The 72,089-nt window shown below is 45.1% G+C and overlaps 1 protein-coding gene across 4 annotated transcripts; it reads left to right on the top strand.

Annotated features, from left to right (window-relative positions):
• Nucleotides 1-14,098: 14,098 nt before the first annotated feature.
• On the top strand, nucleotides 14,099-55,192 carry KIF17 (kinesin family member 17). Of its 4 annotated transcripts, none has more exons than XM_040423509.1 (15): nucleotides 14,099-14,269; nucleotides 16,412-16,796; nucleotides 17,094-17,240; nucleotides 17,466-17,567; nucleotides 19,962-20,151; nucleotides 20,227-20,679; nucleotides 21,666-21,754; nucleotides 27,789-27,936; nucleotides 28,916-28,977; nucleotides 30,604-30,734; nucleotides 38,503-38,734; nucleotides 39,012-39,270; nucleotides 42,006-42,070; nucleotides 43,117-43,234; nucleotides 54,390-55,192. In XM_040423509.1, the coding sequence occupies exons 2-15, from the start codon at nucleotides 16,566-16,568 to the stop codon at nucleotides 54,596-54,598; spliced, it is 2,436 nt and encodes an 811-aa protein (XP_040279443.1). In that variant the 5' UTR covers nucleotides 14,099-14,269; nucleotides 16,412-16,565; the 3' UTR covers nucleotides 54,599-55,192. The 4 variants fall into 4 exon arrangements, with proteins under 4 accessions (XP_040279443.1, XP_040279457.1, XP_040279436.1 ...); XM_040423523.1 differs by lacking the exon at nucleotides 14,099-14,269 and adding an exon at nucleotides 14,379-14,629 and having other exon boundaries at nucleotides 28,919-28,977; XM_040423502.1 differs by lacking the exon at nucleotides 14,099-14,269 and adding an exon at nucleotides 14,379-14,629.
• Nucleotides 55,193-72,089: the final 16,897 nt, after the last annotated feature.

Below are 72,089 nucleotides of genomic sequence, written 5' to 3'. Positions count from 1 at the left end.
ATTCCTAGGGACGTGGTCCTTAAATTTCACCATCCAGAGGTGGTCCTCACTGCTGCACGAAATATGTCCAACTTACCTGGTCTCCCATCCTCTGTTCATCTGTATGTGGACTTAGCCCCATCAACGCTGCGAAAACGCTGAGAAATGAGACCAGTGACCCAAGCTTTACAGCAAGCTCAAATACGATACAGATGGGGGTTCCCTTTCGCCCTCTCTTTTCAGCTGAACTCTCGCATTCATACGATCCATACTCCCGCGGAGGGCTTTGAGACTCTACAACGCGCCGGTATAGCAGTAGACCGCCCAGAAGGATCTCCGGCTCCCCCAAGACCACAACGACCGGCCCGGGTCTAGACAAAGATCCCTGCCGCCTCTCAAGCAGTGAACAAACCGCCGGGACACTGAACGTTACGCTGTGAATCACCTTCCTACGGCTGCTGTACAAGTGGGCTTTGCACACATCAACACCTCTGAGTTCAAGGTTCCTCCCTCCCTTATGTGTGCCCCTTGATTTTCAACATGCCTAACTACCCCTTCATCCAGCAGTCCTCCTGTTATTATACAGGGAAACAGCGATTCCGACCCACATGTTGCCATCCATCATAGGGTCCTCTATTGGAGGTCAGGGGTTAGTTATTATCCCTCTGATCCCTACAATCGACCCACATATGTTTGCTGGTCATTTCTGGTCCAGCTATTTATGTTATCACTTTGCACCTATTAGTGCTTTGTTATTATTTTTGTCTTATGGTTTTGATGTTTTTATGGAGATCATCTCTTCTATCCTCTCTGATGCAAAAGGGTTATTAATGTTAGCTGACATTTTGTGATGGATCCTTTATTGGATCGCTCGTCTCCACCACATACACCACGCTCTGCTGTGCAAGGGGCCCATATCAAAAGGGTTTTAGAATCACTCTCCATTGCAGATACTTGGAGGGAACATAACGGCCCACAGAGGAGTTACACCTACTACTCACCCGCCCATCGCCTGTACACTCGTATAGACCTCATTTTAGCCTCCACATCCCTCCTGCCATCTGTGTCATATTGCAGGCATATTGTTGCTTCCTGGTCTGATCACGACATGGTCATGGTTGACGTCACTCCATCCGCCCCCACCAGTCGCCTATTTACGTGGAGACTTAACGAATCACTTTTAACTAGACCCGCTGTTCGTGGTCGGCTCCAGGAAGAGATGGTAAATTTCTTTGCAGATAATGCTAACACAGACATAGACCCTATGGTGATCTGGCTTTCTCAAAAAGCTTTCATGAAGGGACATCTGATCAAGGAGGCGTCCCACTTAAAGAGGGAAAGGAACTCAACCCTCCTGGCTTTAGAAGCCAAACTGAGTAGATTGGTCCGAGCTCATCTTGCTTAAGGCAATAAAAGACACCAAAATGCAGATAAATCTGATCCTATCAAATAATACAGAAAAAGCCCTACGATGGACTGCATCGTATTATTATAAATATGCGAATAAACCTGACAAGATGTTAGCGCGCCAATTAAAAGCCAAGTTTTACAAATCCGTTCACGATCTGGCCAAGTGTCCTCCAACCCAGGTGTCATTCACGACACTTTTCATGCCTTCTACCAACAACTCTATGCGAAACCGGGTTCTGACCAGAGGCAGGCAGATGATACCTTTTTATCATCTATCCCACTTCCACGGATATCGCCCGTAGCGATATGTGACCTGGGTAGGGAATTTACAGCAGAAGAAGTGGAATTCAAAATTAAAGCCTTGAAACTGGGGAAGGCCCCAGGCCCGGACGGCCTTTCAGCCCTTTACTATAAAAAATTTGCCCCCATACTAACCCCACATATCACCAACTTCTGCAACCATTTACTGAAGGGTAACATTCCCCATCCAAATTTTCTGGTGGCCAATATCACAGTAATTCCTAAACCAAAAAAGGATCCCCTATCACCATCCAATTACAGACCCATATCCTTACTGAATTTAGACACAAAAATGTTCTCATCCATTTTGGCCAAACGTCTTAATACTCTCCTACCCAGCCTTATACATAAGGACCAGGTGGGTTTCATCCCCGACAGGGAGGCCCCTGATAATATCCGAAAGGTCCTTAATATAATACAAGTAGCTAATAATAAAACAACTTTGTTAACTATTTTGGCCCTAGATATAGAAAAGGCCTTTGAGTATTACAGGCTATGGGTATTAGAGGTCCATTTCTACAAGCTGTTCACTCCCTTTATTCTACCCCAGTTGCCTATCTTAAACTCCCATCTACACATCCAACCTCCATCCAGATCTTTAAGGGAACACGTCAGGGCTGCCCTCTATCACCTGCTTTATTTGCCATTGCGATGGAGCCTCTCGCCATTCATATTAGGAATAACCCAAATATTACAGGCCTTAAGATAGGAAAAACTGAATATAAACTCAGCTTATTCACAGATGATCTCCTGTTATCCCTTTCCAACCCCATAACCTCTCTCCCAAACCTGCTACATCTTCTGAAATCTTTCTCGGTGACTTCGGGGCTTCACATTAATCATGGGAAGTCTGAACTTCTATTATGTAACACCCCTCCCCCGTTGAAATCCCTTCTACTGCAGAACTTCCCCTTTTTGCATCAACCCAATTACATCCCATATTTAGGTACTCTGATACCATCCCAACTAAACACCCTATATAAACTTAATTACCTCCCATTATACCGAAAAGTCAGGGAAGACCTCAAAACCTGGAGCTCACTACCAGTCTCTTGGATCGGTAGAATACACATAGTCAGAATGGTGATCTTACCCAGGCTGTTATATTTGTATCGGACCCTTCCAGTTCAAATACCCAGCAAAGATATCTGTAGTTTGCAGTCAGATGTGATGAAATTTATCTGAAACAATAAACGAGCCCGCATCTCCCGTACTGTAATGTGTAGGCATAAATCACAAGGGGGTCTCTCAGTCCCCGATTTTGCAAAGTATTACAAAGCGGCAAGCTTAGCCCAGTTATTCTTAACACATCTGCAGCCAGAAGCTCACCCTCTGTGGGTCTCCCTTGAACAATCCCTTCTTAGTCCTTGGTCTTGGAAAGCCCTACTCTGGTCCCCCCTCCCCTTGCCACCAAGAATTTGGACCTATTCTCCATTATCCTACCACTCTCTAATACTCTGGAGGTCCGTTAGGTTCAAGGCTAAATTACAATCCAGATGTTCACCACTTCTCTACCTGTTCGGAAATCCGGCTTTCCCCCCGGGTCTCCGGACAGATACTTTTCAGTGGTGGATTTCTAATGGATTCTCCTCTCTCCATAGGTTATTGATCAGGGGAAAGATGATACCCCTAAGTGACTTTAAAGACAAACACACGCTCCCAGTTGAGTCATATAATGCTATCCAAATATTCTCCTTTCTTCACTCTCAGAGAGTTAGTAACTTAACTTTAGACTTCACACCCTTTGAACGTTTTATTACTCTCTCCTTGTGCAAACAGGGATTACTGTCAAGAATTTACGGGACGCTTAATGCCTCCCCAGAAGGAGTTAAATTGCCTTACATGAAAGATTGGGAAGAATTTCCACTATCCAAATGGCATCTCCGTTCCCAGACCCTGACCAAAAACTCATGGCAAATTACTTTTGCGGAGACTTCGATAAAAGTCATTATAGGACATATCTAGTGCCCTATAGATTACACCACATCTATCCTGAAGTTTCTGCTTTATGTTTTAGAGGATGTGGGGAAGAAGGTACGGTCTACCACACATTTGGTGGTCCTGTCCACGTGCCCAGCAATTCTGAAAAAAAAATCCAGATTGCTATCCTCGCTGCTTACTCGCCATCACCCTCCTTATGCCTTCTTGGAGACAAACCCTCGTGCCTGACTTTTGCAAAATTTAAATTAGCCCAACATATATTGCTAGCCGCCAGAATTCATATCGCCTCTAAATGGAGGTCCAGCTCCTTGAATTTTCAGGCAGTGATCGACAGGGTTAATAGAATCCTCCTATACGAGAGGCTCTCGGCCATCCGATTGGACACGTACGAGTCTTTTGAAAAGCTCTGGGAGCCCTGGCTGTCCTCTTCCCACTCAGTGGATTTTCGATATAGCATGACACTGTAATCTAACAAATACCTAATATGGTTACATATAGATGTACAGTATAAAATTGAAAGGTCGACAAAACCTTGGTTTTGCTTTATTGTCAAACTACATTGCCTTTTTTAATTTGCATCATTGGATCTCATTTTGTAATAACATAAAGAGCTCAGACAGGTGCAACTAAGTTAGATTAATGAGTGGAGTAGAGGTGGACTTTTTAAAGGCACAGTAACAGGTCCTTGAGAGCCAGAATTCTTGCTGTTTCTCAGGTGTTCAAATACTTATGTTCAGCAGTGCAAGACAAATACATTCTTTAAAAATCATACAATGTGATTTCCTGAATATTTTTTTTTTTATAATTCTGTCTCTCGGCGTGGGAATGCACCTACAATGTGAATTTCAGACCTCTCCATGATTTCTAAGTGGGAGAACTTGCAGAATACTTCTGTTCCTCACTGTATATGGCCCCAGTCAGCAGTCAAAGTGGATTTTTTTTTTCTTTATCAACTTCTATGGACTTTATAAACAGACTATCGTGATTAACATTTACGGATATTTGTGAGAGCTCTCTCAGAAATTCGTTCACTCTCAAGTGGGGGATTGTAAGATATGGTCATATAAAATGTCTTATGGGTTGAGTTATAATTTTGATTATCGACAATATTAATATTAAATAAGATGATTATAATATTGAGCAATAAAAATATTCCTACGTTAAGTTCTAGGGGACAGTCAGCAAAGAAAGCACACCAACAAGAGTGTATATTGAAAAAAAAAAAGAGAAAATATATTATATACAGAATGAATTATGCAGCATTAATATTGATAAGATACAAATAAACCAATTATCATAACATAAAATAAAACCACTTTAACCCCTTCAGGACCCTGCCATTTTTCACCTTAAGCACCAGGCCATTTTTTGAAAATCTGACCAGTGTCACTTTATGTGGTGATAACTATAAAACGCTTTTACTTATCCAGGCTATTCTGAGATTGTTTTCTCGTCACATTGTACTTCATGACAGTGGTAAAATTTAGTAACAAAAAATATATTTTTATTTATTAAAAAATGCTAAATTTACAAAAAATGTGGAAAAATTATCAAATTTCAGAATTTCAATTTCTCTACTTTTAGAATACATAGTAATACCTCCAAAAATAGTTATTACTTTACATTTTCCATATGTCTACTTCATGTTTAGATCATTTTGTGAATGACATTTTATTTTTTTGGGGACATTAGAAGGCTTAAAAGTTTAGAAGCAAATCTTGAAATTTTTCAGAAAATGTCCAAAACCCACTTTTTAATTCAGGTCTGAAGTCACTTTGTGAGGCTTAAATACTAGAAACCACCCAAAAATTACCCCATTCTAGAAACTACACCCCTCAAGGTATTCAAAACTGATTTTTACAAACGTTGTTAACCCTTTAGGTGTTCCAGAAGAATGAATGGAGTATGGAGATGAAATTTCAGAATTTCACTTTTTTGGGCAGATTTTCCATTTTAATCAATTTTTTGCCACTAACAAAGCAAAGGTTAACAGCCAGACAAAACTCAATATTTATGGCCCTGATTCTGTAGTTTACAGAAACACCCCATATGTGGTCGTAAACTGCTGTACGGGCACACGGCATTGCGCAGAAGGAAAGGAATGCCATACGGTTTTTGGAGGGCAGATTTTGCTGGACTGGTTTTTTGACACCATGTCCTATTTGAAGCCCCCCTGATGCACCCCTAGAGTAGAAACTCCAAAAAAGTGACCCCATTTTGGAAACTACGGGATAAGGTGGCAGTTTTGTAGGGTACATATGATTTTTTTGTTGCTCTATATTACACTTTTTGTGAGGCTACGTAACAAAAAATAGCTGTTTTGGCACAGTTTTTAATTTTTGTTATTTACAACACTCATCTGACAGGTTAGATCATGTGGTATTTTTATAGACCAGGTTGTTACGGACGCGACAATACCAAATTTTACATAACAAAGCCATAGTTTTATTTATTCTTTGGGCGACTGTCTTGTGTAGGGGCTCATTTTTTTCGGATCACATGACGGTTTCATTGGTACTATTATAGGGCGCATATTTTTGATTGCTTGCTATTACACTTTGGCTTTTTTGACACGTTTTTTTTTTTACGGTGGTCATGAGGGGTTAAGGTCATGTGGTATTTTTATAGAACAGGTTGTTACGGACGCGGCAATACCTAATACGTATACTTTTTTTTATTTACTTAACTTTTACACAATAACAGCATTTTTTTAATTTAGTGTCTCCATATTCTGAGCCATATATTTTTTTTTTTTTGGGCTATTGTCTTAGGTGAGGGCTAATTTTTTGAGGGATGAGGTGACGGTTAGATTGGTACTATTTTGGGGGGTATACGCCTTTTTGATCGCTTGGTGTTGCACTTGTAGTGATGTAAGGTGACCAAATTTTTTTTATTTAGCACAGTTTTTATTAAAAAATTTTGACGGTGTTCATCTGAGGGGTTAGGTCATGTGATAGTTTTATAGAGCCGGTCGATATGGATGCGCAATACCTAATATGTCTACTTTTCTTTTTTACCTATTTCTTACAATTATTTTCCCTTTATTTTGGCAAAAGGATATTATTATTATTTTTTACTTGAAACGTTTACAATATTTTTGGAAAACTATTTTTTTAACCTTTTTTTCACTTAATTTTTTTGTACCACTCTGGGACTTCAACTTTTGGGGGTCTGATCCCCTTTACAATGCATGACAATACTTCTGTACTGTCATGCATTGGCTGTAAGTGTATTACTGAATGTAATACACTTACAGCTTCCTGGCTGTGAGATCCAGGGGGCTAGATCTGACAGGCTGTCACGGAAGGCAGCCACGATGCCTAAGGAAGGCATAGTGCTGCCTTCCATGCCATCGTGTCCCCGTCACAGCAGCACGGGGAGCCGATGGCAGCTCCGATAGCCGCAAGGACATTGCATGTGCCGCGGTCAGTACTGACGCGGCACATCAAGGGTTAATGCGCCGACATGCAGCAGGGGTCAGGCTATCAGTGACTGCCGGACCCCAGCCGTGGATCGGGCGCATTTCCTGCACCCGCCCGATCACAGCACTGTACATGTACGGCGCAGGTCCTCTACGGGTTAAACAATAAAACAGATATTTCACAAACCAAAACACACCTATAAGTAGGACAGAAACACCATTAAACTACAACACTATTTCACAGATTCATGGCCTAAAGAGTCCTAGACATAAATCACAAAACCAAAACCAGTTAACAAAACAATATTACACGACCTAAAAACAAGACATAATAACCATTCAGTAATGTAGAATCATTGAGTTATAGCTACCAGAATAAGGTTCCTTTTTGAGCTCACAGGCCACCTTCTCCAAAGAAAGCTCTCTCTGACCTGTCATCTGCCAAATTTTGCCCATGTTTTATACAAATTTTTGGATCTTGGAACTCACTCCCCCTCCCATCAGCAAATATTTCCTACTTCAAAAGGCCAGTTTTAATCTCTGTGCGTTCCCTCCCAATATGCACCAGGAGAATAAAAGGTGTCACATTTTCCCACACCTTGCATCGGGGGCTAAAAGCTCATGGGCCCTGGTGTAAGGCCCCTTTCACACGAGCGAGTATTCCGCGCGGATGCGATGCGTGAGTTGAACGCATTGCACCCGCACTGAATACCGACCCATTCATTTCTATAGGGCTGTTCACATGAGCGGTGATTTTCACGCATCACTTGTGCGTTGCGTGAAAATCGCAGCATGCTCTATATTCTGCGTTTTTCACGCAACGCAGGCCCCATAGAAGTGAATGGGGTTGCGTGAAAATCGCAAGCATCCGCAAGCAAGTGCGGATGCGGTGCGATTTTCACGCACAGTTGCTAGGAGACGATCGGGATGGAGACCCGATCATTATTATTATTTTCCCTTATAACATAGTTATAAGGGAAAATAATAGCATTCTGAATACAGACTGCATAGTAAACAAGCGCTGGAGGGGTTAAAAAAAAATACAAAATAATTTAACTCACCTTAGTCCACTTGATAGCGCAGCCGGCATCTCCTTCTGTATTCTTTCTTTAGGACCTGGGTAAAGGACCTTTGATGACGTCACTCCGGTCATCACATGGTACGTCACATGATCTTTTACCATGGTGATGGATCATGTGATGACCGGAGTGACGTCATCAAAGGTCCTTTACCCAGGTCCTAAAGAAAGAATACAGAAGGAGATGCCGGCTGCGCTATCAAGTGGACTAAGGTGAGTTAAATTATTTTTTTTAACCCCTCCAGCGCTAGTTTACTATGCAGTCTGTATTCAGAATGCTATTATTTTCCCTTAGGGCTCTTTCACACTTGCGTTGTTGTGTTCCGGCATAGAGTTCCGTCGTCGGGGCTCTATGCCGGAAGAATCCTGATCAGGATTATCCCCATGCATTCTGAATGGAGAGAAATCCGTTCAGGATGCATCAGGATCAAAGCTGCGCTTTTTGCTCCTCCGGTCAAAAATCCTGAACACTTGCCGCAAGGCCGGATCCGGAATTAATGCCCATTGAAAGGCATTAATCCGGATCCGGCCTTAAGCTAAACGTCGTTTCGGCGCATTACCGGATCCGACGTTTAGCTTTTTCTGAATGGTTACCATGGCTGCCGGGACTCTAAAGTCCTGTCTGCCATGGTAAAGTGTAGTGGGGAGCGGGGGAGCAGTATACTTACCGTCCGTGCGGCTCCCGGGGCGCTTCAGAGTGACGTCAGGGCACCCCACGCGCATGGATGACGTGATCGCATTGATCATGTGATCCATGCTCATGGGGCGCTCTGACGTCATTCTGGAGCGCCCCGGGAGCCGCACGGACAGTAAGTATATTGCTCCCCCGCTCCCCACTACTACTATGGCAGCCAGGACTTTAATAGCGTCCTGGGTGCCATAGTAACACTGAACGCATTTTGAAGACGGATCTGTCTTCAAATGCTTTCAGTTCACTTGCGTTGTTACGGATCCGGCGGGCACCTCCAGCAAATGGAGTGCACAACGGATCCGGACAACGCAAGTGTGAAAGAGGCCTTATAACCATGTTATAAGGGAAAATAATACAATCTACAGAACACCGATCCCAAGCCCGAACTTCTGTGAAGAAGTTCGGGTTTGGGTACCAAACATGCGTGATTTTTCTCACGCGAGTGCAAAACGCATTACAATGTTTTGCACTCGCGCGGAAAAATCGCTTGTGTTCCCACAACGCACCCGCACATTTTCCCGCAACGCCCGTGTGAAAGGGGCCTAAGAGTTCAGCTTGGGCCCCCCTTCCCTCAGTACTTGTTGGCAAGGGGCAGGGGATCACATATCCTTCCTGCTGCCTGAGGCAAACATTGAAAGGGCACCCCCTCATGCCAAATTCTTGACCTAACCCCTTCCCTCCAGCCAGAGGTGTAACTTGACCAGCATGCACTTTCTATAATGCCAGTGTCTTATGTGGCACAAGGGTCTTTGGGCCCCCTCAGGCTCCTGGGCCGGTAGCGACTGCTACCTCTGCACCCCCTAAAGCTACGCCCCTGCCTTGCATATTATGACAACTCTATTCTCCCGTCATTTGCGCATTGTGATGAGATCACACTGACGAGAGACATCACGACTGGTTGTGATACAATCTAGTATTCGTATTTGAATGGGAGAGTCCATCTGCCCTCAGGAGGCCTTAGAAATGTAAATGATTGTAAACACTACTGTAGACATCCTGATTAACAACACAGAAGGCTTCTCTACAACAATTACCCCAAGAATATATATATATTTTTTCCAAATCTATTTATTGCTTTTTAAACATATCAGAAAAAAAATACACTTCGACATCTCTGACAACAATGCAGAATACATTGGGAAGTATCATCAGTGGATCAAATATCATAAAATAGAACAACCCCTCCCCCCCCCGTACACTAACTGAGGGATCATGGGCACCCTGGGGGAACCTCAAGAATTAGCCGAAATTTGTATAGGTGTAAGTTTAGATACGGTGGAATTGGAAAGAGTATTTATAAATAAAGACCATTTTAAAAAAAAATCGGTTGGTCATCTACCCCAAGAATATTAATTAGAAAACCTTTTCATCTACTATATCAATGACTACAAATCTGATATAGTTCAGTCAATTCATTAAATTATAACAACCCATAAGACATTTTATACGTCATATCTTACACAGTCACTGCACCAATTCCTCTACCCTGTGCCAGTCAATGCACCAGTCCCTCTACCCTGTGCCAGTCACTGCACTGGTTACCCATCCACTATAAAATTCAATTTAAACTTCTCCCTCCCTCCACAGGGCTGCACCCCGCTACATCTCTGCCCTCATCTCCGTCCTAACACATCTTTTTAGGGTAGTCTATCCCATTCCCCAATCTAACTCTCCTCCATTCATACCCCTCAGATCCCTTCATCTGACAGTCTCCTCCACACCTCATACACTCGGACGCTCTACAGATATCGGCTGTTGACTGCTCTCGCAGCTTTGTATCTACTCCCCTATTTACTTAGGATGGCCAGACCATTGTACAAAACAAGCACTGCTGCCTCTTTTCCCCGTATTTCCTCATAGATTGTAAGCTCCTTTGAGCGGGGCCCTCACTTCTATTGTCTGAATCGTTGACTCATTAGTTACTTTTTTTAACCCCTTAAGGACCCATGACATACATGTACGTCATCTTTGGACGTGACTTTATGAACAGCGCTGTACATGTACGTCATGGTGATCGGGCAGGTGCAGGAGCCTGCTGTATGCGCCGGCATCGGTGAAATCACCGATGCCGGCACATTAACCCCTGCATGGCCGCAGTCAGACCTGACCGCAGCACGTGTGGGCTTCAGATGTGTGTGGGGTGGCCATCGGGTCCCCGCGCTGCGTATTACAGTGTGCAATACACTTACAGACAATGCTAGACAATACAGAAGTATTGTCATGCATTGTAAAGAGGATCAGACCCCCAAAAGAGTCCCAGAGTGGAACAAAAAATAAAGTGAAAAAAGAAGTTAAAAAAAGAAAGTAAAAAAAAAAAAAAAAAAAGCGTCCTTTTCCCAAAATAAAGCATAAAATTTTTTTTAAAAAAAAAAGGGTAAAAAGAAAAGTAGACATATTAGGTATTGCCGCGTCCGGATCGACCGGCTCTATAAAAATATCACATAACCTAACCCCTCAGAAGAACACGGTAAAAAAAAAAAAAAAAAAACTGTGCTAAATAAAATAAAAGATTTTTTTTGTCACTTTACATCCCTAAAAGTGCAACACCAAGCGATCAAAAAGGCGTATACCCCCTAAAATAGTACCAATCTAACCGTCACCTCATCACACAAAAAATTAGCCCCTACTTAAGACAATCGCCAAACTATGTCTCTCAGACTATGGAGACACTAAAACATGATTTTTTTTTGTTTTAAAAATGCTGTTATTGTGTAAAACTTACATAAATAAAAAAAGTTGACATATTAGGTATCGCCGCGTCTGTAATAACCTGCTGTATAAAAATATCACAAGACATAACCCCGCAGGTGAACACCGTAAAAAAATAAAAATAAAAAGTGTGTAAAAAAAGCGTAATACCAAGCGATCAAAAAGTCATATGCACCCTAAAATAGTAACAATCAAACCGTCATCTCATACCAAAAAGAATGAGACATAAGACAGTCGCCCAAAAAATAAAAAAAAACTATGGCTTTCAGAATTTTTTTCAAAAATGCTTTATTATGTAAAACTGAAACAAACAACCAAAAAAGTAGTCATATTTGGTATTGTCGCGTCCGTAACAACCCGCTCTATAAAAATACCACATGATCTAACCTGTCAGATGAACATTGTAAATAGCAAAAAGTACAAACTGTGCCAAAGCAGCTATTTTTTGTTACCTTGCCTCACAAAAAGTGTAATATAGAGCAAACAAAAATCATATGTACCCTAAACTAGTACCAACAAAACTGCCACCTTATCCTGTAGTTTCCAAAATGGGGTCACTTTTTTGGAGTTTTTACTCTAGGGGTGCATCAGGGGGTTCTTCAAATGTGACATGGCAGCTTAAAATTATCCCAGCGAAATCTGCCCTCCAAAAACCATATGGCGTTCCTTTCCTTCTGCACCCTGCCGTGTGCCCGTACAGCAGTTTACGACTACATATGGGGTGTTTCTGTAAACTACAGAATCAGGGTAATAAATATTGAGTTTTGTTTGCTTTGTTAGCGGGGAAAAAATTATTAAAATGGAAAATCTGCCAAAAAAGTTTAATTCTGAAATTTCATCTCCATATTTCATAAATTCTTGTGGAACACCTAAGGGGTTAACAAAGTTTGTAAAAATCTGTTTTGAATACCTTGAGGGGTGTAGTTTCTAAAATGGGGTCCCTTTTTGGTGGTTTCTATTATGTAAGCCTCACAAAGTGACTTCAGACCTGAACTGGTCCTTAAAAAGTGGGTTTTGAAAATTTTCGGAAAAATTTCAAGATTTGCTTCTAAACTTCTAAGCCTTGTAACGTCCCCAAATAATAAAATGACATTCCCAAAATGATCCTAACATGAAGTAGACATAGGGGGGATGTAAAGTATTAACAATTTTTGGAGGTATTACTATGTATTATAGAAGTAGAGAAATTGAGATTTGCAAATTTGCAAATTTTTCCAAAATTTGGGTAAATTTTTTTTTTTTTTTTATAAATAAAAATGAAATTTTTCAACTCAATTTTACCACTGTCATGAAGTACAATATGTGCTGAGAAAACAGTCTCAGAATGGCCTGGATAAATAAAAGCGTTTTAAAGTTATCACCACATAAAGTGACACTGGTCAGATTTGTTAAAAATGGCCTGAAAAATGGCCGTGTCCTTAAGGGGTTAATGTATGATCTTTATACGTGTATCCTCTGAATGTAAAGTGCTGTAGAATATCTTGGCGCTGTATAAAGGTTATGGGGGAGATTTATCAAAACTGGTGCAAAGAAAAATTGTCTTAGTTGCCCATAGCAACCAATCAGGTTCCACCTTTCATTTATCAGTGCCCCTTTGGCAAATGAAAGGCTCATTCTGATTGGTTGCCATGGGCAACTGAACTATTTTTCTTTTGCAACAGTTTTGATAAATCTCCTAAAGTTTTTGGCAACCACCGAATAGACAGACCGCGTAAATCTGTGCGACTCAATGAGGGCACCATAAAGGTTCCCTTTACCCTGGGCATATGCATTAGGCTACTTTCACACTAGCTTTGTTTTAATCCGGCGTTCAATTCCGACACCGGAACTGCCCGCCGGATCCGGAAAAACGTGTGAAAACTGATTACATTTGAATCCTGATCAGGATTTTGATCACAATGAAAAAATGCATTGGAAAAAACGGATCCGCCATTTATGGACTTTAACTTTTTTTTCACATTTTTCGGGTTTAACATGCAAAAGCCAGATCCGTTTTGACGGAACACACGGCGCCAGATCTGGCGTTAATGCAAGTCAATGGGAAAAAGACCGGATCCGGCGTTCAGTCTAAGTGTTCAGGATTTTTTCGCCGGAGATAAAACCGTAGCATGCTACGTTTTTCTGAAAAGCCTAATCAGTCAAAAAGACTGAACTGAAGACATCCTGATGCATCCTGAACGGATTACTCTCCATTCAGAATGCATTAGGATAAAACTGATCAGTTCTTTTCCGGATTTGAGCCCCTAGGACGGAACTCAGCGCCTGAAAAGAATAACGCTAGTGTGAAAGTACTAAGTGATGGGGTTAAAATAACAAAAATAAAAGGTCCCTTTCCTTCCTGCCTATGGGCCAGTTTTTTACCTAAATTACTGATCCCTTTTATGTTTTGTAGACAGCAGAAAACCTCTGGTATCTGGGTGATCGCTAACGGATCCGCCACCCCCAGAGGAATCCTGAGAGGTAAATGTTGCCAGTTGTCCATAGCAACCAATGACGTGGAAAGTGAAAGCAGCGACCTGATTTGCTGCTATGAATATCTCCTGCACATGTCCAGGGAATGAAGTGGGTGCTGGGCTGTGTAGGTCAGAGGATGGATGTTGTAGTTCTGCCATCGACTAGTAGAATTGTAGAATGACCCCCTGGATGTTCCGTCTGAGGTCCGGAGAAGGTGACGACTGCACCGCAGGTTCCACCCCCTCTGCCGTGACGTCATTCAGCGGCGGCCGCCGCCGGTTGCTAGGTAACGGGAACGCTGTGTGGGGGCAGAATGGGTTTTGAAGGATCCGGGGGCGGCGCGCTGCGGGGGAGTCAGTAGAGAGACCTGGGGGCTGCATCTAATGGCGGGGGTCTAAGGGGGGCATACTGGAGAGACAGCCTGACACTGCCGAGGAGAGAGCCTGGGAACTAGAGACTGCCTGGTATTCCAGAAGAGATCTAAGGTACTGGTGGAAAAAGACTGCCTGGTTCTGGTGGAGAGCTCAGGTACCAGTGAAGAGAGAGAGCCTGGTACAGGTGGAGAGAGACATCCTACTATTGGTGGAGAGCCCAGGTACTGGTGGGGCCAGACATCCCTGCACTGGTGGGGAGATCTTAGGTACTGGTAAGGTGAGACAGCCTGGCACTGGTGGAGAGATCTCTGGTACTGGTAAGGTGAGACAGACCAGCACTGGTGGAGAGATATTGGGTTCTGGTTGGGTGAGACAGCCCAGCACTGGTGGAGAGATCTCAGGTACTGGTAAGGTGAGACAGCCCAGCGCTGGTGGGATGAGACAACTGGTACTGGTGGACAGATCTCAGATACTAGTGGGTTGAGACATCCTGGCACTGGTAGGGTGAGACAGCTGGTACTGGTGTAGAGATCTCGGGTACTAGGGGGGTGAGACAGCTGCTACTGGTGTAGAGAGTACTAGTGGGGTGAGACAGTCTGGTACTGGTGGAGAGATCTCAGGTACTAGTGGGGGTGAGACAGCCCGGCATTGGTGGAGAGATCTCAGTACTAGTTGGGTGAGACAGCCTGGCACTGGTGGAGAGATCTCAGTACTAATGGGGTTAGACAGCCTGGCACTGGTGTAGGGATCTCAGTACTAGTGGGGCGAGACAGCCTGGCACTGGTGGAGAGATCCCAGGTACTAGTGGGGTGAGACAGCCTGGCACTGGTGGAGAGATCTCAGTACTAGTGGGGTGAGACAGCCTGGCACTGGTGTAGAGATTTCAGTACTAGTGGGGTGAGACAGCCTGGCACTGGTGGAGAGTTCTCTGATACTGGTAAGGTGAGACAGCCCTGCACTGGTGGAGAGATCTCTGGTACTGGTAGGGTGAGACAGCCTGGCACTGGTGGAGAGATCTCTGGTACTGGTAGGGTGAGACAGCCTGGCACTGGTAGAGAGATCTCTGGTACTGGTAATGTGAGACAGCCTGGCACTGGTGGAGAGATCTCTGGTACTGGTAAGATGAGACAGCTTGGCACTGGTGGAGAGATTGCAGGTACTGGTAAGGTGAGACAGCCCGGCACTGGTGGGATGAGACAGCTGGTACTGGTGGAGAGATCTCAGATGCTAGTGGGTTGAGACAGCCTGGCACTGGTGTAGGTTAGACAGCCCAGCACTGGTGTAGGTGAGACAGCCCAGCACTGGTGGAGAGATCTTAGGTTCTGGTTGGGTGAGACAGCCCAGCACTGGTGGGACGAGACAGCTGGTACTGGTGGACAGATCTCAGATACTAGTGGGTTGAGACATCTTTGCACTCATAGGGTGAGACAGCTGGTACTGGTGTAGAGATCTCGGGTACTAGTGGGGTGAGACAGCCCGGCACTGGAGTAGAGAGTACTAGTAGAGTGAGACAGCTGGTACTAGTGGAGAGATCTCTGGTACTATTGGGGTGAGACAGTCTGGTACTGGGGGAGAGATCTCAGTACTAGTGGGGTGAGACAGCCTGGCATTGGTGAAGAGACCTCAGTACTAGTGGGGTGAGACAGCCCGGCACTGGTGGAGAGATCTCAGTACTAGTGGGGTGAGACAGCCCGGCACTGGTGGAGAGCTCTCAGTACTAGTGGGGTGAGACAGCCCGGCACTGGTGGAGAGATCTCAGTACTAGTGGGGTGAGACAGCCTGGTACTGGTGGAGAGATCTCAGTACTAGTGGGGTGAGACAGCCTGGCACTGGTGGAGAGATCTCAGTACTAGTGGGGTGAGACAGCCTGGCACTGGTGGAGAGATCTCAGTACTAGTGGGGTGAGACAGCCTGGCACTGGTGGAGAGATCTCAGTACTAGTGGGGTGAGACAGCCTGGCACTGGTGGAGAGATCTCAGTACTAGTGGGGTGAGACAGCCCGGTACTGGTGGAGAGATCTCCTTGTGTTGGTAACCCAGACCCTTCCATTACAGGAGAAGACACTATAAGGTTGAGGCGATACAATTGGCACAATGGGGTCTCTGTACCTGGTGGGGCGGTACAGCAGCCATGAGGCCAGGAGACGAGCGCACTACTAGACATTACCAAGGCTACTAGTCGTCCGGCAGGTGAACTCCTCCAAGGATCATGGCCTCGGAGTGTGTGAAGGTGGTGGTCCGATGCCGCCCCATGAACGACAGAGAGCGAGAGCTGAAATGCCAGGCGGTGGTGGCCATGGACAGCAGCCGGGGCCAGTGCTTCATCAGGAAGCCCGAGGGCGGGGAAGAGACCCCCAAACAGTTCACCTTTGATGGGGCGTACTACATTGACCACTGCACTGAACAGATCTACAATGAGATCGCCTACCCACTGGTTGAGGTAAGTGGCATTTAATACCCCCTTCACCCCCACCTTACAACACAAGGTCTAGGAAACAAATCTGCACAAGTAATAGAGCCATAATATATCCCACAGGGGGCGTCACCCAGCTTTCCTAATGTCCTGAGTGGCAAACCTGCTAAATTATGTGACGTAACATCCCAAATCTGAAGTGATTATTTTACATAGGAGCTTACAGTCGGATTTCACTGGGACCAACCTCATAATGAAACCAGTGTGCACACAGATACATATATAGTGTACGTGTACAGCTTATATATTGTGACCCCATTGCAGGGCGTGACGGAGGGATACAATGGCACCATCTTCGCGTACGGTCAGACCGGCAGCGGGAAGTCGTTCAGCATGCAGGGGGTCCCGGATCCGCCTGCACAGCGAGGCATCATTCCTCGGGCCTTTGAGCACGTCTTTGAAAGTATTCAGGTGAGGACGGATGTTCGCCGCGGCTCGGACAATCTGATGTGTGCTGGAAATGTTTCCATGTGTAGCAGCCGGATATATAGAGCCAAAACCTGGACTGGAGCCCCTCATGGGAATGAAAAGAAAAAAAAATATCTACAACCCCAAAAATGCTCCAGTCCTGCCTTCCCATGATGCTCCAGTCCTGTTTTTGCCTGTGTGAATAAAGCCTGTGTCTCCGTCCTGCAGTGTGCGGAGAATACCAAGTTCTTGGTCCGAGCCTCGTATCTGGAGATCTACAATGAAGAGATCCGGGATTTGTTGGGAGAGGACACCAAGCAGAAACTGGAGGTATCAGGACAAGGACTCTTGTTAGGGGCCAAAGTTTGATTAGGGGGTGTTCTTTAGGGGGGATACGGTAATTATTTTCCAACTGTCAGTGTACAGATAGCAGTGCTCCCGATATCCAGAGTGGCACCTATAGAAGCCCCTGAAATGTGGACTTTAAATCCTCCAAAATCTACAGTCCAGATCCTGCGCTGAACCAAGATGCTGCTCTAGGAGTGCAGCGTTCACTCAGGGATTCGTGTGCGTAGATCAGCGGTCGGCAGCCCCCAGCGCGCACATTCACTCAGCTGGAGATCTTCCGGGATTATCCTATTGATGAACTATCCTCAGGATAGGTTATCAATATGAGTCCCGGGACCCCCATTGATCAGCTGTATGAATAGGCCGCAGCCCTCGGTGAGCGCTCGGGCCTCTTCCTAGGCCATGTGATGTCATGTTCATTGGTCACATGGTCTAGGCGCAGCTCAGTCCAAGTGCCGCTGTACAATGGACGGCGCTGTGCTTGGTAAGCAGCGAGGAGGCCGTGGTGCTCACCGGAGTCCTGAGGATATAGGTCATCAACCCCTTTAACAACAGCTGGAGTGCGGCAGGTTTTCCAGTATAGTTACCTGTCCTCGTAGTATTTACGGCAATAGCAGGCAGTAGAAGCCTGGGTCTAGAAATCAGGCCTCTCCTTGCACTATGCTGTTGGACAGGACTAGGTTAACGAGTCGTCTCAGATTAGGTTTCCTCCGGGCCTTTGGCAGCTCTGTTGTATTCTCAGTGACCCTTGTCTCCACAACAACCGCCGCCTCGGTCCCTGCTTCCCAGCTAGGACAAATGTCCCTATAGCAACTGGAGTCCACCACCAAAAATGAGGCAGACCCCGCCACAGCCTATGTGCTCCACATCCCAGGATCCCACCTACCATAGTTTATGCATTTATTCGGTCAGGTCCTGGTGGTGGGATGATCGGCGCCATGATGTTTTATATGTTAGGTATACATGGCCATGCCCTTCTAACACAAATTAAGACGTTACGATCTTGTGCGTTACCTGGAGTTTTTCCATGCAGTGCTGGTCGTAGGCTAGCGTCCCATTCGTACAGTGATATTCTCCTGTTTTCCCTTCGTGGGATACTCTGCGGATGCAAACCGTTAACATGGCCTCAGTTTGCAGCTCTCAATGAGGACCCGTCACCTCTCCTGACATGTATGGTTTAGGGCTCATGCCCACGAACGTAAGGGCTCCGTGCCCATGCTGCAGACCGCATACGGCGGGTTCCGCAATACACTGGTCACCAGCCGTGTGTATTCCGCATCACGGATGCTGTGCGGAAGCACGGATTGGAACCCCACGGAAGCACTACGGAGTGCTTCCGTGGTGTTTCTGGCTGTGCCTCCGCACCGCAAAAAAGTAGTGCATGCACTACTTTTTTGCGGTGCGGCCGTCGGATGTGGATCGCGGACCCCATTTAAGTGAATGGGTCCGCGATCCACATGCGGCTGCTCCACGGCTGGTGCCCGTGTATTGCGGACCGCAATTTCTGGTCCGCAGCACGGGCATGGAGCCCTTACGTTCGTGGGCATGAGCCCTTAGTATCTACCTGCATTCCCAATGTAATAACGATTCTGGATCATCTCTTTTTATGACTCTGTGCTATGCCATTCCTTTATTATTCCTGCTAGAAGTTATGAATGAATTTCTAGCAGTTTGCAGATGGGTGTTACCAATTAGGGGGGCGTTACTGCACAGTCTGACACTGGGGGCAGTATTGGATAATGTCAGACTGTGCAGGGACACACTCCAGCTGGACTTTCAATGCAAACTGCTAGAAATTCATCCATAACTTCTATCAGGAAAAATAAAGGGACAGTACATCATAGTGTCATATTACATGGGGAGTGCAAGTAGTTACTAAAACAGAGAAGTGATAGCTCCTCTTTGAAGGAAGGTCAGCCTGAGCCCGACAACTTTCCTATATGTATGGGGCCTCCTGACTCTCCCCTGCCAAATGATGTTGGGGTACAAAAGGACCGAGAATGTAAAATTTCAACACCAAATCCCTTTGTTCTTAGGGAAGATAACCCACCTTTAGAGGTGCCTGGCAGCGGTTTATTGCCTTCTCTGCACTGACAACACTTGTATGCTCGGCCAAACCTAGTGTGCATGTCTATGGTGGAGTTGGGAGGATTGGCTGAACCAACAGCTATTGATGGCGTATGGGCACGTTCAGCTACCAGCAGTGCCAACATGACAGCTCTGCAATCTATAGCTACAGATCAAGGACCTTGTTGTCATGTTCTGTCCTCTGGCCTCCATGTCCATTATACCGTCAGCGGGAACGCTGGGTTTGTACAACTTGTTGGGACGTTATAGAATAACTGCAGTCCCTGAATGGTTGGGTTATGTTCTCAGCTGAAAGAGCACCCGGATAGAGGTGTGTATGTGAGAGCCCTGTCCCAACATACAGTGCACCGTGTGGCCGAGTGTGAGAAGATCATGGACACGGGTTGGAAAAATCGCTCTGTAGGATACACACTGATGAATAAAGACTCGTCTCGGTCGCACTCCATATTCACCATCACCATTGAAATCTGTTCCACAGGTAAGAATATCACATATGTGATGGGGCGGGGGTTAAACCGCTGAGATTTTACATATGGCTTCTCTCTGTTGGCAGATGAGAACGGAGAAGATCATCTCCGAGCTGGGAAACTCAATCTGGTGGATCTTGCCGGGAGTGAGAGACAATCTAAAACTGGAGCCACGGGAGAGAGGCTAAAAGAAGCCACAAAAATAAACTTGTCCCTCTCCGCTTTGGGCAATGTCATCTCAGCTCTTGTGGATGGAAAGTCCAAGCACATACCTTACAGGGACTCCAAACTAACCCGCTTGTTGCAGGACTCGCTGGGAGGAAACACAAAGACACTTATGGTGGCATGCCTGTCTCCTGCTGACAACAACTACGATGAGAGCCTTAGCACCTTACGTTATGCTAACCGGGCCAAAAATATTAAGAACAAACCACGTATCAATGAAGACCCCAAAGACGCCTTGCTTAGAGAGTTCCAGGAGGAGATTAAGAAATTGAAAGAGATGCTTGCTGAACAGCTGGACATCAATGAAGTTCCAGGTATGTTCTTCCACAATAACGAGTATGGACTATACTGCTGTCCACAGCAAGTGATGGAAGCCGGCCATCACTAGTAATATTAGTCTTTAGGGGTTGCATGAAATCGCCCCTTTCCGTACTTGATAATGTTGTTTTTCCTGTGGAAAAGATTTACCAGGAAGTTGGGGCTCCACAGAACTGGGGCCCATGTGCAGCTGCTGAGGCTCCACCTACAGTAAGGCTGGTAAGAAGATAGCTGTCAGTCAACCGCTTATCCCACCGACAGCTCTCTGTCCCGGACTCATGCACATTCAGCTGAGATTGCTTGTGTCCTAAACAGGGAGAGGGGTTCTTCGTTAAAGGGGTTGTCCACTTATCCTATATTGATGGCCTATCCTCAGGATAAGACATCAACATCAGATCAGTAGGGGTGCTGGCAGTCGGGTCCCCACCAGCCCCCCCCCCACGATCAGCTGTAAGAAGAGTATGAGCGCTGTGTTCTCCTCCCTGTTTACCTGATCGACATCGCATCAGCGTGCAGTGTAATTATAGCTCCTCCATCCCATTCACTTGAATAGGACAGAGCCGTCCCATTGAAGTGGATGGCAATGGAGAAGCTGTAATTGCACTGCTCACCAGCTACCAGCACCGTCTGCTGCACAATGGATGGAGATGTGCAGTTCCAACACAGGAGCTACAAGGTAAAAGCTGGTCGGTGGTGATGCTTGGTGTTGGACCCTCTCTGATCTGCTATTCATAGCCTGTTCTGAGGATAGATCTTTAATATAAAAATCCTGGACAAGGCCTTTAAGAACAAAAGGATTAGGCATGTTGAAATCTTGTCGGGGGAAGATTTGGGAAGTCCCCATACACATTAGGTGGTTGGCCAGTCCTACCAATATCAGCAAGTTTGGCTGACATTTATCTAATGTGTATTTTTAATAAGCCCTCTTTAAATAGAAAGTAACACCAATTAAAGTCAGGATATGTCACTCTTCTATCTGCAGCATTTCAGAGGCCTTCGGGGAAGTCCATACAGATGGAAGTAAATGGACATGGAGTGGACATGGAGTCCGAGAAACAGCTGATCCGACAGGTATACCCAAGCCTGTGCCCAACATGCTGGGTATAGGAATCAGACAGAGCTGCCCAATGCTCATAATTTTACTGAAGAAAGGTGCAATTTTGCCCTAAACCAACAGTGCAGCACAAAAGCAGTCTACTAACATGGGCATAATACACACCAACAAAAACTAATTGTTGCCCATTTGCTTTGGTCATCATACAAATGTCCATCTTCATATCACCTTACAAAACACCCTATACTCCAATCCTCCTGTCTGCCAATAGTGAGAGTTATACTAAATATGATCTTTACCTTAAACCACTAAAGGGGTTCTCTGAGAATTAAGAAAATGAAAATACTTAAATATTACTTCATTATAAATATATTCCCAAATACCTTGTATTAGTTATAATGGTTAGTTTTGTCTGGGGAGCAATCATTAGGAGAATTAAAATGGCCGCCGTCCCATTAGTACACACAAAACCTGTCCTAATCACACAGGAGGACAAGTTACTTCACAACACTGAGGTAAAGAGCTGCCTCATCCTCCTCCTCTCTGCTCTACTTGTCAGGGATTATAATCCTGAATACAGATGAGCCGAATCTCTGTAGGAATTGAGTTCATGAGGAGACATGAAGTACAGAGAGGACAGGACAGACTGTGGTAATGGAGACTGCATACAAGAGCTGCCATCAGCCACATCCGCCCTCCTCTCTGTCTTCATGTCTCCTCATGAACTCCATTCCTACAGAGATTCATCTGAAGATCTTATCATCTGTATTCAGGACTATATTCCCTGACAAGCAGAGAGGAGGCTGAGGCAGCGCTTTTCCTCAGTGTTGTGAAGTAACTTGTCCTCCTGTGTGATTAGGACAGGTTCTGTGTGTACTAATAGGACAGCGGCCATTTTATTTCTCCTGATGATTGCTCCCCAGACAAGACGAGCCATTATAACTAATGAAAGGTATTTGGGAATATATTTATAATAAAGTAATATTTACATATTTTCATTATCTTTATTTCCGGAGAACCCCTTTAACGTTAGGGAATGCTGTATCTAACGAGAGACCATGATCAGAGTTACATTAAATCCAGGAGGGCAGGATAATACTTACATAGTGCGGGTGAAAAAAGACCTAAGTCCATCAAGTTCAACCAAGAAATGGGTGGGGAGGGAAATTAAGGGAAGGGGGCGTGAGAACCAGACTGCTGCACATTTACAAGAGCATTAATGTTATTTAGTTCTAGGAAATCATCGAAGCCTTTTTTTAAACCGGCCACTGTTCCTGCTGTGACCACATCCTGAGGTAGCAATTGCACAGATTTAAGCTCATATTAGACGGGCCGATAATCCTTAAGATCCTGAAGAATGAGCATTCCTGAAGAATGAGCAAACGCTCATTCATCGGGTAACTGGAATCTTTTAGCAGGTTTAAAAATGATCGCTTGCCGGTGGCTGATCGTGCTGTCTAATCACGCTCTGCTGCCTGCAAACAATCATTCAGTATGAAGACAAGTGATGGTATTAGAGACTGCTCCTCCCCATACTGAGGAGGAGATCACTGCATGTAATAGCAGCAGTCGCCTCCGCTGACGAGCAGGCGATTGCCGGACGGAACGCTTCCCTCCCCACAATCGCCTAGAAGATTTGCAGATCTAACAGAAGCCTAACCGTTCTTATGGTAAACAAGCCTTGATGCCTCTAGACCAGTGTTTCCCAACCAGTGTGCCTCCAGCTCTTGCAAAACTACAACTCCCAGCATGCCCGCACAGCCTACAGCTGTCATGGCCTGCTGGGAGTTGTAGTTTTGCAACAGCTGGAGGCACATTGGTTGGGAAACACTGCTCTAGACAGGACTTTTTCTTCTCCAGTCTGAGGCAGTGCCACCTTGTCTTTTGAGGGGATTTTACATGGAACAGTTTTTCACCGTATTGTTTGTACCGGCCATTTATATATTTGTATAGGTTAACAATTATAAACAGGGGCACAGCAATCACTGAACCGGGTTATTTAAGAACTCCTGGGTGTAATACATCTGGACCTGGAGCCTTGTGTTCACACATTTACCTCATTTACTTAGCTTGGACCATATCTACAGTTAGCGAGTTGAGTATATTACTGGATGTACTAGCATCCCTGGCACCACCGATATCAGCTCCTCAGCCCTGGCCCCACCGATATCAGCTCCTCAGCCCTGGCCCCACCGATATCAGCTCCTCAGCCCTGGCATCACGATATCGGCTCCTCAGCCCTGGCCCCACCGATATCAGCTCCTCAGCCCTGGCACCACCTATATCAGCTCCTCAGCCCTGGCACCACCGATATTAGCTCCTCAGCCCTGGCACCACCAATATCAGCTCCTTTCTCATTTTATATATATATATATATATATATATATATATATATATATACATACAGTAGAGACCAAAAGTTTGGACACACCTTCTCATTCAAAGAGTTTTCTTTATTTTCATGACTATGCAAATTGTAGATTCACACTGAAGGCATCAAAACTATGAATTAACACATGTGGAATTATATACATAACAAACAAGTGTGAAACAACTGAAAATATGTCATATTCTAGGTTCTTCAAAGTAGCCACCTTTTGCTTTGATTACTGCTTTGCACACTCTTGGCATTCTCTTGATGAGCTTCAAGAGATAGTCCCCTGAAATGGTTTTCACTTCACAGGTGTGCCCTGTCAGGTTTAATAAGTGGGATTTCTTGCCTTATAAATGGGGTTGGGACCATCAGTTGCGTTGAGGAGAAGTCAGTTGGATACACAGCTGATAGTCCTACTGAATAGACTGTTAGAATTTGTATTATGGCAAGAAAAAAGCAGCTAAGTAAAGGAAAACGAGTGGCCATCATTACTTTAAGAAATGAAGGTCAGTCAGTCAGCCGAAAAATTGGGAAAACTTTGAAAGTAAGGGCTATTTTACCATGAAGGAGAGTGATGGGGTGCTGCGCCAGATGACCTGGCCTCCACAGTCACCGGACCTGAACCCAATCGAGATGGTTTGGGGTGAGCTGGACCGGAGTGAAGGCAAAAGGGCCAACAAGTGCTAAGCATCTCTGAGAACTCCTTCAAGACTGTTGGAAGACCATTTCAGGGGACTACCTCTTGAAGCTCATCAAGAAAATGCCAAGAGTGTGCAAAGCAGTAATCAAAGCAAAAGGTGGCTACTTTGAAGAACCTAGAATATGACATATTTTCAGTTGTTTTTACACTTGTTTGTTATGTATATAATTCCACATGTGTTAATTCATAGTTTTGATGCCTTCATAGTCATGAAAATAAAGAAAACTCTTTGAATGAGAAGGTGTGTCCAAACTTTTGGTATGTACTGTATATATATATATATATAAAAAAAGGAAAGATAGCGGCGGCACTGGAAACAAGCAATATGGGTGCTATGTCCAGGGATATTGCTGCTTACCCCAGATGAACAAAACCGAAGAAAGGACAGCACTCCAAGTAAAAATATACTGGTCTTTAATCACCCATGCAGATGGCAACGTTTCAGCTCCAAACAAGAGCCTTTTTCAAGCCTAAAAAGCTTGAAAAAGGCTCTTGTTTGGAGCTGAAACGTTGCCATCTGCATGGGTGATTAAAGACCAGTATATTTTTACTTGGAGTGCTGTCCTTTCTTCGGTTTTATATATATATATATATATATATATATATATATAGTGGATATAAAAAGTCTACACACCCCTGTTAAAATGTCAGGTTTCTGTGATTTAAAAAAAAATGAAACAAAGATAAATCATTTCAGAACTTTTTCCACCTTTTAATGTGACCTATAAACTGTACCACTCAATTGAAGATTAAAAATAAAATAATATGGTTGCATAAGTGTGCACACCCTTAAACTAATACTTTGTTGAAGCACCTTTTGATGTTATTACAGCACTCAGTCTTTTTGGGTATGAGTCTATCAGCATGGCACATTTTGACTTGGCAAGATTTGCCCACTCTTCTTTGCAAAAACACTCCAAATCTTTCAGATTGTGAGGGCATCTCCTGGGCACAGCCCTCTTCAGATCACCCCACAGATTTTCAATCGGATTCAGGTCTGGGCTCTGGCTGGGCCATTCCAAAACTTTAATCTTCTTCTGGTGAAGCCATTCCTTGGTTGATTTGGATGTATGCTTTGGGTCGTTGTCATGCTGAAAGAGGAAGTTCAGCTTTCTAGCAGAAGCCTGAAGGTTTTCTGCCAATATTGACTGGTATTTGGGACTGTTCATAATTCCCTGTAGCTTAACTAAGGCCCCAGTTCCAGCTGAAGAAAACCAGGCCCTTGGCATGATGCTGCCACCACCATGCTTCACTGTGGGGATGGGGTTCTTTTGGTGATGTGCAGTGTTGTTTTTGCGCCAAAAATATCTTTTGGAATTATGGCCAAAAAGTTCACCCTTGGTTTCATCAGACCATAACACCTTTTCCCACATGCTTTTGGGAGACTTCAGATGTGTTTTTGCAAAATGTATCCTGGCTTGGATGTTTTTCTTCGTAAGAAAAGGCTTTCGTCTTGCCACTCTACCCCATAGCCCAGACATATGAAGAATACGGGAGATTGTTGTCACATGTACCACACAGCCAGTACTTGCCAGATATTCCTGTAGCTCCTTTAATGTTGCTGTAGGCCTCTTGGTCGCCTCCCAGACCAGTTTCCTTCTCGTCTTTTCATCAGTTTTGGAGGGACGTCCAGTTCTTGGTAATGTCACTGTTGTGCCATATGTTCTCCACTTGATGATGACGGTCTTCACTGTGTTCCATGGTAGATCAAATGCCTCGGAAATTCTTTTGTGCCCTTCTCTGACTCATACCTTTTAACAGTGAGATCCCTCTGATGCTTTGGAAGCTCTCTGTGGACCATGGCTTTTGCGGTGGGATGCGACTCAGACAATTTCAGGAAAGACCAACTAGAGCAGCTGAACTTTATTCGGGGTTAATCAGATGCACTTTACATGCGTGCCTAGGGGCAAAACGTACAGAGGACATAATGCACATGATTACATGTATCGATATACTGTGATATATGCATACCGCCTGAGTCCTCATACATAGGCAAATGATATATGTGTTGTATATATGGTCATGTATAATATACCCGCCCATATGGACTAACGCCATAAGCAGCCCTCGATCTGGCATAGACCAGCAGTACCCGGCAGCACACATATGAGTGGACTGTAGTATACAGTATTTAATCATGTTCAACCCTGCTATAACAATATAATCATGTGCATTATGTCCTCTGTACGTTTTGCCCCTAGGCACGCATATACTCCCACTACTATCGATACATGTATCAAGATCTATTCCATCATAACCAGTATGTCGCCTTACCATTATTAATTTCGTAAACCGTATGTCACGGACCCGCCGTATTTGCACTCATTTGCACCTATATGTATTGGGATGTATATAATTTTTTTATTACTGGACACCATTTTTTGTTTTTGTTTTTGCTGCTATGATTATATCAAATCTGGCTTGTACATTATTTATTTAATTTATTAATTTTGTTATGATTATGATATGCCATCTCTGCCATCCGAACAACCCATTTGAACATGTATCCGATATTATTCCAGATAACATGACCACTGATGAAGGTCCACCGTGACCGAAACATCTGGTCAGAAATATTTAGTGGCGCTTATATATGCCATGGGCAAATGGATGATGCAGAGAGTATGAAATAAACCTCACTTGAATTGCAAAAAATCTCAACTTGAGTGCCTCAATAATTTATTACTATGCTATGACTTAAACCCAGGAAATTGGCCTTCTTATAATGAAGTGTTTTTCCCTCCTGGACACCTTTTTTTTTTTTTTTTTACAATTCAGGAGGAATTCAATTATCTTGTGGTCATTGCTGTCAAGTGTTTCGTGAACAGTGACAAGCCCTGCGTTGTGAAAAGTGAATTCACTTAATTCTGGAGGTTTTATGCTATCAGACCTATACCCTACTGTAAATTAATTGCTCCCTTATTTTGAGATGATCAGCATAGCTATTTATTGATTTCTTACCTGATCTGGTCCGCAGGAGTACGAGGAAAGGTTTGCTCGTCTGAAGGCGGAATATGAAGCGGAGCAGAAGTCTCGAGCTCGGTTAGAAGAGGACATCAATAACCTGCGGAACTCATACAGTCAGCAGCTGGCTGATAGGGAGCAAGATCTGCAAAGGAAATCAGGTGACGGTCACTACTTACCGACGTCTACAAGGAGTTATGCTCTTGTACTCATAGTTCTGCTATTTAAAGGGAACCTGTCACCGGGATTTTGTGTATAGAGCTGAGGACATGGGTTGCTAGATGGCCGCTAGCACATCCGCAATACCCAGTCCCCATAGCTCTGTGTGCTTTTATTGTGTAAAAAAAACGATTTGATACATATGCATATGAACCTGAGATGAGTCAGAGCTTGAAAATAGGACTCTTCTCTGGTCACACAAGTAAGATATGACTCTTTTATTGATATGACGCCTTATATTGTTGAATGAGAAATTCGGCAGCTTTCTAATATACTTCAGGGGTCATTTTAGACTCCAGTCTTAATATCCCCTATAGCTGGGGGTGTATCCACCGGAGTTATGTAGAGGGGCCACAATCTACACCAAGAATACACCTAATATAGGCGTATTTCTGGTTAGTAAATGACCCCCTTTATGTTTCAGTTTCTCACCATACTGAAGATCTCTGCTTGCTGTCAGTGACTTGCTTATATCCATAGCCTGAAAACCGTCCTGGCCTAGCCCTGCTTCCATATGTGGATTTGTCACAGTGGATCAGTGTAAACAACTTACTGCGAGCGAAGCACTTCGGCCGAACAGAGTTCATGTTGATAGGTTTTAGCTGCACTGATACATTTTAGCAAACCCTCAGCTGTGAACAGGACTAACCTCTAGATGTAAACGGTCATCGTGATTGTGCAGGAGTGAATGAACACTGCACATAGATCAGACTGTACCGTGGGTATGATTAGGAAATATTCACATCTATAGTGACAAATTGATGGGCTCAGACCAATGAAAACCTTTTCCATCCGTTAACACATTTCTAGTAGATCCGATTGTGTTTATTGTAGTCGATCGGCTCCTTTTTCAGCACTGATACAATACAGCATCATGAAAGCCATTAAACATGTATGACATGGAGTGTACTTTATTCACAGAAGCCATCGTTATTGGTCCAGATGTGGCCGCTGGTGCCTCAGCAGATGGGTCTGAAAATCAGGTAGGTATAATGACTTGTCAGCCTATGCATTCCACCTCGTATCACTGTACAGTGTAAACCTAGCCTTTGGATGGTTTCACACGAGCAAGTGTCACGCTCCGGACTTGCAGTGCAGCTCCCGTCCTGTTCTTCCAGCACTGCCATAGCATGTTGATTTATGATGCTATGTAACCATCTAAGGTCTGGCATCTATGGGTATACATAGTGTTATCCAATACATTCCAGACCTCTAAGGGTTACATAGCATCATAAATCAATATAATGCTGTGCGACCTGTCAGTACGGGAGCTGCACTGCGAGTCTGGAGCGTGACACTCGCTCGCCTGAAAGCGGCCTTTATGTGAGGAATACTGGGAATCTACACACATAGCAGTTAATATGTGGTTAGAAATGCATCGGAAAAACCACAATGGAGTTTGATGCGGTTGCGGGTTTTTTTGCAGGTTAAAAGTGTTGAATAAATGGCTTTCACCTATAAAACAAAATTTTTTTATTGCATTGACGCCACATCACAGTTTCTGCATCCTCGAAATATACCCTCTGCTGACATATAGCCTTCAGAAAGGTCAAATCTACTACGGACGGCACATTTGGGGAAGATTTATGAATGTCTTTACAACACAAGGGTGGCATAAAAATTTGTACATATTTGTGCTGTAGTTTGCGACTTTTTACACTTTTTGATACTTTTCAAAAGTGGCAAGAAAAGTGGGCGTGCGTAACCTCCTATTGCTCGACAGTAGAAATGAGCGAATTTCTGGTTATGAAATTCGTTCACCCTTCGTTTACTGGTAAAAGGTGAATTGCGTTATGGATTCCGTTACGACGGACCATAATGCAATTCTATGACGGAATGCATAACGGAAACTGAACGGATCCATTATGCAGCCCATAGAATTCTATTATGACGGAATACCTCTAAAGGCATTCCGTTATGCATTCTGTCATAGAATTGCGTTATGGTCCGTGGTAACGAAATCCATAACGCAATTAACCTTTTACCAGTAAACGAAGCGTGAACGAATTTCAAAATATGAAATTTGCTCATCTCTACTTGACAGATTTACTATTAAAGAGCATCTGTCAGCAGTTTTGTACCCATGACACTAGCTGACCTGTTACATGTGCACTTGGCAGCTGAAGGCATCTGTGTTGGTCCCAGGTTCATATCTGCCCACATTGCCGAGAAAAATGATGTTTTAATATATGCAAATGAGCCTCTAGGAGCAACGGGGGCGTTACCCTTACACCTAGAGGCTCTGCTTTCTCAGGAACTGCCGTGTCCTCTGAGCCAGGCATGATGACATTTTCACTGCCTGGTCCTATTAATCAAAGTAGAGAGGGTGCGGCATTTGCAGAGAGAGCAGAGCCTCTAGCCTCTGCATTTTCATGCATATTTGGAAACAAATGCGCACAAAACTCGGAAACGCTGCAGATACTGACGGAAATTATAAGCCCATGTGAATAGCTCTATTCATTAATATTAGCAGTGGATTTCGGTACATAAAATCCGTCCCAAATACGAATTGCCAATCTGCTCATGTGAAAGTGGCCTATGGAAACATTCTTAGCACATCGGATCGGCAGAACTTCTAATTCTGTTATGGTTTGTGTTCTTCTTCATAGCCAGAAGCACAAGTGGCCGTACATCTCCGCAGCATAACAAGAGAAAACCTGGGGATGGACGCTGCGTCAACTACGCTCATCCCTCCACAGGAGGCCACACGGTCTGTCACCCCCCAGCAAGTCCTCGCCAGGTGAGAGAGCGACTTCTAGAAATTTCAAACCCAACAGCCACATTAAAAACTGTGATTAAAAAAAAAGCACCACATCACATTCGCAAAATCACGATTAGGACGGGTTCCCTAAATCTGCTATTTTTGTGGCTGCATTTCTGCAGCAAAAACGTTGCAAAACCTCATGTATTACATGCGATTTTTTGCTGCAGAAAAGCCAGCAGACTTCACTCTCTCCGTTGCAAAGGGTGAGGTTGTCAGTTGAGATCCTCAGCATAAATTGACACGCTAAGGCCTCATGCACACGAGCGGTTTTTTTTGCGGTCCGCAAAAACGGGTTCCGTAGTTCTGTGATCCGTGTCCGTTTTTTCTTCCGTGGGTCTTCCTTGATTTTGCGACAAATTCAAGTGGACCTACATAAAATAGGTCAGAAAAAAAGTCACAAAAATTTTAAAACTTCTGAATTAGTCAAAAAAAATCAAAACAGTCGAACGGAGCACACTCATCATGATGATTTGCGCCGATTTTGGTCGTATTTCATGTGCGCCAAACAGAAATTTCTCTTTAGTCGCACTTATTGTTATGATGTCACCTTGTCTAAGATTTTACATGCCATCTGCGCATGTTTATTTTTTGCGCCTGTTTTGTTGATGGGGCTTAGTGTTTTGTCATTGGCAAAGTGCAATTATGTATTCACTACTTTTTTACGTATGAGTGGTAGGCAATTAAGAGTGCCGTATTTGTGTGAGGGGAGGCGGGGCGTTCACTATTTAAACCTGGCCCTCCTCCCCCCACTTGTCGGTTCGAACGATTTCGAATCGGCTTGTGGGTTGGTGCCAGAGAAGGGCATGCGTCACTGGAGGATCGGGGGATCGGCTGCGTCGAGCTCGTCGCTACGGTGATTAGGTAGGCAGGGTGGCTTGCACACCCGTCTCGCTATGTATAACATGTGGGGCTGCCGAGCGTGCCGCCGGTCCCCAGCTGCGCTGGAGACTGCCCGCACTCCCGATCGCTTCCGGCACCCCGAGACAGGCACCCCGATCCGCTCCAGGCCCTGCGCTAAGCACCCCCGCTCCCACATGCAGCGTCCCCCAGGCAGGCACCCCTCACCTGTGGCTCAGCAGCGACGGGTCACGACGTCCGCTCGCATACCCTGAGCATCGGTCACGCCGGCCGTCGGCTCCACGACGCAGCGTTATATATCACTCACTCCCGTATCAGAACGTTCCGCCGTAGAGGAAAACGCCGTCCGCTTACACAGGGGTCTATTCATTAGCTGCAATCAGTAAGCAGAGGTCCAGCTGCAGGATCAGGGGACGGAAGTCGAAACCTATAGGCGATTAATACGCCGCGGCTTTCCCTGTACAAATAGTCGATAGCGGTGGGCACGGGATGCAATGTTCCACATGGCGGAGCGCAAATCCCTCGCAGCCGATCCTGATGCACGTTCTCCTGGTAATTACAATTAGCGAGGCTGTGAAGGTGGACATGCTTATTCATGTCTAGGAATCCGCTGCAGAATAAACTCGTCTTCTTTACTGCGCCAAACTCAGGCAAGACGAGATAAGCAGATACTCAGACATGTGCACTGTATAACAAGTTATGATTTCAATGGTTAATTCTAACCTAGAAGGGAATCACTGGCTTGCTGCGCTCCAGCAGGTCCTGGCTTGAGAGAGGGCGGGGGATGGTCGACACCTACAGGCCCATACTGGTACTGCAGTCTTGGTGCAGGGCTCCTCTGCTCAGGCACAGTGGCTAGGTACTAAGGCAGGAGTAAAAAAAAAAAATATATATATATTTAAAAAAAAAAAAAAAATCTGGAATATGTTCAAGGATCAAATATAAAGAGGGCTTCAAGGAGGGGGGCTGGCCAAGTCACTTTGCGCACGCAGCCGGGCCGCCCGTAAGCCCATACGGTCAGTCAGGGGGTTGGTTCGGGCGCAGTCACAATAATCCGGTGGTTAGCTAGGGAGCGGTGGCATGAGTGAAGTGTCGCCCAGCTGGCGTGCGCTCACTCACACGTCTGTCCTTGGTTATTCAGGTTCACAGGTGGTGGGCTAACTTACGATACTGTGGGGTTCGTGGCTGTCATGGCCGCCAGGTGAGTCAGGGGTGGTGCATGCGGGGGCCAACCCCCTCTTTTCTCCTGCATAGGCTTGGGGGACAGGGGATGGTGGTCTATTATGTCCAGGCCTCTGGCGCATCTCTTACAGGGTGGCGCCTACAGTCGTGGTCTTTGGTGGGGGGGAAAAGAAAAAAAAAAAAAAAAAAAGAAAAAATTATAATAATGGTATAGATAGGAATGTTGCTTTGCCAGGTCTGTCACGACTACAGACTCCTTATAAAGCCCTGCCACGACTGCAGGCATCAGTCTGTCACGACTACAGACCCGCTCTAAAGCCCTGCCACGACTGCAGGCAACAGTCTGTCACGACTACAGACCCGTTATAAAGCCCTGCCACGACTGCAGGCATCAGTCTGTCACGACTACAGACTCGTTATAAAGTCCTGCCACGACTGCAGGCATCAGTCTGTCACGACTACAGACCCGTTATAAAGCCCTGCCACGACTGCAGGCATCAGTCTGTCACGACTACAGACTCGTTATAAAGTCCTGCCACGACTGCAGGCATCAGTCTGTCACGACTACAGACCCGCTCTAAAGCCCTGCCACGACTGCAGGCACAAATCCGTTACGACTGCAGACTCATTATTAAGACCGGCCACGACTGCAGGCATTAGTCTCATGTCAACAGACTCATGAGGTAATACTACCACGTCTACAGGCGATGGTCCGTTACCGCTACTCTCGATGTAGGGTCCCCTCACGACTATAGGGGCTAGTCGGTCACATCCACAGACTCGGTCGCACTCCCGTTAACTACAGGCACTGGGTGGGCATCTACGGGTAGTTGCGTCACGACTACGCACGTGGGTCAGCCACGGCCTGGAAGGTCAGCCTTCACGGTCACAGGTAGGTCCAGTTAGGCTTCAGTCTCCCAGCGGGTTCCAGTCACAATAACCAGCCCCTAGGTGAGGGGGGGCACTCCCGCACCGGCGCACAATGCCAGGGAGCTGTGCGGCTCCTCACGCGGCACACGGTTCAAACCAGCGGGGGCCGGGGCCCACGGTAAAGGAAGGGCTCCCTCTGATCCGGTGCACATTGCCAGGGAGTGGCGCTGCTCCCCACGCGGTACGAGTGTCCAGCCGGCGGTGGGTTGGCCCTCCCGCACTGGTGCATTCTGCCAGGGAGCAGCGTGAGCTCCCCACGCGGCTGGGGGGTAAGGCTCCTCATCTTCAATAAAGTCTGGCACGGGCCGCCGTGCCGTTAGGTAGGCAGGGATCAGGGGAAGGAGTACTAGGCTCGGTCAGGGGGAGCAGATCATAGGCGGTGGCTGGCTTCCTGCTGCCGGCCGTACATTAGGTTCCAAGGGGGTTATTTAGGCACAAGATGTTAGTTAGTCCGTGCAGGTGATCTGCGTTATACCATGCTCTTCATGCTCGTACTCAGAGCTGTGCCCATACGGGAGCTGCTTAAGTGGTTGATAGTGAAAAAAAAAAAAAAAAAGTATGTGTATATATATAAAAAAAAAAAAAATAATATATACATTTTTGAGTCTCTCACGCATGGCTTCTCCGTGTTAGTTTTACACATACAGATCTGCCATTAGAGTCTCTCACGCATGGCTTCTCCGTGTGAGTTTTACACATATGACTCCGCCATTAGTCTCTCACGCATGGCTTCTCCGTTTTAGCTTTACACATATGACTCCGCCATTAGTCTCTCACGCATGGCTTCTCCGTTTTAGGTTTACACATATGACTCCACCATTAGTCTCTCACGCATGGCTGCTCCGTTTTAGGTTTACACATATGACTCCGCCATTAGTCTCTCACGCATGGCTGCTCCGTTTTAGGTTTACACATATGACTCCGCCATTAGAGTCTCTCACGCATGGCTTCTCCGTTTTAGGTTACACATTTGACTCCGCCATCTGAGTCTCTCATGCATGACTTCTCCGTTTAGGTTCACACATATGTCTCCGCCATTAGAGTCTCACGCATGGCTGCTCCGTTTTAGGTTACATATATGACTCCGCCATTAGAGTCTCTCACGCATGGCTTCTCCGTTTTAGGTTTACACATAGGACTCCGCCATTAGAGTCTCTCACGCATGGCTGCTCCGTTTTAGGTTTACACATATGACTCCGCCATTAGAGTCTCTCACGCATGGCTTCTCCGTTTTAGGTTACACATTTGACTCCGCCATCTGAGTCTCTCATGCATGACTTCTCCGTTTAGGTTCACACATATGTCTCTGCCATTAGAGTCTCACGCATGGCTGCTCCGTTTTAGGTTACACATATGACTCCGCCATTAGAGTCTCTCACGCATGGCTTCTCCGTTTAGGTTCACACATATGTCTCCGCCATTAGAGTCTCTCACACATGGCTTCCCCGTTTTAGGTTTACACATAGGACTCCGCCATTAGAGTCTCTCACGCATGGCTTCTCCGTTTTAGGTTTACACATAGGACTCCGCCATTAGAGTCTCTCACGCATGGCTTCTCCGTTTTAGGTTACACATATGACTCCGCCATTAGAGTCTCTCACGCATGGCTTCTCCGTTTTAGGTTACACATATGACTCCGCCATTAGAGTCTCTCACGCATGGCTTCTCCGTTTTAGGTTACACATATGACTCCGCCATTAGAGCCTCTCACGTATGGTTTCTCCGTTTTAGGTTACACATATGACTCCGCCATCTGAGTCTCTCACGCATGGCTTCTCCGTTTTAGTTTTACACATATGACTCCGCCATTAGAGTCCCTCACGCAGAGCTTCTCCGTTTTAGTTTTACACATATGACTCCGCCATTAGAGTCTCTCACGCATGGCTTCTCCGTTTTAGGTTTACACATATGACTCCGCCATTAGAGTCTCTCACGCATGGCTTCTCCGTTTTAGGTTTACACATATGACTCCGCCATTAGAGTCTCTCACGCATGGCTTCTCCGTTTTAGTTTTACACATATGACTCCGCCATTAGAGTCTCTCACGCATGGAGATTAAAAAAAAAAAAAAAAAAAATTTCCTCACCAGGCCCAGCTGCGCTGGGACAAGTCTCCCATCTCACCATAGCTAAGAGACTGATGGCCAATTCCTTGGCCAGTAATACTCTGAGGGCTTACAAGACAGCTTGGCACCTGTTTCAGAGATATGAGAACACCTACCCGGCCGCTGGCCGGGGACCTATCACTCACCTATTGGGCTTTGTCGGGGTTTTTGCCACTCTCAATTAAACCTGTCCTATAGCATTGTTAACTATACATGGCAGGTATTCAGCACCATTGGTGCAGGCTACATCCGGACCTACCGTCACTCTTCTCCGCCCACCCGATCAAAGCGGCGTTGAAGGGTTTGCGCAAGATGTCTGTTGTGAAACGACATGGGCGTCAGCCATTTACCGGTAGCTTGTTCAGGCCGTGACAGGCAAACTGCAGGGGCAAACCGTTCGGGCCGCAGGTTAGCGCTCTGGTAGAAACAGCCTTGTACCTGGCTTTCCATGGATTCCTCAGGTCAGGCGAGCTCATGGGCACCAATACGCTGGCTGGGTGCCTGCGGAAAGGTCAGCTCATCCGGCGCGGGTCCATCTATGTCCTCACCTTGGCCTCGTCCAAGACGTCACGGCCGGGGCAACCAGTGGCGGTCAGATACTTTCCCACGGACAGCAGATGGTGTCCGGTGCAGGCCTTGGAGGCTTGGCTGCGTAGTATTTAGTCCAAGCGGCATGTTCTCCCGTACTCGAACTAGGCAATGCCCGGCTAACCACCGCGGCCTTTCTTACGTACTTTCAGGTTAGTTGACAGGTCCAGGGGTCGGTCCTCGCTGGATCACAGGACATTCCTTCCGCATGGGCGCGGCAGCGGCGGCGTCCATGCATAAGGTGCCAGTACATGTCATCAAACGGTTGGGTCGTCGCAGTTCCGTGTGTTCCATACGTAATATCCCGGATCCTTATACGAAATATCATTGGCTTTCGAGTTTTGGTCTGTAGTTTCTGTTATCAAGTTTTCTAACTCCTATGCATGGTTCTTTTGGCCCCTTTAGGCTACCCTTCGATAAGCAGTTCCGGCATAACTCTGCTGCTTCTAGGTTGGGGGGGTGGAGTATAGGCGTAGGTAGGGGACCCTCTCAGCATGAGCCGATCCGAGCACAAGTGGTAGGCAATTAAGAGTGCCGTATTTGTGTGAGGGGAGGCGGGGCGTTCACTATTTAAACCTGGCCCTCCTCCCCCCACTTGTCGGTTCGAACGATTTCAACCCACCCAGGAGCCCTCCCTTCTTTCAGGTCTCATTATTGGGGTAGCCCCCTTTAGGCTACCCTTCGATAAGCAGTTCCGGCATAACTCTGCTGCTTCTAGGTTGGGGGGGTGGAGTATAGGCGTAGGTAGGGGACCCTCTCAGCATGAGCCGATCCGAGCACAAATGTGATTAGTAAAAGTGCGCAAAACTCCACTAGCTCTTGGCTGGTGTATGTTGCTTCTCCTAGTTGGATTTTTTGTGACTCGCAAAAATAGGTGTACAATTATACTAGCATGATAAATGTACCCCAATAACCTCCAAAACAGTCACATTTTCAGTAGTAAATGCTACAAAAAAAATAAGACTGTCTAAAACAGCATTTTTGATACTAAAAACAGGCGCAATTTAGTAAATGTGCCCCCAGTATTTATAAGGAGTCGCACAGCAGGTGATGAATGAGGCAGTGTGTCTTTGTATTCATCACGGTGCAGGTGGATCATGTGCTATTGGACTACGCGTTGGTCGGCTCCCGAATTAGGTGCAAAAATCCAGCGAGAAAGTTGCATATTAGATATAAAAAGCCCCAACCATATACACTTTTATATTTATGAAAAGGAGCATGTCTACACCCCAATATCACTATTTTAATAAAATTGTCGCACAGCCCACCCATGAAGAAGCGTAGATGTTAGACCAAATTTGGGACAAAATCAAGTGGAAAAAAGCGCACTTAGATGAATCAGTTTAAAACATACACACCAAGTAAACCACGCCCCTAAAATCAGTCTAAGGCCTCATGCACACGACCGTTCCGTTTTTTGCGGTCTGCCACCCGTGTGCCTTCCGCAATTTGCGGAACGTAACAGGCGGCCCATTGTAGAAATGCCTATTCTTGTCCTCAAAACGGACATGTTATATTTTTTTTGCGGGGCTACGGAACGGAGCAACAGATGTGGACAGCACACGGAGTGCTGTCGGCATCTTTTGCGGCCCCATTGAAGTGAATGGGTCCGCATCCGAGCTGCCAAAACTGCGGCTCGGATGCGGACCAAAACAACGGCCTATAAGACAATAAATAGTCGAACCAGGAAAAAGAGAAGAAAAACAGGCGCAAAACAAAGTAAGTAAGGGCTCAAGCACATAATCGGTGGCTGTTTTGCGGATCCGCAAAACATGGATACCAGCCGTGTGCATTGCACATTCTGCAGAACGGTACTGCCAGCCCCTAATAGAACAGTCCTATCCTTGTCCGAGTCCTTAAAAAAATTTAAATAAATGTTTGTGTGCATGAGCCCTAAATGTGCCAAAAACACTGAACATTAGACCAAAAAAGGCGCAAACAACGATTATATGTAACTAGAGTAACTGGAATAAATGCTTAGCACTGTGCAGATGATAAATGGCTTCTTAGCTTTGTGGGGATGAGTTTCACAGATCTGAATATAATGCAGTACCCTAACAACGAGAGAGGGTGTCATTTTAGGTTGCAGATGCTGGAGCAACAGGTTGTCGGAGGTGAACAGGCGAAAAACAAGGACCTGAAGGAAAAACACAAGCGCAGGAAGAAGTATGCGGATGAGCGCAAAAAGGAACTGATCGCTGCACTGCAAAATGTAGATGAAGACAGCAGCGACCGAATACTGCTTAATGTTTATGAGTCTATTCAAGAAGAGCTGCAAGCCAAAAGCAAACATCTAGAGAAGATCCAGAAGAAGGTAAGCAATCCATTTATCCTGTTGAGAAACAAGCGCCTCCGTAATCCAGCACCAATCCATTGAATGCTACATTGGCGCCCCAGGGGCTCTGTGTGCAAGACTCAGCTATGTGTACGACACCTATAAGCTTGTACGCACCAAGAGGCATCAATTCTAAAAAGCTGTCAACGTTTACCAGTATTGCACTGACACACAGCACAGAAACAGCAGCTCCAATAGCCCTCGTAGTGTGTATTATTTTCTAGTCTCACATACTGTATCTCCTTCTGTATCACAGCTGAAAGCTGCAGAGATTGAAATTGAAGATCTGCACTCGGAGTTTGAACGAGACAGAGACGACTATCTGGTTACTATACGACGCCAAGAAATGGACCTGCTCCTCTTCCAGCAGATCCTGGACCAGATCCAGCCCCTGATCAGGAGAGACTGCAATTACAGCAATCTGGATAAAATCAGGAGAGAGGCTTCATGGGATGAGGACAGTAACAGCTGGAAGATCCCTGAAATTCTCATCCAGAAAACCAGTCTCCCCTCAGGTAAATGCCCCAGCGCTCATTCCAGCTATTGTATACTGGTGTATATGAGGCCCAGCACCAGAGCACAAAGGATTATATTATAGAAATAACCTCAATGTTAACTAATTGACAAAAAAATACCGCCGCCAGATAGAAAGTGGTGCAACTCTCAGCATGCAGTTATGGCCTCATGCACACGGCCGTGCCGTTTTTTTGCCGCAAGCCGCGGATCCGCAAAAAACGGAAGCCGCCCGTGTTGCCTTCAGCAATTTGCGGAACGGAACAGGCGCCGGTAATATAAATGCCTATTCTTGTCCGCAAAGCGCGGACAAGAATAGGACATGTTATATTTTTTTAACGGGGCCGCGGAACGGAGCCACGGATGCGGACAGCACACGGAGTGCTGTCCGCATCTTTTGCGGCCCCATTGAAGTGAATGGGTCCGCATCAGAGTCGTCAAAATTGAGCATTTATGGGACCAGCTGGGACACAGCTTCAGCAACCTACAAGTGGACAGGATCTACAGGCCCAGCTGTAACATTTGTGGGCAAATGTGCCGCTGGATCCAATACAAAACCTGTATGCTTCCATGTTCAACCGTATCTCATCTTCTATCTAGGCTAGAGGCCATATTTCATCCTGTATCCAGGCTAGAGACCGTATCTCATCCTGTATCCAGGCTAGAGGCCGTATCTCATCCTGTATCCAGGCTAGAGGCCGTATCTCATCCTGTATCCAGGCTAGAGACCGTATCTCATCCTGTATCCAGGCTAGAGGTGGCACAACAGGGTCCTAGAGCCTCCTTTCATTTGTACCGTTTTCCCCAATAAAGTTCTCCTTTCCTCTGATATTGTAATTACTTCCATACATCACCTAAGTAGTATAAGGTTGGATGGTACTCCAATCTGTTTGCGTGGGTAATAGGAGATGGTTCCCAAACCAGATAATGATAGAATTTAGACTCCTGTACTGCACTTGGTTCTCAAGAATAATGCTTTTATTAGTGTGCGGTTCCAAATCATGGCGCCTTTTCATACAGGCTACTGCCTCACTATAGCACTCGCCACACAGGGCCATAAAGCCCCCTACCAACGCAGCATCCTGCTACCCACTGAGGGTTTACTACCTCCATGCTTTTTCCTCTCACCTATGCGGCTCAAACCAGTTGTACTGAAGAAGGCTATAAGCCGAAAAACGTTTTTTGACTGGAACCGCACACTAAAAAAAGCATTATGTACATTAGTACAGAAGTTTAAATTCTATCTTCCATACATCACCATTACAGTCACACAGAGAAAACTTCATTTAATTCCAACAACTCCCTCTTGGCACTGTATGTTTTTTGTCAATGAATGCCATTGGAAACTGGCGAATGGGCGAGGGTTGTGGTAATAGCTGGCAGGTGGAGAACTTCTCGTCTACTGTGTCTCAGAGCCCAGCATGGTTACCTCATCCTCAGCTATAGCATTCTATTACAGCCACAAATCCTGGCAGTTTTACCACATCACAGATCCCTATGACCCTGTTAGTTTGAGTCATTAGACCGGTGGTCGGGTTGGGATTTGTGGTTGTTATACACACACTTAAAGGGAACCTGTCACCGGGATTTTGTGTATAGAGCTGAGGACGTGGGTTGCTAGATGGCCACTAGCACATCCGCAATATCCAGTCCCCATAGCTCTGTGTGCTTTTATTGTGTAAAAAAAACTATTTGATACATATGCAAATTAACCTGAGATGAGTCCTGTCCTGTACGTGACTCATCTCAGGGACAGGACTCATCTCAGGTTAATTTGCATATGTATCAAATCGGTTTTTTTTCACAATAAAAGCACATAGAGCTATGGGGACTGGGTATTGCGGATGTGCCATCTACCAACCCATGTCCTCAGCTCTATACACAAAATCCTGGTGACAGGTTCTCTTTAAATGCACTTATAGCCGTCTGAATAAAGCCTAATTGAACAGCCAGATCTCAGTTTAAAGAAGCACTCCCATCATTTTTTTCTGAACCTAAAGTTATCGCTCTCAAAACAGTTCTTACTGTTGCTTTATCCCCGCTACGAGTCTCCTTTCTGGTTTTCCTGTGCTGGTCTGCCATCTTTTTCTACCTTTTCTCTCTCTCTACTATATCCATCAAAGAGGACCTTTCACTGGTCCTGACATTACAATATAAGTACCTGGAACTGTAGGGCATGTTAAGGAGATGTCGTCGCCCCTTTTTATTTGCCTATGGACTGCTCCGCTCCACCACTGTGCCCCCCGTTCTGATTTTCTGCCCATACCATCGGTACAGGGAGGAGGAGACGGCCATGTTTCTCTATTAGATATAGCAAGCCTACGTCTACCACATATATCCATCCCTCTGTCTTAGAGGAGCGTACAGTCTACGTTTTATTTCTTACCTGGACAAGTAACAGAATCTGCTGCACCGCACAGCCCATCGTACTGCGAGTTTGTATCACTGTAATGCATACTTACCAACGTTTGAGTTGGTAAAATCAGGGCATATAAGCCCCACCCCCGTAACGCCCTGGACCCGACCAGAAACACCTATTTGTGGGTGGGGTTTGTGTTAACCATGACCATTTTGGCCCGGGACAGCACAAATTTGCCGGGACGGTCTCTGAAAATCAGGGACAGTCCCGGCGAATTCAGGACAGTTGGCAGCTATGGTAATGGTGGTGGCTGTCTCCTCACATATAGATTCTCTCCTTACATATAGACAATAACTGTTATTCTTCCTGTCTCTACAGCCCCAGGTCTTCCATCAGCTAAACCAAAGAGGACACCACCAAGTGAGAACGGAGAGCACCACCTGGTACGTCTTCTGTGATGAGCCCCACACGCCTTGTTGTCTATGTATAAAGTGGTTCAGGAAACCAGCTGCAGAGGTCCAGAAGCACTCACACTGTTGTATTAATGGTGGGGGGGGTTTTGGGTGCCTAAAATGTTCCCACTGGAATGGTTGTCAGTGCTTTCCTCTGATGGGTCCGATTCCTGTTGTTGGAACAAAATATTTGACCCATCCCCCATTAATACAAGTGTGTGATTAAAGCCTGTAGTAGGGATTCGTGGCATGATGCTTTGTGTGGAGTATAAAAGGGGTATTCCCATGTGAGACAATGTGGGCATATCGCTAGGATATTGGTTCTGTACAGCGAGAAAGGAGCAGGGTCCGGCCACCACCAAGCGCTCTCCCCATAGTACTGAATGTGAGCACACCGCTCTGGTGCGGCCATCGCTCTTATTTATTTCTATGGAGCCGACGGCCCTAAAGATATGAATGGAGGTCGGCTGCGCATGCGCAGTGCGCCCTCCACAACTTTCGAGCCTCCATTCCCAGCGGAGGGACCCACACCTATCAGACAATGGGGGCATATCCTAGCCATATGCCCCCATTGTCTTTAATGTATTGTTGCTATGTGCCTCATGGACTAATACTAATAGGGACTTGGTGTCTGTTCTACACGGTCCGGTCATGCAGCAATGCCGTGTAATAGATTTCTGTTCTAATTGGCTGCAGTGGAAAATAGCATCACATACTCACATAGCAAATATATAATACTTCAAAGAAAGACACATCAAAACCGCAATGGTTTCACTTACAAATATTCACTTTAATCTTCTTGCGAGACATATGACACATAACAGCAACTTACATCTCAACTGCCTTTTCTGGGTGAGAGAGAGGGAGCCCAATTAATACGCATTCCCAGCGGTGAGAAAAGTGATGAGCGTTCTTTATATGCTGACAAATAGCGGATACACCATATAGTGCACTACTGAAAACAGCGGATTAGTTTCCTGCACCAGCACTAGATTATCTATTACTACATCATTATATCAATACGATTGTCTTGTCAGGGGGAAGACCGATACAAAGTCATGCTCCACAAAAGTGACAGTGAAAACCTTGCAAGCAACTACTTCAAGTCCAAACGCGCCAGCCTAATTCTCAGCGCCGATCCGATGAAGAGCTTGGGTGAGTGGAGCACGTTCTGTACTTGAACTCAGCATTAATGTCATGTGCCCAATCGCTGACTTCGATAATTTGTGGAACGGCCACCTGGATCCACTAAAATACGTGTGCAAGGTCCCATAGAAATGAATGAGTCACTGTGCTATGCGCAAAAAAAATACAGTGGTGTGCATGAAGCCTTAAAGGGGATGTTCAGCTTTTATGAAGTGTCCCCAGTGCCCCATGTGTTAAAATCATAAAAGATCATGTACTCATGACTGAATCCCCAGTGCTGCTGCTTCAGTGACACACGGGTGACATACAGCACGTAACCACTACAGCCAATCACTGCCTTCAGCGGTATATGCCCAGTGGCTGCAGCAGTCACCCAACATATACTGCTACTTCACAGGCACCAGAGCGGCTGCACTGGAAATGCCAGGAGATTAAATGTCGAGCATAAGTTAATTTATTACTTTAACATATTCATGAACACTGGGGGGGTTCTCATAAGTCAGGCTGGATGGATGCCATATTTTCTGCAAGGGAGAAACCACTTCCTTTCATGTGGAGCAGGGATGCTCAACCTGCGGCCCTCCAGCTGTTGCAAAACTATAACTCCCAGCATGCCCTAATAGCTGTAGGCTGTCCAGGCATGCTGGGAGTTGTAGTTTTGCAACAGCTGGAGGGCCACAGGTTGGGCATCCCTGATGTGAAGGAATTATAAAGGGGTATTCCCTTCTTGGAAAGTAATTGCGTAAAATCAGTGGGAGTCAGACCTCTGGGACCCCCAGAATCCTGAGAATTAACCCCTTAAGGACCGGGCTCATTTTCACCTTAAGGACCAGGCCATTTTTTGGAAATCTGACCAGTGTCACTTTAAGTGCTAATAACTTTAAAACGCTTTGACTTATCCAGGCCATTCTGAGATTGTTTTTTCGTCACATATTGTACTTCATGACACTGGTAAAATGAAGTCAAAAAAATTAAATTTAAATTTAAATTTACCAAAAATTTTGAAAAATTTGCAAATTTCAAAGTTTCAGTTTCTCTACTTCTGTAATACATAGTAATACCCCAAAAAATTGTGATGACTTTACATTCCCCATATGTCTACTTCATGTGTGAATTGTTTTGGGAATGATATTTTATTTTTTGGGGATGTTATAAGGCTTAGAAGTTTAGAAGCAAATCTTGAAATTTTTCAGAAATTTACAAAAACTAAATTTTTAGGGACCAGTTCAGGTCTGAAGTCGATTTGCGAGGCTTACATAATAGAAACCACCCAAAAATGACCCCATCTAAGAAACTACACCCCTCAAGGTATTCAAAACTGATTTTGCATACATTATTAACCCTTTAGGTGTTGCACAAGAGTTATTGGCAAATGGGGAGGAAATTTGAGAATTTAATTTCTTTGTCTAATTTTTCATTTTAACCCATTTTTTCCACTAACAAAGCAAGGGTTAACAGCCAAACAAGATTGTATCTTTATTGCCCTCACTCTGCCGTTTACAGAAACACCCAATATGTGGCCGTAAACTACTGTACGGGCACACAGCGGGGCGTAGAGTGAAAGGTGCGCCGTATGGTTTTTGGAAGGCTGATTTTTATGGACTGGTTTTTTGACACCATGTCCCATTTGAAGCCCCCTGATGCACCCCTAGAGGAGAAACTCCCTAAAAGTGACCCCATCTAAGAAACTACACCCCTCAAGGTATTCAAAACTGATTTTGCATACGTCGTTAACCCTTTAGGTGTTGCACAAGAGTTATTGGCAAATGGGGATGAAATTTGAGAATTTCATTTTTTTGCCTAATTTTCAATTTTAACCCATTTTTTCCACTAACAAAGCAAGGGTTAACAGCCAAACAAGACTGTATCTTTATTGCCCTGACTCTGCTGTTTACAGAAACACCCCATATGTGGCCGTAAACTACTGTACGGGCACACAGTAGGGCGTAGAGTGAAAGGTGCGCCGTTTGGTTTTTGGAAGGCTGATTTTGCTGGACTGTTTTTTTGACACCATGTCCCATTTGAAGCCCCCCTGATGCACCCCTAGAGTAGAAACTCCATAAAAGTGACCCCATCTAAGAAACTACACCCTTCAAGGTATTCAAAACTGATTTTACAAACGTTGTTAACCCTTTAGGTGTTGCACAAGATTTAATGGAAAATAGAGACACAATTTCAAAATTTCAAATTTTTGGCAGATTTTCCATTTTAATATTTTTTTTCCAGTTACAAAGCAAGGGTTAACAGCCAAACAAAACTCATTATTTATGGCCCTGATTCTGTAGTTTACAGAAACACCCCATATGTGGTCGTAAACAGCTGTACAGGCACACGGCAGGGCGCAGAAGGAAAGGAATGCCATACGGTTTTTGGAAGGCAGATTTTGCTGGACTGGTTTTTTTCACACCATGTCCCATTTGAAGCCCCCCTGATGCACCCCTAGAGTGGAAACTCCAAAAAAGTGAATCCATTTTAGAAACTACAGGATAGGGTGGCAGTTTTGTTGGTACTAGTTTAGGGTACATATGATTTTTGGTTGCTCTATATTACACTTTTTGTGCAGCAAGGTAACAAGAAATAGATTTTTTGGCACGTTTTTTTTTTTTGTTATTTACAACATTCATCTGACAGGTTAGATCATGGGGTAATTTTATAGAGCAGGTTGTCACGGACGCGGCGATACCTAATATGTATACATTTTTTTTTATTTATGTAAGTTTTATACAATAACTTCATTTTTAAAACCAAAAAAATGTTTTAGTGTCTCCATAGTCTAAGAGCCATAGTTTTTTCAGTTTTTGGGCGATTATCTTGAGTAGGGTCTCATTTTTTGCGGGATGAGATGACGGTTTGATTGGCACTATTTTGGGGTGCATATGACTTTTTGATCGCTTGCTATTACACTTTTTGTGACGTAAAATGGCAAAAAATGGCTTTTTTTACACTGTTTATATTTTTATTTTTTTACGGTGGTCATCTGAGGGGTTAGGTCATGTGATATTTTTATAGAGCCGGTCGATACGGACGCGGCGATACCTAATATGTATACTTTTTTTTTATTTATGTAAGTTTTACACAATGATTTCATTTTTGAAACAAAAAAAATCATGTTTTAGTGTTTCCATAGTCTAAGAGCCATAGTTTTTTCAGCTTTTGGGCGATTATCTTGAGTAGGGTCTCATTTTTTGCGGGATGAGATGACGGTTTGATTGGTACTATTTTGGCGTACATGCGACTTTTTTGATCACTTTTATTACCTTTTTTGGGAAGTAAGGTGGGCAAAATTTAAATTTTCTCATAGTTTTTATTTTTTTATTTTTATGGCGTTCACCGTGCGGGGAAAGTAACATGACCATTTTATAGATCAGGTCGTTACGGACGCGGCGATACCTAATATGTGTAGTTTATTTTATTTTTTTAATTTTTATTCAGTGATAAATGTGTTTTTTTTTATCTTAACTTTTTTCACTTTTTTTTACATTTTTTTGACCCAGACCCGCTTGGTTCTTGAAGATCCAGTGGGTCTGATGTCTGTATAATACAGTACAGTACAATATATATTGTTCTGTACTGTATTTTACTTACACTGAACAGATCTATGCTTTCAGCATAGATCTGTTCAGCACCATGGACAGCAGGACGCCTGAGCAGGCGTCCTGTTGCCATGGGAACCCTCCCCGTCTGCTCAGAACTTCGCAGACGGGGAAGGGTAAGCACGGGGCTGAGGGGGGCTCTCTGGGGGCTCTCTCCCTCTCCATCGGGGGGCTGCAAAGGCACAGCAGCCCCCCGATGGAGAGGGAGTGAGCTCCCTGACCGATGACAGTTAACTTTTTCCATACAGCGGTCCGTACGGACCGCGGTATGGAAAGGGTTAAACGGCTGACATCTGCACAGATGTCAGCCGTTTATACCAGGGTGCCAGCAATGTGCTGGCACCCTGGTATAACCACTAGAAGCCAACGATCATTCATGGGAGGCGGGCGGGGGATCGCGATCCCGCCTGCCGCACCGCCCGCCTCCCGCAACGCCCCCACCGCATGCGACACCCCCCCCGGCATCAAATCATGCAGGGGTGCAGGGGGGGGGGTAAAAAATATAGATTTTAGCCACTCAAAAGTTTCTGATCCCCGCGGTCAGGGACCGCGGGCATCAGAAACTGCAAAAAGCGCAGCAAACCGCAGGTCTGAATTGACCTGCGGTTTGCTGCGATTGCCGACACGGGGGGGTCACATCACCCCCCCTGGCGTTGTCACAGGATGCCGGCTGAAGGATTTCAGCCGAAATCCCGTTCCGTTTAACCCCTCGGGCGCCGGAATCCCGATTTAAAAGTTAGGACGTACCGGTACGTCCTTGGTCCTTAAGGACTCGGGAAATAGGGCGTACCGGTACGTCCTATGTCCTTAAGGGGTTAAGGAAGGTAGTGTCCCCCCTCCAAAACATCACCATTCATTGTGCAGACTCTGCAGTTTTAGGCTAGGTCTACACAACGACATTTGTCGCGCAACATTTTGTCGCACCAATGTCGCTTGACAATTTTTCTAATGATGTCTATGGTGTCGCACTGCGACATGCTGCGACTGCGACGCGACAGTCGCAAAAAATCCAGCATGGACCTAGCCTTAGGGTGAGTTCACACGGGCGAGTATTCCGCGCGGGTGCAATGCGGGAGGTGAACGCATTGCACCCGCACTGAATCTGGACCCATTCATTTCTATGGGGCTGTGCACATGAGCTGTGATTTTCACGCATTACTTGTGCGTTGCGTGAAAATCGCAGCACGCTCTATATTGTGCGTTTTCCACGCAACGCAGGCCCCATAGAAGTGAATGGGGCTGCGTGAAAATCGCAAGCAAGTGCGGATGCGGTGCGATTTTCACGCATGGTTGCTAGGTGACGATCAGGATGGGGACCCGATCATTATTATTTTCCCTTATAACATGGTTATAAGGGAAAATAATAGCATTCTGAATACAGAATGCATAGTACAACAGCGCTGGAGGGGTTAAAAAATAATAATAATTTAACTCACCTTAACCACCTCCGGACCGCCTAACGCAGGATCGCGTTCCGGAGGTGGCAGCCCTGCGCAGAGTCACGCATATATGCGTCATCTCGCGATGGCCGAGATTTCCTGTGAACGCGCGCACACAGGCGCGCGCGCTCACAGGAACGGAAGGTAAGAGAGTTGATCTCCAGCCTGCCAGCGGCGATCGTTCGCTGGCAGGCTGGAGATGTGTTTTTTTTAACCCCTAACAGGTATATTAGACGCTGTTTTGATAACAGCGTCTAATATACCTGCTACCTGGTCCTCTGGTGGTCCCATTTGTTTGGATCGACCACCAGAGGACACAGGTAGCTCAGTAAAGTCCCACCAAGCACCACTACACTACACTACACCCCCCCCCCCCCCCGTCACTTATTAAGCCCTTATTAGCCCCTGATCACCCCATATAGACTCCCTGATCACCCCCCTGTCATTGATCACCCCCCTGTCATTGATTACCCCCCTGTAAAGCTCCATTCAGATGTCCGCATGATTTTTACGGATCCACTGATAGATGGATCGGATCCGCAAAACGCATCCGGACGTCTGAATGAAGCCTTACAGGGGCGTGATCAATGACTGTGGTTATCACCCCATATAGACTCCCTGATCACCCCCCCTGTCATTGATTACACCCCTGTCATTGATCAACCCCCTGTAAAGCTCCATTCAGACGTCCGCATGATTTTTACGGATCCACTGATAGATGGATCGGATCCGCAAAACGCATCCGGACGTCTGAATGAAGCCTTACAGGGGTGTGATCAATGACTGTGGTGATCACCCCATATAGACTCCCTGATCACCCCCCTGTAAAGCTCCATTCAGATGTCCGCATGATTTTTACGGATGCACTGATAGATGGATCCGATCCGCAAAACGCATCCGGACGTCTGAATGAAGCCTTACAGGGGCATGATCAATGACTGTGGTGATCACCCCATATAGACTCCCTGATCACCCCCCTGTAAAGCTCCATTCAGATGTCCGCATGATTTTTACGGATGCACTGATAGATGGATCCGATCCGCAAAACGCATCCGGACGTCTGAATGAAGCCTTACAGGGGCATGATCAATGACTGTGGTGATCACCCCATATAGACTCCCTGATCACCCCCCTGTCATTGATTACCCCCCTGTAAAGCTCCTTTAAGATGTCCGCATGATTTTTACGGATGCACTGATAGATGGATCGGATCCGCAAAACGCATCCGGACGTCTGAATGAAGCCTTACAGGGGCGTGATCAATGACTGTGGTGATCACCCCATATAGACTCCCTGATCACCCCCCTGTCATTGATTACCCCCCTGTCATTGATTACCCCCCTGTAAAGCTCCATTCAGACGTCCGCATGATTTTTACGGATCCACTGATAGATGGATCGGATCCGCAAAACGCATCCGGACGTCTGAATGAAGCCTTACAGGGGTGTGATCAATGACTGTGGTGATCACCCCATATAGACTCCCTGATCACCCCCCTGTCATTGATCAACCCCCCTGTCATTGATCAACCCCCCTGTCATTGATCACCCCCCTGTCATTGATCACCCCTCTGTAAGGCTCCATTCAGATATTTTTTTGGCCCAAGTTAGCGGAATTTATTTATTTTTTTCTTACAAAGTCTCATATTCCACTAACTTGTGTCAAAAAATAAAATCTCACATGAACTCACCATACCCCTCACGGAATCCAAATGCGTAAAATTTTTTAGACATTTATATTCCAGACTTCTTCTCACGCTTTAGGGCCCCTAGAATGCCAGGGCAGTATAAATACCCCACATGTGACCCCATTTCGGAAAGAAGACACCCCCAGGTATTCCGTGAGGGGCATATTGAGTCCATGAAAGATTTAAATTTTTGTCCCAAGTTAGCGGAACGGGAGACTTTGTGAGAAAAAAATTAAAAATATCAATTTCCGCTAACTTGTGCCAAAAAAAATAAATTTCTATGAACTCGCCATGCCCCTCATTGAATACCTTGGGGTGTCTTCTTTCCAAAATGGGGTCACATGTGGGGTATTTATACTGCCCTGGCATTCTAGGGGCCCCAAAGCGTGAGAAGAAGTCCGGTATCCAAATGTCTAAAAATGCCCTCCTAAAAGGAATTTGGGCACCTTTGCGCATCTAGGCTGCAAAAAAGTGTCACACATCTGGTATCGCCGTACTCAGGAGAAGTTGGGGAATGTGTTTTGGGGTGTCATTTTACATATACCCATGCTGGGTGAGAGAAATATCTTGGTCAAATGCCAACTTTGTATAAAAAAATGGGAAAAGTTGTCTTTTGCCAAGATATTTCTCTCACCCAGCATGGGTATATGTAAAATGACACCCCAAAACACATTCCCCAACTTCTCCTGAATACGGCGATACCACATGTGTGACACTTTTTTGCAGCCTAGGTGGGCAAAGGGGCCCATATTCCAAAGAGCACCTTTAGGATTTCACAGGTCATTTACCTACTTACCACACATTAGGGCCCCTGGAAAATGCCAGGGCAGTATAACTACCCCACAAGTGACCCCATTTTGGAAAGAAGACACCCCAAGGTATTCCGTGAGGGGCATGGCGAGTTCCTAGAATTTTTTAATTTTTGTCACAAGTTAGTGGAAAATGCTTATTTTTTTTTTTTTTTTTTTTTTTTTCATACAAAGTCTTATATTCCACTAACTTGTGACAAAAAATAAAAAGTTCCATGAACTCACTATGCCCATCAGCGAATACCTTGGGGTCTCTTCTTTCCAAAATGGGGTCACTTGTGGGGTAGTTATACTGCCCTGGCATTCTAGGGGCCCAAATGTGTGGTAAGGAGTTTGAAATCAAATTCTGTAAAAAATGACCTGTGAAATCCGAAAGGTGCTCTTTTGAATATGGGCCCCTTTGCCCACCTAGGCTGCAAAAAAGTGTCACACATCTGGTATCCCCGTACTCAGGAGAAGGTGGGGAATGTGTTTTGGGGTGTCATTTTACATATACCCATGCTGGGTGAGAGAAATATCTTGGCAAAAGACAACTTTTCCCATTTTTTTATACAAAGTTGGCATTTGACCAAGATATTTATCTCACCCAGCATGGGTATATGTAAAAAGACACCCCAAAACACATTCCTCAACTTCTCCTGAATACAGAGATACCAGATGTGTGACACTTTTTTGCAGCCTAGGTGGGCAAAGGGGCCCACATTCCAAAGAGCACCTTTCGGATTTCACAGGTCATTTACCTACTTACCACACATTTGGGCCCCTAGAATGCCAGGGCAGTATAACTACCCCACAAGTGACCCCATTTTGGAAAGAAGAGACCCCAAGGTATTCGCTGATGGGCATAGTGAGTTCATGGAAGTTTTTATTTTTTGTCACAAGTTTGTGGAATATGAGACTTTGTATGAAAAAAAAAATAAAAAATCATCATTTTCCACTAACTTGTGACAAAAAATAAAAAATTCTAGGAACTCGCCATGCCCCTCACGGAATACCTTGGGGTGTCTTCTTTCCAAAATGGGGTCACTTGTGGGGTAGTTATACTGCCCTGGTATTCTAGGGGCCCAAATGTGTGGTAAGGAGTTTGAAATCAAATTCAGGAAAAAATGAGGAGTGAAATCCGAAAGGTGCTCTTTGGAATATGGGCCCCTTTGCCCACCTAGGCTGCAAAAAAGTGTCACACATCTGGTATCCCCGTACTCAGGAGAAGTTGAGGAATGTGTTTTGGGGTGTCTTTTTACATATACCCATGCTGGGTGAGAGAAATATCTTGGTCAAATGACAACTTTGTATAAAAAAATGGGAAAAGTTGTCTTTTGCCAAGATATTTCTCTCACCCAGCATGGGTATATATAAAATGACACCCCAAAACACATTCCCCACCTTCTCCTGAGTACGGAGATACCAGATGTGTGACACTTTTTTGCAGCCTAGGTGGGCAAAGGGGCCCATATTCCAAAGAGCACCTTTCGGATTTCACAGGTCATTTTTTACAGAATTTGATTTCAAACTCCTTACCACACATTTGGGCCCCTAGAATGCCAGGGCAGTATAACTACCCCACAAGTGACCCCATTTTGGAAAGAAGAGACCCCAAGGTATTCGCTGATGGGCATAGTGAGTTCATAGAACTTTTTATTTTTTGTCACAAGTTAGTGGAATATGAGACTTTGTAAGAAAAAAAAAAAAAAAATCATAATTTTCCGCTAACTTGTGACAAAAAATAAAAAGTTCTATGAACTCACTATGCCCATCAGCGAATACCTTAGGGTGTGTACTTTCAGAAATGGGGTCATTTGTGGGGTGTTTGTACTGTCTGGGCATTGTAGAACCTCAGGAAACATGACAGGTGCTCAGAAAGTCAGAGCTGCTTCAAAAAGCGGAAATTCACATTTTTGTACCATAGTTTGTAAACGCTATAACTTTTACCCAAACCATTTTTTTTTTACCCAAACATTTTTTTTTATCAAAGACATGTAGAACTATAAATTTAGAGCAAAATTTCTATATGGATGTCGTTTTTTTTTGCAAAATTTTACAACTGAAAGTGAAAAATGTCATTTTTTTGCAAAAAAAATCGTTAAATTTCGATTAATAACAAAAAAAGTAAAAATGTCAGCAGCAATGAAATACCACCAAATGAAAGCTCTATTAGTGAGAAGAAAAGGAGGTAAAATTCATTTGGGTGGTAAGTTGCATGACCGAGCAATAAACGGTGAAAGTAGTGTAGGTCAGAAGTGTAAAAAGTGGCCTCGTCTTTCAGGGTGTTTAAGCACTGGGGGCTGAGGTGGTTAATCCACTTACTCGCGCAGCCCGGCATCTTTTCTGTCTTCATCTTAGCTGTGTGCAGGAAAAGGACCTGTGGTGACGTCATCACATGATCCATCACCATGGTAAAAGATCATGTGATGGATCATGTGATGACCGGAGTGACGTCACCACAGGTCCTTTTCCTGCACACAGCTAAGATGTAGACAGAAGAGATGCCGGGCTGCGCGAGCAAGTGGATTAAGGTGAGTTAAATTATTTTATTTTTTAACCCCTCCAGCGCTATTTTACTATGCATTCTGTATTCAGAATGCTATTATTTTCCCTTATAACCATGTTATAAGGGAAAATAATACAATCTACAGAACACCGATCCCAAGCCCGAACTTCTGTGAAGAAGTTCGGGTTTGGGTACCAAACATGCGCGATTTTTCTCACGTGAGTGCAAAACGCATTACAATGTTTTGCATTCGTGCGGAAAAATCGCGCATGTTCCCGCAACGCACCCGCACCTTTTCCCGCAACGCCCGTGTGAACTCAGCCTTAATGAATTGCCCACCGACATGGACAAGATTAGGTCGGTCAGTGAGTCTGCATTTTGATTATGGATAACACTGACATAATGCTGTCAGTGCTTTCCAATATATTCTAAGGGTTACATAGCATCATAAATCAATATAATGCTATACTACACGTCAGTGTTGGGAGGTCAGGACGGGAGCTGCCGCATACTCATGCTGCAAGTCCGATTTGTGGAACTCGCTCGTTTGAAAGGGGCCTATATGTTTGATTAATTGCCTGGAACTAGACCACACGGCCAGCCATACGCGAGATTAAAGTCAGCTCATTGCAGGTGACAATCAGCCTTTTGCAGCTGTCGATCAGTGGCAGACGCCAGAATTCTGTCAAAAGAAAATGTGATCGGCCCGGTTGGAAAATTTCAGCAGTTGTCGGCTATAATTATATGTGTACGACATGATCGCCAAATCTGGCTGATTGTTTGCCATTGTACTAGACCAAGGTATCTTTTTTTAATTTTTTTTTATTTTGTGACTCCCTGGGCGGACAGTTTAATCTGGCATGTTGCTAATAGGATCATTGGCAAAAAGACTCCCATCTGCTGCACAATACTAACTCTGCTCTATTGTTTAGTTGAGTAAAAAAAAAGTGCAGATGAGCTACCTATCGGGTCTATTTACATAGTGCGGTCATATTATTTTGTAATGCAAATAACATATGACTGCAACATGTGAACAGATCCAAGGGAATAAAAAAAATCTGGGATTCTGCACAGTTTTTACATCGCTTTAATCACAGCTGTATTTTACCTACACGCCGATGTCATTTCTCTTTGTCTCCCCCCTGCAGCTCTGCACAGCAATTCTCCAGCCTACAGCTCTCCGCTCAACACATCCCCTTCCATCTTGTCTGCCAGTCTCAACTCTGTGTCCCCAGTTCAGTCCCTGGATGCGCCCCTCCCCCGACCATTTCGACTAGAGTCCCTGGAGATTCCCGTCTCGTCTGCCAAAACCAAGCGCAAGAAAAGCAAAAGCCATGGAAATCCAGAGGCTTTCTGAACATTTAGGGGCGACTTGCTGATCTGGAACCCACACAAAACACCAAAAGAGAATGAATGTATGGACCATGAGATGCTTCTGCACTGCCTGGACGCGCTCCCTTTGTGAAGCACGGCATATAATAGCTGGGGGGAGGGGAGAATCTGGTTTAGCATTGAGCTTCATAAAGGACAATGTGAATTACGACACATTCTGCATGTGATAAGTACATTACCATTTTATGTAATATTGCATGGTTGAAGGAAGCCTGCAATTTTCTGTAACAGAGGGGAAACTTTTCATTGCAGAAAATTGCAATCACGTGCAGTTTTTTTCCTATGGGAGAAAAAAATGCAATTTACAGTAATCACAAAAAAATCCAACATGATATAATGCGACCCTATAGAAATGCATTCTAGGTGTTGTATCGTGGACATGCTTGTACCAGTCGTGCGCAATATATCACTATAGAGCGCCACCATAAATCATCCTGTTTCTAACCACACCAGGTCACAAATAAATATGGAACAGACGACGGGTCGACAGCAGCCAATCACATTCATGCTTTTATTTTTGAAAAACGAAGGCCGGAATCTGAATGGTTGACTGGACTCATTAGGTACCTATGTTATGTATTTCTAAAACGAATTAAAGTGTAATATCTCGTCTAGCAGAGCCTCACAGCTTATATCGACTTTGTAACTACTTTACTGTATTTTAACTGCTTATGGGCGAGTTTGTGTTACTAAGGGCTCATGCCCATGAACGTGCCGTGTTTTGTGGTCTGCAAATTGCGGATTCACAAAACACGGATGCCGCCCATAATAGAAATGCCTATTCTTTTCCGCAAAACGAAAGAAAGAATAGGACATTCTTTTTTGCGGCCCCATGGAAGGGAGCAATGTATGCGGACAGCGGCCCCATTGACGTAAACGGGTCCGCATCCGAGCCGCAAAAAATCTGAATTAGTCTTACCGGTAATTCTGTTTCCATGAAATCACCATAACGGCGTGCACAAGGAGATTGACCCCTGACCTCTGTAGGGGCTGGAACAGAGAAAGGTTAAATTGTCCCCTCCCATCACCATTCCCCAGTGTTTCAAAATTACTAAAGAGCAAAAACATGGTAAATACACAAATGTAGTGCAAAAAAAATAGAAGTACAGTTCTTGAATGGTATTATGTCATAGCAACAGGGACTCTTAATGGCAAATAAAAGATAAGTAAAGAGAAGGGATAAATGTGCCGTTATAGTGATTTCATGGACACGGAATTACCGGTAAGACTAATTCTGATTTTCCATATCAACACCGTGACGGCATGCACAAGGAGATATCCAAAATTATGAAATTAAGGGGGGCTACTGCCTAGAGGACCTTACGTCCAAAAGACAAGTCGGACATCTTGAAAAAATCTAATCTGACATGTTTTATGAAGGTATGCATATTGGACCAAGACGCAGCTCTGCAAATCTCGTCCACTTTTTCAGCATGTGAAGAGGATATGGCCCTGTAAGACCTTGAATCTTATAGCAGCAGGAAATAGTATTCTTTTTCCATCTAGATGATCCAATAGATGATTTGGAAACTTTCTGACCTTTATTCTTTCCTGCAAACTTGATAAGAAGATTGTCTACCTTCCTGAAACTTTTTTAGTGGTTTCTAGATATTTCAGAACTATTCTTCTAACATCCATAGTGTAAAAATCATGCTCATTTTTGTTCTTGGGATTATTAAAAAAGGAAGGAAGAATGATTTCCTGACATCTATGAAAGTCAGACACCACCTTAGGGAGGAACCCTGGGCAGGGGTAGATTGAGAACTTAAAGACGCCCTGGAAAAAATACTAAAACTAGCCCCGTTTTGTAGCCGGGTCCATGGAAGGCAGGACCAGTAATACCATATTGTGGCACATTATACGACCCCAACAAAGCCAAATACCACAGTCCATCGCAAAATACTGCCAGCAGCGCAAAATACTGCCAGCAGCACAAAATACAACCCCAAAAACTTCCACTGGCCGGTTGTGAAGAGGGCCCAGGTGGCCCCCTGGGCATCGGCCCACTGGGAAATTTCCCTGTAAGGTCTATGGCCAATCCGCTCCTAACCCTGGGTCTAGTTTGAAGGGGTTCTGCAGTTTGTTTAAACTGATGATCTATCCTCTGGATAGATCATCAACATCTGATCAGCGGGTGTTCAAAACACTGTTTTGAAAGATAGGACTTTGATTAAACAATCTTCCAAAGGTTGAAACGGACTCATAGCTAGACCATTTAGCGCCGTGTTAAGGTCTCAAGAAGGGACATGTGACCTCAATGTGGGTCTCAATCTAGAGGCTGCCCTGATAAATCTCCTGATCCACCTATGGCTGGCTAGATCAGTATCGAAGAAACAACTTAGCACCGAAACCTGGACTTTTAAGGTAGATGGTCTGAGACTGAGCTCCAGACCTTTTTGCAAAAAATCTAAGATTTTTTTTTGAATCTTCGGTTTTTCGATATTCGAAGTTGTCTTCCCTCACCAGGAACAAAATTTCTTCCTCATCTTCAAGTAAATGGCGGAGGTTACTTTTTTCCTACAGGATCTGAATGTAGAGATCACCTTATCTGAAAGCCCCTGGCGCTTTAACACTTTACTTCAGGATCCAAGCTGTAAGCTTGAGGAATTCTGGGTGAGGATGTAGAATGGGGCCTTGATAAAGAATGTCCTTCCGAGAGGAAGAATCCAAAGGTTCGTAAATAGAGAGTCTCTTGAGAGGTGAGAACCAGCTCCTTTTTGGCCAAATAGGGGTTATTAGAATAATGGTTGAATTTTCCTGATGAATCTTCTGAATCACTCTTGGAATTAGTGGTAGAGGCGGGAATGCGTAACCCAGATTCCAGTTCCATGCTAGAGCAAAGGCATCTATCGCCCAAGGATTGTCCTTGCGATTCAGGGAACCAAATTTTTTTACTTTCGTGTTTTCTCTTGAAGCGAACAAAATCTATGTCCGGCTTCCCTCATGTGCTCACAATCATCTTGAAGACCTCTGGATTTAAACCCACTCTTTCTGATCTAATTTCCGTCTGCTTAGGTAGTCTGCCTCCTGATTTGATGAAATGGATCTTACATTCCTTTCTGCCCAGGTGAAAATCATGTCTGATAGATCTAGGATTTTTTTTCGACCTAGTTCCGTCGTTGTGTTGTCTAAAAGAATTCTCAAGTGATGGTCCTGCAGAATCTCCGTCGCTGAAGTTAGGGTCTCCCACACTTAGCAACGGATCACATGGGCAGGATTTGCTCCCCAGGGTAAAAATGTACCCTGGGTTTTGAGCATCTTTTGCCTTTTGACCACTTTATTCTGTGATTTTGTTTGTATATGTATGCCTGGAGGTGAGGCAACCTCAGGTTTGAATGTGCCTTAATTTTGATCTATGGGTAACATTCAGGTGCACCTGGGCAGCCTGCATCACATGACCCAGTTATAGGTGGGACTCACAGCCTTCTCCCATTGTATGTGTGATTTCACGCTGGAGGTAACTGGGAGCTGCTGTGTGTTGGACTTTATGCACCTATCATAAATTGTCCATACTGTATAGGTAGGTTAGCGTTAGGTCCCGTGCCACATTGAGATACCTTGATGGGGTGCGCGGGCTACGGTATGTTCTTGATATAAGAATATATTGGCGAAAGTCTCATTTTAATATCAGTGTGAGGGTTTAGCCATATATTGTCAATTGCCTCTACCAATGTAGTGCACCATCTTCAGTGATTTTCTCCCACACTGCCCTTATCTATACAATCACAGAAAATAATGCACTATAATAATAGATGCAAGCATAACATATGGACTAAGTCCTCACTCTATTGATAAAATCTGAGATACTTGGTCAATACATTTTGATCAAAACACATCTAAGCCCACCTACTAGGCGACAAGGTGGTCTCAGTTCAGGCGGGTCCTTCGCTAAACCTGCCTATGCCGTTATGCATTTATGTTCAGGAGCGCAGACTCCGCACATATAGTGTGTTGCTTCTAGTTACCTCCATGTGCAGCAGCAACCGGTGGGAGGAGGAGCACAGACTACTATATGTACCACCTTAATCAAGGTCGCCTATTAGATAGATGGGGCAAAAGTGCACATGAATACTACTCCCAAGATAGGAGCGTATTCACAAATCAAGACAAGTTAGACAAATCACGGGAAAAAAAATATAAAACATCCTGCACGATATGATAATAAATATTGCGGATGTACATGGCTACATTTATACAATCACAGAAAATAATGCACTATAATAATAGATGCAAGCATAGTATTCATGTGCACTTTTGCCCCACCTATCTAATAGGCGACCTTGATTAAGGTGGTACATATAGGTTTGCGCTCTCCTCCTCCCACCGGTTGCTGCTGCACATGGAGGTAACTAGGAGCAACACACTATATGTGTGGGGTCTGCGCTCCTGAACATAAATGCATAACGGCATAGGCAGGTTTAGCATAGGACCCGCCTGAACTGAGACCACCTTGTCACTTGGTAGGTGGGCTTAGATGTATTTTGATCAAAATGCATTGACCAAGTGTCTCAGATTTTATCAATAGAGTGAGGGCTTAGTCCATATGTTATGCTTGCATCTATTATTATAGTGCATTATTTTTTGTGATTGTATAAATGTAGCCACGTACATCCGCAACATTCATTATCATATCGTGCAGGATGTTTTATATTATTTTTCCCGTGATTTGTCACACTGCCCTTATCTCCCTGAAGTTTGACTGCCTATAGACGGGTGCCAGGAACCCTGGTAGAAATTGTTGCCAATATTCGCTCCCCAGCCCGACTTGCTCGCGTCTGCTTTGATGTGAATATGTGGAGATTTCTTCCAGACTACCCCCTCGGATAGATTCTCTGAAGTTGTCCACCAGGACAGGGATGATTTTACTGGCCCAGGAATGAATATCTTCTGATCCAGAGATTTTAGTTATCTGTCCCAAACCTTCAGAATCCAGGATTGCATGGTGCAGAAGTGTGACTGACTCCATGTTACCGAGGGAAATGTACAAGGTCAGTAGACCCAGGACACTCATGGCTTCTCTTACGGAACAATTTTTCCCAATTCACCACCATGACGGCAAAATAGGAGATTGGCCCCTGACCTCTGTAGGGGCAGGACACAGAGAAAAGTTAAATTTCCCCCGTCCTCCACCCTCTTCGGTGTTTTCCTGCTCCTATAGCGGACAGGGCAGAGAAAGGACCTCTCTGGAGTTAGAGGTGAACCAAAGTACCTGGGCAGCGGAGATCATCAGGGGCCAGTGCCTCCTTTGATCTCATTCGGCTGCGAAGAACTCCTCTGCTCGCCGGCGGTATTATTCCAATGCTGTTGTCACGGCTGAAGATGGGGTAAATCCTCAGCCGTGTGGAGCCAGGTGATGTTATGGCTGCTTGACCAAGAAGACAGGATTAGGGAGCAGGTCACCTCCTAAACGCTTCCCTAACCTGACCCTGACTCCTAGCTACATGAGCCAACCTTGATGGTAGGAGGGCTCATGCTCCGGAACCTAGAAGTCCCTGCTAGCCCTCAAGATGGCCCTAAGCTAAGAGCTGAGTAAGACAACCCACTCCTCCTAAGCACAGAGGAGCAGGAGTCTCAACGGCCAAGCTGCTGGAAAAGGGGAAACATGAACTGCCTATGTATATGGCAGGTGCTGCACTAGTTCCAGCCACCTGCCACAGCCCTGCTGACTGGATCCGTGTGCAGGAAAGCTGAAGTCCACAAATAGCAGACAGACGTCAGCACAAACTCATCCACACACCGGAACCCAGATACATGGCAGCACTAAATAGTACAGGAAAACATAAACATAAACTATGACCACAGTGGTGGCTCTCACAGACGGATGGAAAACACAGGAGGCTGCTTCAGCTAGCAAGACTGAAGCAACCTACTGAGCCCTGCTAGAGAGAGGGTCTATATAGGCCCAAGTGGCCACACCCAAGGGTTGGACACACCCAGTGACATCACACACACACTGGGAAGGAAGTTAACCCTTCCAGTACCACAGAAGGGAAAGACACATAAATGGGAAGTGCACACAATACATACAACGTGCATAACATACACACACCTAACAAAAAGGTAGCTAGGTGTGACCGCATGCCAGGGCAGCAAGCTGCCTAGCGACGCTCAGGCTGCTCTGCTGCAAAATACAACACTGGTTGCCCGCGGCAACCACAAGTGAGGCCACAGACAAGCGGCCCTCACCCGTGGTTGAACACCCATACAAAACCGCAGTCAACTACATGCGGTAAAGGAGTCACGGTCATGGGCATGGCCGTGACACTCCCACCCCTAAAAGCCCCCCCACCAAAAAAAAAAGGAAACTGGTGAGGAACTCACACAAGGGGATGGGAGAAGGAGACGTCCACTCTCAGGACATGGTTCCCAGGAGGTCACTGTCAGCTGCATCCTCTCCCAGCTCACACTAGCCAGTCCGACGAGGCCTGCAGCCCGCACCAGCAACAAGGGAATGGAACCACAGAGAGTGGACGAGGGGACTCTCCACTCACGTCCAGTGTTCCCTCTAAGCCTTCGCAGCTGCTGAGCGGAGTCGGCTCAGAGCTGGGCACAGCGCCATCAAATGTGGGCGATAGGAAAACCTAAGATAATTGTCACTTCAAAGAGCATACAAACCTCTGCGCCATCCCGTACAATACAGTATAACCCCTGCACCACCCCGTACAATATACAGTATAGTCCTCTCTGTTATCACTGGACATTGCTCTCCATATATAAACCATACAGGGAAAAAAATCTTTGTTCCAGAGAACTTACATAGAAAAACTAATAACCAAGAGGCTAAACAAAACCCAGTTTCTGACCCTTATGTTAAAACATAACTTTCATTTGATTGCTTTAATACCTAAAGGAAAAAATAATTTAAAAAAGCTGCTGTTTCTCTAGATGACCTTATGTTGATAGTAGTGGTAATAGAGTCTCAAGGGTCTATAAAAGCAGCTACACTATTTTTACAAAGCATTGAAACTCTATTAACACTACTATCAACATAAGGTCATCTAGAGAAACCGTAGGTTTTTATTTATTTTTTCTTTCTCTTTAGGTGTTAAAACATAACTTTAATTAGATTGCTCTAACACCTAAATGGGAAAAATAAGAATTTTAAAAACCTGCTTTTTCTAGTCTAGATGACCTTATGTTAATAGTTAATAGTAGTGTTAATAGAGTCTCAAAGGTCTGTAAAAATTGTGTAGCTGCTTTTATAGACCATTGAGACTCTATTACCACTACCATAAACATAAGGTCATCTAGAGAAACAGCAGGTTTTTAAAATAATTTGGGGGATCTGTGGATGACACATTGTTATGGGAGATCTGTGGATGACACATTGTTATGGGGGACATTATACAGGGGTAATATAACTGAGGGGTATCAGGTAAATTATACAGGGGGTAATATAACTAAGGGGTATCAGGGTACACTATACAGGGGTAATATAAGTTATATTACCCCTGTATAATAATGTCCCCTGATACCCCTTAGTTATATTACCCCTGTATAATAATGTACACTGATACCCCTTAGTTATATTACCCCGCCCTGTATATTTTAACCTGATACCCCTCAGTTATATTATATAACTGAGGGGTATCAGGGTACATTATACAGGGGGTAATATAACTAAGGGGTATCAGGGTACACTATACAGGGGTAATATAACTGAGGAGGGCTATCAAGGACATTATACAGGGGTAATATAAGTTATATTACCTCTGTATAATGTCCCCTGATAGCCCTCCTAAGTTATATTACCCCTGTATAATAATGTCCCCTGATACCCCTTAGTTATATTACCCCTGTATAATAATGTACACTGATACCCCTTAGTTATATTACCCCGCCCTGTATATTTTAACCTGATACCCCTCAGTTATATTATATAACTGAGGGGTATCAGGGTACATTATACAGGGGTAATATAACTAAGGGGTATCTATCAGGGTACATTATACAGGGGTAATATAAGTGAGGAGGGCTATCAGGGACATAATACAGGGGTGAGGGGTAAGAGAAGTTATATTACCCCTGTATAATGTCTGATAGTAGCCTAGCCCTCCTCAGTTATATTACCCCTCATGTACCCTGATACCCCTAGTTATATTACCCCCTGTATAATTTACCCTGATACCCCTCAGATATATTATATAACTGAGGGGTATCAGGGTAATACAGGGGACAACAGAGGATTCGTAGCACTGTGGGACAGGGGGGGGTACATACTTCTTTTTTTATATGCCCTCACCTCACCAGCTAGCAGGCGGCCAGGCGCGCAGGGTACTCAGATGTAACGTGACGTGACGTGACCTCAGCCTGCGCCGCACAGCACGCACTCCCTCTCTGCCTCCGGCGGGTCCAAAACTCCGCCCCCCTATTTGAATACTAGCCACCGCCCACCGGCAGCCCACAGCCAGGTATTGTAAATGAACTGACCGTGCGGCGGGCGGCGTCAGCCAGCAAAACAGACAGGGGAATCAGCTGGGGGCCGGCACAGCTGAGTGAGCGGGCATTATAAAATTGTGAGCGGGGCCACAATAATTGCTGCGCGGCCGCCCACCCGCGCAGCTTAGAAGGAACACTGCTCACGTCCCCACTCTAGTCGCTGCAAGCAGACCCTCCAAACCAGCACGCAGCCGAACCACTTACGGAGTGCTGCCAGCAAACGACCAGAGATGGGAACATGGAGAGGGACGAGGGATCACCAACACAGACACGGAAGGTAAGGTGGCGGGGAATAAGCCACCAACCGTGCTGTTAACGGTGATCCCCCCGGGACGCTCTCCCTCCGGAGAACGCGCATGCAGGCCACAAGGGGATGGCACTGCATGCTGCACCCTCTTCCGAAGGCGTGCCACCAACCGTGCTGTTAACGGTGATCCCCCCGGGATGCTCTCCCTCCGGAGAACGCGCATGCAGGCCACAAGGGGATGACACTGCATGCTGCACCCTCTTCCGAAGGCGTGCAGCCCTACACCAAAAAACACCAAGGTGAGGGGATAAAAATATCAGGGGACGCCAAACAAACACGGTGAGAAAGTGGCGGGGAATAAGCCACTCACCGTGCCGTCAGCGGCGAAACCCCCAGAACGCTCTCCCTCCGAAGAGCGCGCATGCACCCCATCAGCAGACGGCAGTACATGCTACACCCTCTTTCGAGGGAGCATACTCCCACCCCTAAAGCCCCTCCCAACAACAAAAAGGGAAAGTTGGTGAGGCATAAGAAACAATGGGAGGGGGGGAGGGGAAAGACAAAACAAAAGGGGACACCAACACTGACAACGGTGAGCAAGGAACGGCGGGGAATGCCACTCACCGCGCCGTAAATGGTGAAAGCCCCATAACGCTCTCCCTCCGGAAAACGCGCATGCACCCCATACGCAGATAGCGGTGCATGCTTTACCCTCTTTCGAGGGAACGCCACGCGAGAAGCCTCTGTGGTCATACTGTCACGGCTGAGGATGGGGGAAATCCTCAGCCGTGTGGAGCCAGGTGATGTTATGGCTGCTTGACCAAGAAGACAGGATTAGGGAGCAGGTCACCTCCTAAACGCATCCCTAACCTGACCCTGACTCCTAGCTACATGAGCCAACCTTGATGGTAGGAGGGCTCATGCTCCGGAACCTAGAAGTCCCTGCTAGCCCTCAAGATGGCCCTAAGCTAGGAGCTGAGTAAGACAACCCACTCCTCCTAAGCACAGAGGAGCAGGAGTCTCAACGGCCAAGCTGCTGGAAAAGGGGAAACATGAACTGCCTATGTATATGGCAGGTGCTGCACTAGTTCCAGCCACCTGCCACAGCCCTGCTGACTGGATCCGTGTGCAGGAAAGCTGAAGTCCACAAATAGCAGACAGACGTCAGCACAAACTCATCCACACACCGGAACCCAGATACATGGCAGCACTAAATAGTACAGGAAAACATAAACATAAACTATGACCACAGTGGTGGCTCTCACAGACGGATGGAAAACACAGGAGGCTGCTTCAGCTAGCAAGACTGAAGCAACCTACTGAGCCCTGCTAGAGAGAGGGTCTATATAGGCCCAAGTGGCCACACCCAAGGGTTGGACACACCCAGTGACATCACACACACACTGGGAAGGAAGTTAACCCTTCCAGTACCACAGAAGGGAAAGACACATAAATGGGAAGTGCACACAATACATACAACGTGCATAACATACACACACCTAACAAAAAGGTAGCTAGGTGTGACCGCATGCCAGGGCAGCAAGCTGCCTAGCGACGCTCAGGCTGCTCTGCTGCAAAATACAACACTGGTTGCCCGCGGCAACCACAAGTGAGGCCACAGACAAGCGGCCCTCACCCGTGGTTGAACACCCATACAAAACCGCAGGCAACTGCATGCGGTAAAGGAGTCACGGTCATGGGCATGGCCGTGACAGCTGTTGATCGGATGCCTGTGTCCGGCGCGTGTTTTGCATGCTCGCGTCTTCCTTGTCCTCGTAGGGGCTTAAGCAGACGCAAGCCGGAACCCTCCCCCACGTGATCTCAGCGTCGGACGTCACTTCCGGTGATGGAGGAGCGCAGGGAGGTGTTCCAGAAATACAGCTGTGGCGGCAATTTCGAAATTTTGCGGGAAGCCATGTTCGGATTCTGATCTGAGCCTGAGGATCACATCCGCAACATGTCGGCAGCAGATCAGCCAATAGAGCTGGACACTCCTGCTCCGGTGACAGTAAGTCCCCATAGGGGAATAATGTCCTAAGTCCTTAACTAGTATACATCTCTGGATAAGAGTTCTAGATCTCACTTTTTACATGTAAGGATGTTGGTGGCTGATTGCTCCTCTCTCTTCAATAGGCATCTAAGGAGGCACAAAAAAGACCCAGGAAAAGTGTCAAGTGCATCTCATGCTTTAAAAGACTCCCGGAGTTATATTAAAAAATATATATAATTATGTAAAGATTTTATTTCTCAAGTGATGAGAGAGGAACAACCATCTATGTTGGAGGAAGTTAAGTCATTAATAAGAGACTAAGTAAAATCCACTTTAAAGGGAACCTGTCACCGGGATTTGATGTATAGAGTTGAGGACATGGGTTGCTAGATGGCCGCTAGCACATCCGCAATACCCAGTCCCCGTAGCTCTGTGTGCTTTTATTGTGTAAAAAACCTGATTTGATACATATGCAAATTAACCTGAGATGAGTCCTGTCCCTGACTCATCTCATCTACAGGACTCATCTCAGGTTAATTTTCATATGTATCAAATTGTTTTTTTTACACAATAAAAGCACACAGAGCTACGGGGACTGGGTATTGCGGATGTGCTAGCGGCCATCTAGCAACCCATGTCCTCAGCTCTATACACAAAATCTCGGTGACAGGTTCCCTTTAAGCTCGTTAAAGGACACCCGTCCAGACCCTCCTCCTCCTCCTAAAAAACACAAATTAACGGTCCCTTCTTCCTGCGAATCAGAAAGTGAACTGAACGAAGGGGAACCTTCAGCTCATAAAGTGGATGAGGATTCCTTTTCTGAGGGGGAAACAGTGGAAGACGCTGTTGATGAAATGGCGGATTTACTAAAAGCAGTTAGAACTACAATGGGGATTGAGGAAGTACAGAAACCCCAAACGATCCAAGATGAAATGTTTGGAGGATTAAAAATAAAAAGATCAAGGGTCTTTCCCATAAATGAAAATATAAAAGAAATGATTTTAGACGAATGGTCGGATCAAGAGAATTCAGAAATAGGCTCCTGTTTGACCCATCAGAGTCAAAATTATTTGATGATGTCCCAAAGATAGACGTACAGGTAGCGAAAGTTAACAAAAAAACCTCAATACCCTTTGAAGATTCCTCCCAGCTGAGGGACCCAATGGAAAGGAAAGCTGATGGTCTCTTACGTAAAGCATGGGAAGCAGCTATGTTTAGCATAAAAATCAACATCACGGCGACTTCGGTCGCAAGATCTATGTACTTATGGTTGAATGAACTTGAAAATCATTTAAAAAATAAAACTCCTAGGGAAGAGATTTTAGACTCCATGCCACTGCTTAGATCAGCCACAGCCTTTCTTGCAGATGCTTCTGCCGAAACCGTTAGGTTCGTGGCCAAGGACGCCACGCTTTCTAATTCAGCAGGGCGGGCCTTACGGATGAAGTCTTGGTCTGGCGAAAAAGTTTCGAAAATTGAAACTCTGCTCCATTCCTTTCTCCGGGGAATATGTCTTTGGCCCTGTCCTAGACAAAATACTGGAAAAGGCAACAGACAAGAAAAAAGGGTTCCCTGAAGAGAAATCAAAAAAGGAAAAACTCTCCCTTTTGTTCCTATGGGGCAAAAGATAGGTCCTATAGGGGAAAAGGGAAAATGGGAAGATGGAGCTACCCCAAAGGTGGAAGAGGAAGGGGTTTCCTTTTTTAATCCCCAGAATAGAAATACCAAAAATAAATGACGCCAGAGTCGGGGGGAAGGCTATCAAAGTTCCTAACCCAATGGGAAAAAATCACATCAAACCCTTGGATTATAGACATAATTGCCAGAGGATACAAGATAGAGTTTACATCCCTTCCCCCAAAGAAATTTGTAATAACAACGCCTCCATCCATTTTACAAAAAATAGACTCTGGAAAGGGATTCAAGAAATGTTGAACCTGGGGGTTATAACGCAGGTTCCCCCCTCTCAAGAAAAACTCCACATTGTTCCTAGTGCCCAAGCCAGATGGAACATTCAGGACAATAATAAATTTAAAACAACTCAACAAAAACATACTCTACAGAAAATTCAAAAAGGAATCCCTTGAGTCAACTATCCCTTTGATAATTCTAGGTTTCTTTAATGTGCTCTGTAGATCTCAGACACATATTATCACGTACCAATCAGACAACAATCACAAAAATTCCTGAGGTTTGTGTTAAAAGACACAACAGGGAGAGGCGGAGCTTGACCGCGGACTGGATGGCAGCTTGAGAGAGCTCTCTCCTGCCACGTACCTGTACTAGCATTGAAATACCCCATCAGATCGGCAAAATTATGGGCAAAATAGGAAGATACCAGCCGAGGGAAGCTGAAGGATCCACCAGATCTAAAATGAATCAAGCAGCGGTGTCGAAACTCTTTGCTAAGAGACTTACTCACTCTCCCGCCACACAGGCCAAGATGGCGCCGGAACCCTCCGAGCTGAGGGAATCGGAAGAAGAGGAGCGCCACTCCAGCAGTGAAGAAGAACAACCCGCAGATGAAGCGCTCACTGCGACAGTACTAAAAAGGACCCTAGCCCAGGCACTAAGACCGGTAAGGGACGACCTAGCTGACATTAAAACGGACTTACATGCCCTTGGTTTCCGAACGGAGGCCCTCGAGACGACGTGCTCGGAGTTAACTGTTCATGCTACAGGTCTCGCGACTAGAACAGAGCAGCTGGAGGCTCATGTGAACACGGCTTATACATTAATAGAAGACCAGGAGAACAGAAGCCGTCGTAAAAATATTAGAATAAAAGGGCTACCTGAATCCTGGGCTAATGAGGCGCTCCCTAAAGTGGCAAAAGAAATATTTGCTGAACTCCTGGGGCCGGACCGGGCACTGGAGGTAGTAATAGAGCGTATACATAGGGCCCTTCGCTCGAGGCCGAAGCCTAATGAGCCACCGCGTGATATAATTTGCGGTTTACTATCTTTTGTGGACACGGCAGCGATTCTAAGAGCGGCTAGGGAAAAGAGCCCTACTACATATGAAGGAGCCGAGATCTCTCTATATCAGGACATTGCCCCCTCTACCTTACAGAAGCGGAGAATGTTGCGACCGCTGCTGGAAAAACTAAGGGCAAAAAACCTCCAATATGCCTGGCTGTTCCCATTCGGAATATCTATATTAAAAAATGATAAGCGAATAATCATAAAAAACCCTGCTGATTTAGAAACCGCGTGGAAGATTTTGGACATAGAACCAATTGAGATTCCATCATGGTCGCCGGCGGCAGACTTGGTTCGTCTACCTCTTTTACCTCAGCTTGAAGATTGGCATACTGCTTCTAGGCCGAAACCCCAGAGAGCAAAGAGGCCATCGTTTCACAACAAGTCACCACCTCGCTGAAACAGGAGCATGTCTTGTTGTCTCCTACTTTGAATCGGTCCCTGTTGATCCACAAGCAGATTCATGGTAGCTGAATACGTTCCGATGTTCATCCGTTGGGAATGGATCCCTTCAATCTGTTTAAAGGAAATTCTTCTAAGACAGATCTCAAGAAGAACGTTGGTTTACATATAATTTGTGTAACTTTTCCTTCCTTCCATATTCCCCCCCCCCCCCTCCTCCCCCCCCCTCCTTCCATTTCCCTTAATCTTCCCTTTTAAGTTGTTATCTAGGATACACACAAGATACCATCGGTTTCTCTATGCAAGAGCTCACTCAAGCAGGACTCTGATTCAGCTTATTACCTGACAACATAGAAGTATAATTAATATACTGTACTGTACCTTATTATTAAGCGGCAGAAATGTATTAGTGTACTGTTTTCGTCTACCCCCTTCCCCCCCCCCCCCCCTTACCCTTCCTCCTGAAGTTGAGTAGGCCGCTAAGGAAGATATAGGTTCTGCGTTTTTGCATAGTCTGATTGGAAGTTATGCTTGTAATTTCCTTAGATGGTGCAGACGAAACATCAAAACATCAGATGCATAGAATGCTTTAATGGAGAATATTACATGTATCATATAATTCTGCCTCAGTTAAACTCTTCCCCATGCTCTGTCCCTCCCCTCCTTACCCACCTTCCCTTCATGTTGCTACTGTCCTGTTAGTCAAATATGGGCAGCACCTATGGCCGTACTTATCTGCTTAAGGACCTGATTTGATATTTGACTTACTAGTCAATAGACTGTTAGGAACTAGACAAGTAATTGTTGGTGCTTGAGAAATTGTGACAGTTATAAGCATGTACTCTCTAGTCTTCAAGCATAGTAATTCATCCACAGTACCCCCCCCCCCCCCCTCCCCCCCCCCCCCCCCCCCCTTTTTCTTCCCTTATCCCGCTTCCCAATCCAGGTTAGCTACTATATGTATCTTTGGAAGGAAACTGACATTTTACACTATAGATATGGTATATATTAGTTGGCGATTTGCCTTTCGTTCTTTCGTTTAACATAATGCTATGTACCTGTACACCACAGGTCAAGGGTTGTTCACAATTTGAACACACAGTCCCCTCCTCTCTGAGTATTATCTCACACAACAACCCATTTTATTAACTTCAAGAGATTTGAAGTTCATCTTTTACTTGATTTTATTTCACTTTATTTTATTTTATTTCTCGTTCATATATTGTTATTATTATTTTGTCTTCTCCTCCTCCTCTTCCTCCCCCTACCCCATTACCCCATTCCTATACTACACTTCTCTAATAGGTATCAGGAATATTTAGGAATATGAGTGAAATCAGATGCGCAACCTTTAATGTAAGGGGCTTAAATACCCCTAACAAACGACATCATATACTGGACATGCTCAAGAAACTTAAAGCCTCTATTCTCTTCTTACAAGAGACTCATTTTAAGAAAAATAAAATCCCCAAGTTACCCTCCAAACACTTCACAAACTGGTATCATTCCTGCCATGCTACTTCAGCTTCCAAGGGAGTATCGATAGCAGTACATAAAGCTATCCCTATCAAAATTCTGAAACAATACACAGATTTGGAAGGTAGAATGTTATTTCTGAGAGTGCAGATTTATAATACCAAACTTACTTTGGCAAACTTGTACGCTCCCAATCATGGTCAAGTTTCTTGGCTTCTAGACTCCTTGGATAAACTTAAATTGTTTGCAGATGGCCCAATAATCTTGGGAGGAGATTTGAATGTAACTTTGAATCCTTCACTGGATTCCTCTACGAACAAGTCAGGTATTTCTAACCGTGCATTAGCTAGATTGCGTTCTAAATTTTCTGAACTTTTTCTTTCAGACATTTGGCGACTGCAGAATCCCTCCGCTCGGGACTACTCCTATTTTTCTTCAGTTCATAACTCGCATCAAAGGTTGGATTACTTGATGGTTCACGATTCTTTATTGTCATGGGTAACGACCACAGGTATCTCGTCTATAACTATATCAGATCATGCACCGGTTCATTTTTCCCTTACTTTAGCTGACGTTGTCCCAACAGCATGGAGATGGCGCCTAAACGAGCAGATTTTAGAAAATACTAAAGCGTTTCTTGATATACAATCGCAACTCAGGTTCTTCTTTGATTTAAACAAAAATTCTGGTCCAAAGAGTCCAATAATATGGGAAACTCATAAAGCTTTTGTTAGGGGCTTATTCATCTCATGGGGGTCTAAATTAAAAAAGGAAAGGCAGAAAGTCACAGATGAGTTGTTAGAGCAAATATCCATCTTGGAGAGAGAACACAAGAACACCAGCTTGAGGCCCACACAAGAGAAATTAAGAGTTTTAAGAGAAAAGCTCCTCACTCACTTACAGAATAAATCTGACAAAGCATATTTACATTTTAGACATAAGCTATATGCACATGGGAACAAAGGTGGGAAGCTTATGACGGCTCTACTTAAGAAGGAGAAAGCTAAACAACACATTCATAAAATCAAGGATCACATGGGAAAGACAACATCGTCGCTTCCAGAGATGGCAGCGGCTTTCCATAAATATTACTCGGCACTATATAATATAGATAAAGCCAATACTACATATAGCGAAAATCAGAAGAAAATCTTAACAGATAGCTTCTTACAAGACATCTCCTTACCAAAGCTAGACCAGGCAATGATCAATTCCCTCATTACTCCTATCACACAAAAGGAAGTTTCTATGGTCCTCGCCTCCTTCCCCCCAGGAAAAAGTCCAGGCCCGGACGGACTGCCATTGCTTTATTACAAAAAATTCCAGGAAATACTTATGCCTCACCTCTTGGATCTCTGTTCCTCATTGTTTGAGGGTGATCCACTACCTAAGCAGTCCCAGGAGGCCCATATTACCCTTATAGCGAAAGAAGGGAAAAATCCAGAAGAATGTGGAAGTTACAGACCCATATCACTTCTAAATTTAGACCTGAAAATTTGGGCTAAGTTACTATCCTTAAGAATTAAGAAGCTTCTGCCTCACTTGATAGGGGAGGAACAATCAGGCTTTGTCCCGGGGAGGGAGGGGAGGACCAATACAATTAAACTTCTCACTGCAATACATCAGGCACATGCAGAATCTAGATCACTGGTCCTTCTCGGAGTAGATGCCGAGAAGGCCTTTGATAGAGTTAACTGGCTTTTTATGCGCTCTACCCTCATGAAGTTTGGCTTCCCAAACAATTTCATAGAAGCGATATTCTCGCTATACTCTCAGCCATCGGCCTCTCTGCTGATCAATGACTATTTATCGACTCCTTTTGGGATTGCAAACGGTACCAGGCAGGGTTGTCCTCTATCCCCCACTCTATTTGTTCTAGTGATGGAGACATTACTTCAAAAAGTGAGACAAAACTCGAGCATT

Source organism: Bufo bufo, chromosome 1, assembly GCF_905171765.1.
Source record: "Bufo bufo chromosome 1, aBufBuf1.1, whole genome shotgun sequence".
In the NCBI taxonomy this organism is placed as follows: domain Eukaryota; kingdom Metazoa; phylum Chordata; class Amphibia; order Anura; family Bufonidae; genus Bufo; species Bufo bufo.
The sequence above is the reverse complement of the archived record's forward strand: the minus strand, read 5'-3'. Positions and strand labels throughout refer to the sequence as shown.

What these genes read in the sequence shown, in the direction of transcription:
- KIF17 (XM_040423509.1), top strand. Translation starts at nt 16,566, where the DNA reads ATGGCCTCGGAGTGTGTGAAGGTGGTGGTCCGATGCCGCCCCATGAAC. An exon ending in GGACATCAATGAAGTTCCAG is followed by an intron (nt 20,680 to 21,665) that starts GTATGTTCTTCC and finishes TTCTATCTGCAG; the next exon opens with CATTTCAGAGGCCTTCGGGG. An exon ending in CAGATGGGTCTGAAAATCAG is followed by an intron (nt 28,978 to 30,603) that starts GTAGGTATAATG and finishes TCTTCTTCATAG; the next exon opens with CCAGAAGCACAAGTGGCCGT.